This window comes from Wolffia australiana, chromosome 16 (genome assembly GCF_029677425.1).
Source record: "Wolffia australiana isolate 7733 chromosome 16, ASM2967742v1".
In the NCBI taxonomy this organism is placed as follows: Eukaryota; Viridiplantae; Streptophyta; class Magnoliopsida; order Alismatales; family Araceae; genus Wolffia; species Wolffia australiana.
The window spans coordinates 3972826-4033773 of record NC_135850.1 but is presented as its reverse complement, the minus strand read 5'-3'; the positions used below and the strand labels follow the sequence as shown (position 1 = coordinate 4033773).

General features: G+C 40.2%; 2 protein-coding genes across 4 annotated transcripts; one reads left to right on the top strand and one right to left on the bottom strand.

Moving 5' to 3' along the window:
* Window positions 1-613: 613 nt before the first annotated feature.
* On the bottom strand, window positions 614-43203 carry LOC144714012 (Protein kinase superfamily protein). 3 transcript variants are annotated; one of them, XM_078588748.1, is made up of 18 exons: window positions 42469-43202; window positions 36639-36715; window positions 35799-35984; window positions 34341-35702; window positions 34016-34188; window positions 33636-33870; window positions 12575-12667; window positions 12364-12504; window positions 12184-12276; window positions 10121-10319; window positions 9898-9983; window positions 1914-2002; window positions 1714-1765; window positions 1524-1595; window positions 1267-1440; window positions 1070-1147; window positions 856-1000; window positions 614-768 (listed from the first exon to the last, which is right to left on the bottom strand). In XM_078588748.1, exons 1-17 carry the CDS (start codon window positions 43076-43078, stop codon window positions 917-919), a joined length of 3804 nt encoding a protein of 1267 aa, XP_078444874.1. In that variant the 5' UTR covers window positions 43079-43202; the 3' UTR covers window positions 614-768; window positions 856-916. The 3 variants fall into 3 exon arrangements, with proteins under 3 accessions (XP_078444874.1, XP_078444875.1, XP_078444876.1); XM_078588749.1 differs by having other exon boundaries at window positions 1539-1595; XM_078588750.1 differs by lacking the exons at window positions 614-768; window positions 856-1000; window positions 1070-1147; ... (1 more) ...; window positions 1524-1595; window positions 1714-1765 and having other exon boundaries at window positions 10121-10171; window positions 10254-10319; window positions 42469-43203.
* A 155-nt stretch (window positions 43204-43358) lies between these two features.
* Window positions 43359-48060, top strand: PUX2 (plant UBX domain-containing protein 2). The gene is made up of 4 exons (XM_078588311.1): window positions 43359-44354; window positions 45696-45974; window positions 46860-47072; window positions 47539-48060. The coding sequence occupies exons 1-4, from the start codon at window positions 43581-43583 to the stop codon at window positions 47677-47679; spliced, it is 1407 nt and encodes a 468-aa protein (XP_078444437.1). The 5' UTR covers window positions 43359-43580; the 3' UTR covers window positions 47680-48060.
* Window positions 48061-60948: the final 12888 nt, after the last annotated feature.

Sequence of the window (60948 nt, the reverse complement as noted above, 5' to 3'; positions counted from 1 at the left end):
TATGTGAAAAAAATATATTACAAAATCAACTCATGAACAGGAAAAAATAAAATAAAATAAAGCTAAAAATATGACATTCAAGCACAGTGATATGTGAGTTATGAGAATGGAATGGACTCATATATTTATACATTGCCATTACAAGTAAACAGAAGCCCAAAATTCCATTAACTTCAATTTGGAGAAAACAAAAACCCGAATCATTTTGTACATTTGTAGGTATATATATTATTGATTATCTAGGATAAAATGCATCTTATATGGAGATAAAAAATTAGTAGAACATATTTTGATTGTAATTTTTTCTGCATTTGTTTTTAGAGAAAATATTAATATTGATACATGGAGTAATATGCTTTTTGGTGCCAAGAGTAATAAAAAATATGCTGAAGTATATTCATCCGGGGGTCTAAGACTATCATTTTTGGGATCCCAATGATTCTCTTAATTGATACAAATTGTGACCAATATCCTGTAGATACTGCAGTTCCAGCTAATCAATGAATCTAAGGAATCATGGCCTATAAAAAAGAGCATTTCAATTTTACTCTATTTACTTTTTATTCAATTCATGATCTTCCTTGATCTGACCAGGATGGCACCAAACACCAACTTTCCGAAATGTGAGCAAAGACCTCACTAAAATGTGCTGATAAGTGGGCTGGCTTTCCACAATTCATTGCGCTCAAATTGACCAAATTCAAACAGTATAAAATCAGGAACATCCCTTCCTCTCAATTCGAACTCCCGCAACATTCCACACGCTCTCTGCAAGGATCATTTAGGATAAGTGATCTAAGTATTAACCTGAATATGAATAATTATTCATCTTTGAAAGAAAGTGTGCGACCTTACATTTACAACCTATACATGTATTTGTGAGGTTCTGAGCCTGGTCTATGATCCAGCCACTGCCTCATGGCTCAGGGTTTGTGGGCGAATCCTCCTTCCAGCCCTTGGATAGCAAGTCATAGTTGATTGACGCGAGCTGGGACAAGTTCTAAGGAAAAAAAGGTTTCTCACATATTAATTAAAATAAAAGATTTACATTTATTCAAGAGATAAAGACCTTGAAAGAGAAGTTGCTGAAGGAGTAGTTGACAGATAAGGCGGAGTCCAACTCCGAGAAGCCCCCACTGTCAGAAACCTGCTCAAGAGAGAGGAAGAAAAAATAATTAGCAATATGGTGAAACCCATTAACCAGAAAGATTATTTATTGTGATTAATTAAATCAATTTAAGTGAATCGTAATTGGTGAAGGTGTACAGGTTCATGGTGACGGTTGCTGGTGCAGCTACTGCTACAGCTGACGCTTCCGTCTTCGCTGGAGCCTTCTGATTCGTTGCCTTCATTTAAATGTTCATCAGCTAGATTCCAAGAGTATCTGCTAGTAAAATAACTTGTATCTAGTGCACTTTCTGATTCAGGCACAAACGCAGCCTGTAGAAGTAATTAATGGAAAATCATTTAGTCTTAATTTCAATATTAGTTGCAAGGATAATTGATCCAGAAAAAAATGGTACAGAGGCTTTGTTCACTTTTTGCCTGGCGAGGGTGTCCCAGTTGATGTCTTTGAAAAATTCATGCTGTTTCACCTGCAATAGATGAGGTAGAATTTATAAGTGAAACCAAGCCCATGTGTTGTTTTTGCTTTAATCTTCAAAAATGCAGAAGTCGAAATGATAATCCACAGAGGGTAGGTGCTGCCCTGACCTCTATTGCACCCTGGGAACCAAGCCGGCGAGTGGGATCCTCTGTCAGTAATCTGAAAATAAAATATCATTTGGTATTTTCTTCCGGGAGGGGCACAGGTAAAAAATAAGAGAAAAATGCAACGAAGAAAAAAATTGACCCATTTCATGATATAAATTGAAAAGTAGCATGGAAATCCACACAAGAATCCATAGACCTACTTGTCAATTAAGTCATGAGCTTCAAAACTCATTTCGTCAGGTATCCTTGGCCATGGTATCTTCCGGTTGAGAATGTTGTCAAATATAGTCTGCACAGAGACAAACTGGGGTAAGAAAATATCAACAACGTTATCATAACTGGACAATTAAAGGACCAAAATAAACACTCAATGATGAGATGTATCTCTGATTTCAATATACCCATCGAGTTTATGACTGGGGTAAATTTGCTTTTCTCCTCATTTTGTAGGTTCTCAATTACGTTTCAAACAAAAATTTTAGAGAGAGAGTGTTTCCATACACAAACAATAATGAGTGAAAACATCTTAATGGTGAGGTGAAATTTAGCATTGGCCGAAGGAGAAACAAGAAGAAAGGAAATGTGAGAGGTAAAGGGTACCAGGGAGTTCCCCTGATATCCTTGTACATGGTTTTGAAGCCATATCTTTTCTGTACTTGGGCTCTGGTCACAATCTCTCCCCTTTCTTTCTCTCTCTCTCTCTCTCTCTCTCTCTCTCTCTCTCTCTCTGTGAATGATATTGGAAAACAGTTAACAAGGAATCAAAGCCATCAGTCCAACGCAAGTGTTCCAGTTCACAGCCTCTCCTGCTCTTCCTCATCTTTGGCAATGCCGAAGGTAGTTCTTGTCGTCTTTCACATCACTGACTACACCAGGTAAGGATCTTACATCACTGGCTATTCCTCATCTCCTGCATGCAATCTTACACACTTCAGGCAAGGATCTTTACTTGTCGTCCACTTCACTGACTACACCAGCACTTTCTTCAGCCGCTTCGACATTTCAGGCATTCCACTTTCTTTTGCGACAGAAAGTTTCTTCAGCTGTCCCACAGGATCCTCTTTGGGGTATTCAGGCAATCCTTCATCTTCTTTGACATTTCAGTACTTTCTTCATCCTCCTAGAAATTTCAGGCATGCCAGTTTCTTTGGCAACTGCAAGTTTCTTCAGCAGCCCCATCAGATCGTCTTTCACATCAACATGAAAGCCATTATCTTCGGCTACTTCTCTATGGCTTTTTCATGCACCTTCAAATTCATGCTCTATCCCCTGTCACACGTGACTTATTTCTTGAAGATTATTGATAATTGGTGATTTCTGTGGCCCCCTCCAAATTGTTAAGAAATGAGAATCATATTGTATCACTTCTCTCACATGCGGGGACACCTATTGTCGAATTCACCAACTTTTACCTTTTTCCCAAAGCTGGACGCATGAGACAGATGCAGGAAGATCTGGGCAGGCATCTAAGGTGATTCGAATTCAGGAAAATGTTGCCATTTGATCATGACATCTGACCCTTGAGATGTGGTTTTATAGGCAGCTACACCATTGAAAATCAATATCAATTCATACTATGTTGATAAGGATGACTGATGAAGTTGAATGCAGTCATCTGGTCGTAAAACCTCTGTGATTTGGGACGTGTGAAGAGGTCCTAGACCCCTGATTTCTACTTAGCTTCAAACTAGTAGCTACTTCGACAGAGAGCCTCCCCAGAAATTAGGGAAAAAACAAAAGTCCTCATCTCAATCCTTACAACAGGATTGAGTATACCAAGACCTTGGTTAATTTTTTATGACAAGATATCTCCCCATTGGAAATAGCCACGTCCTGAAAAGTTAAACTAAGTCTTATATTTATACCTTAAAATCCATTATGATGCATTAATGAAGATCCTATGAGGCCATCAATCAGCTAGCATCATCGTTCATTACCATCATTTGCACCAAAAATATCTAGATGGATCATCAGAAGGATGTTAAATGGTTGGGTCCTCTTTGCCCTTTGCTGAAGGCTCAGACATCACAACTGCCATTTTCTTCTAGTAATTTATTTGTTCCCTTTAGTTTTTCAATCAAGCCCACCCCTGTAATACCTGAGAGAGCGTGATGGACATGCCACAAGCGATTGGTGGGTTCATCTGTCTATAATAAAGGGGAAATGGCTGTGAATGGCAGAAAGCGTTCTCAAAGTCAGTCGGTGAAGTGGAACCAACTGGAGTGTGGGAAATCCTCCTGATCCATTGGGAACGGGAGCCTGGGCTGATCTGGATAGCCTCTGCTCGTTCCTTCTATCGTTGTTCTGTTCCTTCGTCTCTCACTATTCTCTACACTTCTTGAATTCTTCTGCTCTTGTAGAATATTTCTATTTTCAGCGATTCCTGGAATTCTTGAAGATCCATTCCATTCGACTTCAATCTCCAGAGGAACATATCAATTTTCTCTTTATAATAGATAAGCCCTTGTGAGCTCCACAGGATAAGAGCTCATTAGGTTCCTGTCACTGCTGTTTAAGTGAGCTCAGTTCATCAAAGAATTCAATTGGAGGGGACACTTGCGGGCTTGGGACCGGCCTGAGTTTAAGTGACTTAATTCACATAAAGAAGTCAATTAAACAGTACAATAAAAGGTGCAGTTAGGGGCTCTGTTTAACATCCCCCCTCAATCTTGGTCTGGATGTTGTCCATGATGAGCTTGCCAACTAACATGATGAGCTTGCCAACTAACATCCCCCTTGGTAAATGTCTACAACCTGATTGGAGGATCCTACAAACATCTGGAAAATTCCAGCTTCAATATTTTCTTTGATGAAATGGCAATCGATCTCCAGATGCTTCGCGCGATCATGCTGAACCGGGTTATGAGCAATAGCAAGGGCCGACTTATTGCCACAGAATACACATACTGTTCCCTCCAATTGGAACTATAGATCCTGTAAGAGTCCTCTGATCCAGATGCTCTCGCATATCGCTTGAGCTAATTATCTAAACTCTGCTTCAGCAATAGACCTGCAACAACATATTGCTTCTTAGTTCTGCAGCTCACCAAGCTCTCACACAAATATGCGCAGTACCCTGATGTCGACCTTCTGTCCATCATGGAGCCTGCATAATCAGAGCATTGGTGTAAACTGTAACACTTATTTCTCCCTTTCTTGAATAGGACACCTTGGGAAGGCGTACCTTTTAGGCATGCCAGAACACGATGAACTGCCTGTAGGTGTACTACACGGGGCTCATGCATGTACTGACTGAGGTGGCTCATGGAAAATGCAATATCAGATCGATTATGATTCAGATAAATTAATATCCTGATTAACCTGCTGATATGACTCTCTGTTCACTGGTGGACTTTCCTCTCTGATCTCTAGTTTTGTGATTGGATCGACCAGATTGCTTACAGGTTTATACGCCAATTGGCCTGCTTTCCTGAGCAGATCTAAGATGTACATATGCTGTGGCATTAATTCGCCATCTTTGGAGTAAGCTACCTCCATGCCCAAAAAATATCTTAGTCTCCCCACTGGCTTAAAATCAAACTCTGCTGCAAGTAATCTCTGGAGATACTTTGCTTCAACTGGATCATTCCTAGAAATTAAAATATCATCCACGAAGACGATGAGGGCTGTCACTCTGGACACTTGACTTTTGATGAATAGTGTGTGTTCTCCATTGCTTGGACGATACCCCAGATTCTTTTTGGTTTACATACCAATTTTTTTTTAAGAGATGGTTTACATACCATAACCGCCTTTTGGGCATGTTTACATCCAGGAGGTATGGTCATGTACACTTTGCCCTTAAATTCACCGTGGAGAAAAGCTTACTGTTGCATATTCCAGTGCATGTGAGTAGCTAAGGCTAGAAGGATCCGTACAGCATCCAGCTTGGCCACTGGGACAAATGTTTCAAAATGATCAATTCCATAGGATTGTGTAAACCCCTTGGCCACCAGCCAAGCCTTTTAGTGTTGCAATTCTACATATGCTCAATACATGGGAGTAAAGACCCGTTTACATCCAACAGCTTTCTTGCCTGGAGGTAGTGGTACTAGCTCCCACGTGTCATTTTTCTTCAACGCTGCTTTTTCCTCGTCCATAGTTTGACTCCACTTATTGCCGTGAAGAGCTTGCCCAACTGACTACGGGACTTCAACTGAACCACTTTTGGAGAGAAACATCTGATAATCATGACTTTTTTTTGAAGAAACTGATAATCATGACTTAAACAATCATAGGACAAAAAATTGGAAATGGGATTAAGGGGTCTCTGAGTGCAACTTGGGTTCCCTTATGCAATACAAGGGGCTACTGAAGACCTTTCTCAGTCGGTTGGTTAACCTCTCCAGACCCCTACTCAAACACAGCAGGAGTTGCTTCCTCATTATCCACTTGTGGATGTTCAGGACTCGGTGATGGACATTGCCTCTCAAGAATACAGGTGTCATCAGATTCATCTGGGAGTTTTACTCAATATTACTCACTGGTTCTGATATATGTAAGTGAAATGGCAAACTCAATGGATCAACTGATAAATCAGCTAACGCATTGGTTGGCCCATAGAGCCCACACATTCATCAAAAGTCACACTGGCAGAGACGAAGAAATGTTGAGTTAAGGGGTGATAGTCGATGAATATGCATTTGACTGAACGGGGGTCAAGTTTCCCAACTGTAAGAGAGGGATCCTGCATACAGGAGAAACACCCAAAAACCGGTGGGAGAAGATGGGTTTTCAACTTCACCTGAGGGAACAAACTGGAGGATTTTTCCAGAGGCTAACACAAACAAGAGTCCTTGATGAGATGTGGTTAATCAGATGGGTACTCGCCAAAATGGCCTCTCCCTAGTAGAATTACTCGGTGGAGTAACAATATCCTAGCAGTCAAAAGAACATAACCAATACATCTCTCTGCGAGCCCAATTTGTTGAGGTGTGCTCACAGATAACGATTCATGAACGATACCCCTCTTCTCAAAAGAATCAGCTACTTCACTATTAAAGTAGTCTTTGGCATTGTCAGCTCTGAACCTTTTTATGGTAACCCCAAATTAAGTCTGAATCATCTCACAGAACTTCAGCGCTTGGCTGACTTCTGGCTTTGTACATTCATCAATAAATAAACCACAGTGCACCTGTATGACCAGAGACAGACATGGGCCCCCAAACGTAACTACGCACATGATAGAAAGAACTTTGAGTAGGTTCTCCAACTTTGAGCAGCTCTATTGTGTTTGACTACTTGACATGCCTCACACACCAGAGTTGTAACATCAACACCAACAAACAAAGAAGGAAATAATTGTTTGAGGATTTCAAAAGAGGGGCGTCCCAATCAATCATGATACACAAAATTCTCTCCTGCCTTCTCTGATTTGCTTGGTTCCAGAGATGACTGTCCCTGAGAAGCATCGGTGATCTCTCTTCTCCAGAAGCAGCAGTTCTCCATTGCCTCTACTTTGTGTAGTTTTTGTCCCCACCCTTTCATATAGAAAACATCCATCAGAATTCAGAATGACTGAGCAGATAGTATTAGAAACCAACGTCTGAGGGGAAAGCAGCATGGCCTTCAACTTTGGGACATGTAAAACATTCTTAATGACTCTGATACACACAGTAGTATCAATGACCAAATTTCATTAATTTCCAGCGCATTTGATATTAGTTTCCAAAAGAGTTCAGATCTTGAGATTGGCGATTAGGAGAATGCGGGATCGAGACAGATCTGGACGACTTCCCCTTCTGCGGAGAAGCTCCTTCCCCAGATCTCTGACAACTCCTCTCTGACAAAGCTGCTGCCCTCCCGATGAGCGAAATCTCCAGCTCTACAAGTTCTGGGCAGCTCCACTCTGATGAGCTCCTCCTTCCAGATCAGCAGACGAGGATTCTCTGCTGCTCCGGCTTCCACGACAGTGTAACTATCATTTCTTGCTTTTCAAGAAAATGGAATTCGATGTGATACCTGATTAGCCGACCCTTATTTATAGGGAGCTGCTTCCCCCTCCTTTATTTGGTCAGCATGAACGGTCAACAGCCCGTTAACCCACCCTCTGCTTTCCTCTTCTTCAGTATTTCTTTGCATAGAATCTATCAGACTCCCAGTCCACCCAGCTTTACATCACCCGTACCAACCACTTAAAGAAGTCCTCCACTAGCAGTCATAACCTTTCTCCCACCATCACTTCTAATGTAGTTGATAAATTTATCATAGTACCGGGTCATATGGTCGGTGGCCCCAGTATCCAGTATCCAAGACCATCTTGGAACAATATTAGGATGGAGAAGGCCAAAAAAATTGGCACACTCACCAGATCTGACGAAGGATGAAGTACTGAGCATGCCCACTAGCTTCGTCATGTCTTCTTTGAGCTTTTATAAGTTAGCTGCTTGTCGTGCATTAGTGCTCTCCCCCTAGGACGTCCTTGACATTCAACCCCTTCAGCTCCCTGAGTTTGGGCAACGCCCCCCTTCCTCTCAGGATATCCATGGAGCTTGAAACAAGTGTCCTTGGTGTGATAACTCTGTCCATGCTCCTCTTGCTATTCCCCCTTCAGTGCTTTGGATGGTTGAGGAACTCTCTTGGAGAGCAAGGCTGAGGAGTCATGTCTCTCTCTTATCAGTAGAGTGGACCTTCAGTCGGCTTTCATCTTTCATGAGAGTATGGATGGCTTCATTAAAAGTTGGTACTCTCTCCATGAGACTGATCTGCTTCTCACATCTTCATACGCAGGATTCACACCTACCAGAAACATAAGCATCTGGTGTCTCATGGTGTGTTGCCTATCAAGCCCATCAGGAGACTGGACAGACCTGTAATGATCTACTTCACACCAAAGTGCCTTGAATTCACATGCATATTCCATACTAGACCAATTTCCTTGCATTATTTCTGACCTTGGTTAATAAGGACATAAACCCTCCAGACATCGTTGGTCTTGAAACAATTTGTGTGGATCTGATCCCGAATTTTCTTCACAGTATCAATGTGGAGAAAGTTGTCATACATCTCAGGCATCAAACCTTGAAGGAAAACCTTCTTCTTCCCAATGACACCACCCCCCGTGTGGAGGCTGAGGATGAGCCAGAGGCCTTCTTGCTATGTCTCTGATATCATGTCAGCTCTGCTGTAGCAGAACATCCTCCACATTTGGGGTTTCAGAAGGAAAAAAGAACAACCTCAAATTCGTGCTCAGAGTCTGGGGTTTAAATACCCATGAGATACAGTTTCAGGCTTGGTCCAGGCCTGGCCTGAGTTAAAGTAACTTAATTCACACAAAGAAGTCACTTAAACAGTGAAATAAAAGGTACAGTAAAGGGCTCTGTTTAACAGTTCCTATTTATAACTCTACGGTCCCATCTGGTATGGCCCACAACCTGTATCTTGATAAATAGTCTCTGCCATTTCTTCCAGAGATATGATCTACTCCTTGGTCTTTCAGGGTTTGGTCTGATGTTCTGTGAGTGAGGCTATAAGCTGGAGTCAACCGGAAGAAGCTGGAGTCGACAAGAACCATTCAAAACTTTCAGCTGGCTCCTATGACCTAATTTCCAAAAAGCTAATTACCAAGTTGAGATAAAGTTTTCACTTTCTATGGCACAGAAGAGTATTATTAAATAGGGATGTTTTGAGTTCAATTCTTCAATAGTGAAACTAGTTTAGAGCTTTTGTTTTTTATTCCTTCAGTGACAATTTTGACATATCCTTCCAAGCTATGGTCTGACCCATTTGCATGTCATATTTCAAAAATTGCAGGTGAATTGGTCTTGCCTAATGACTGAACCTCTCTAGTAGGAAAATTTTTTTGATGAATTTTTCTTCAATTTTTTTTGATGGATCACAAGTTAGACTGGAGATGGAATTGATCTGGCAACCAGTTAAGGATAATACAGAAAACAAGATAGCTATTTACGACATCTAGTCCCTAAAGTTCCAAAATAAGATCAAAATAATAAAACGTATGATTCGTCAGATGGTTTACGTTTTTACATAAAATTAAAAGTACCCATTAACACCCACAATATAGAGACAAATTACGAATTTGAAGATCAAATTAGACAAGAAAACAGATCCAAGAGTACCACGATGCGTGCATGCCACAAAATTTCTGGGTTCTTCAGCAGGATAATATATAAGTTATAGAAGTATAGACTCATGGTAAAGATGTAAATCATTATATGGTAGCACCTGTGGATGCTCCGCATTGAAGGGTGGAATTCCAACGATTATCTCAAAAAGAATCACTCCCACAGACCACCAGTCAGCGCTTGCACCTGTATAAAAGAACACAGCATCCTCAAAAGGCATTGTGCAATGTCCAATAGAGCAGCGTTAAATAATAGAGATGTAATTTTATGTTTCTTTATTAGCTCGGATAACTAATGGGCACAGAAAACTGTGCATTACTTACTATGCCCTGTCCCCAGAAGAATTTCAGGAGCGAGGTAATCAGGTGTACCCACTGCAGAGCGTTTCTTTCGCCTCTCATTCTGGTGCTCAGATACAGATAATTGAGGTTCATCCTCACAAAGTATATCACTTACCGTGGGTCCAGACAAATCATCAGTACTGTTGATGAGTCCGACCTTGGATAGCCCAAAATCAGTCAACTGTTGAAAAATAGAAGTTGTCAATATAAAATATTTTTTGAAAGGATATAAAAATAAATTCTCGATCTTTGTGTCTCTGCAGTGTTGAAAGAAATAAAGGGCTTACTGACTATGAGACTCCAACGAAAGCCTAAATGGTATGATTTATTCACGAAAACAGAATTGCTTAAACAGGTCCCAAGTGACAACCAGCATCTCTGCTGGTTGGCTGTTGCCCTAGAGCCAGTGAGAAAGAGACAAGAGGAAAGAAGCCTTCAAACGATCGATTAGGGCTAGCTGGTTCAAATTCTGATACGACCCCGACGTATCTAAGTCTCTTTCATCATCTAGCCCAATAGGGGCATTTAGGTCATTTTGACCTTTTGTAATCCCTTTAAATAGAGCAGCCCTCCCTTTAGGAGGGCAGCCAAGAAGTATTCCAGAAATGTGTTTTGCTCCCTCCGGCAATGTCCACTCCGCCGGACCCCTCGCGTAGGCGACGTTCACTCCGCCTGCCCCACCTGCCATAGTCCATCCTGGTGCCTTCTCCCTCCGTTCTCGTCTTCTCACACCAGCAGGTTCGTATCAAATTCCAGCAATAAGTACAGACCAGGGCCACATGCACACAAGTCACTTAATTAGTCGTGTGCGCGAACAGGTAAGTGGGTGTCCGGCAAACTGAGACCACACACATAAAGAACAAAATGAAAAATAAAAGAAGACAAGAAAAGATATAGGGTCCTGCAGACACTATGAAATGATAGAGGAGAAGAGGACACTGCAAAGAAATAGTGATGTTATCATATCGCGAGATTGTAAACTTATCGAAAAAGGGCTTGAAGACAAAAAAATGGCAGAAAGGACGAAGATCAAATTATCCTTCCTGTACAATTTTATAGGGCTAGCTTGTGGATCTCCAAGTACATTGAAGTGATTAGTACATGCAGATCCTTTTTTCCTAATCACAGGATTTCTTCTGCTTCTGATCCCTTTTTCCTACCCCGACCAGAAGAGTGAGGTGGACTGGGGGTGCTACATTTGGAATACATGAATCCAACATTGTTGGCAAAATGGCAGGCAGGATTATGGGTTGAAGGAGGACATGGCCATGAAGGTCTTGAGAGACAGCTATAGGACAGAGGTGAACTGTGAGCAATGCACGGTCTTAAGTAGAGTGGCAGATCTCCCTTCTGGCAGGGCATGAGGCAGATATTTCCCCAAGTTCAGAGGTTCTTTGAAGCCTGTATTGATACTCGGCATCTTATATGATGTGAAGAGTCTTATCTCATACTGGTTACGGCGCGAGTAAAGATTGGAGAGATGACTATTATGGTCAACCATGTATTTCAGGTTCATACCTGTAATTAAATTCGGGATGATCACCATTTTCAGGTAATCTTCCCTTTTTTTCCACAAAAAAAGACTGAATAAAGAATCACAGCTTAAAGTCTGACAGTAAATTACCATACGAGTAGAATATTATTTTATCATTTCAGACTCGATAAAGATTTAATTGTATAACATGCTTCCCATATTATTCTTCTTCCTCTTGCTAGAAGAGAGTCTACGGTCTTCTTAGATAAATTGTCATAACAATATTTTGGCAACACATCTTTCCGGAAACAAATTGTCCACCTCTTTTTAGGGGATGGGAAATATAGGAGGGTGAGAGAAAATAATCCCCAGAAATATTTTCGAGATAACGTTATCCTTAGCAAGGGCACAAACACTACATATTATTCTTTCTCAAAAAGAAAGATTGGCAGCCAGACATTAGTCTTCGAGTAAGAAAAAGGGTTTTGTAGCAACAAATAAATAACGGGGGAAAATGTTAAATTCCAACTTCATGAATGAAAAATAAAAAATAAATAAAATAACAATCAACCTTAATATGCCCATCATGGGCAATCAACAGATTATCTGGTTTCAGGTCTCTGTGCACAACATGAAGAGAGTGCAAGTATTCCAAAGCAAGAACCTGCAGCATATTGTGCTCATTGATTAGAGTAAAAAATAATCACAAGAACGCATGATGATGAGTTTTCCAGGTAAAGAAATAACTTACAACTTCTGCAATGTAAATGCGAGCAACACTCTCATCTAAACAACCCAAGTTCCGTAGTAATGAGTATAGATCACCCCCATTCAAATACTCCATAACAAGATATAAGTTCTCTCGGGAGGTGAAAGAATAAAAAAACCGGACCTGATCAACGTTAGAAGACATTATGTGCAAAGCATATAATCTTTATTTGAAAAACAAACGAGGAACTCACCACAAAGGGATTTTGAACTGAGATAAGAATGTCCCGCTCGGCAATAATACTCTCCACAGCATTTTTGCGAATCATGTCCGCCTTTCTCAGTACCTGGATAAATATTTAAACAGTAAACTTGACAACTTCAACTAGGTTGCCTATCAAAATAATTTTGGACTGGCAATATTAATAATAGATGAACATTAGGACAAACACTTAAAAAGGTGCAATGCCATAAGTGAACTTTTTAAAATACTGAGAGGAAGATCACTTGAAATCGGTGATCCTCCCCAGGTGATAGATAGATATGATCAATGAATACACACGAGACCAAAAGCGCCCCCACGTCCTCTGTTCAGGGCCCTTTAAACCAAGATAAGGAAAGAAACACAGCGTTTTGTACATCATTATCCAGAGACGCCTCCCTCCCAACCACACTCTTGCCCCTTGGGTGCAACGCCCTTTATTAAATCCCAGAAGGTTTCTTAAAAATTTAAACCCCAGGCCTCCACCTAGGAGACATCCACCCTTACGTTTGGCTGGTGGCCCCACACTGCCCAGGCAAACGTGCATTTGCTTCTACCTCTCAGTGCTGAAATTACTAATGAGGGTTGGCAAGCGCCTGGAGGGTATGATGAGAAAATTCCTATGGAAAATTTTAGGGTTGGAGGAAGGACGGGGGATGACCCTCGTACTGTGGGACAATGTGTAGACCATTTTGTTTGGGGACCTCAGAGCATTGACTACAGCATTATTGACCACGTGGGTGAGCAAATTTATGGGTCCAGATACAGATATGGCTACCCATGTTCTAAAGGATAACTATGGACCTAGCTTGGACAAGGGAGTGTCGCACAGCTCCTTTCAGAGCGTTCTCTGTGATCTGGCCGAGCCTGAGGCAGGTGTTTCCTCAAGTCCGAGAATTCTTTAAAATTCTGATTTGGGCTAGATGCATGGTCAGCTCTGGCACACTAAAGACAGAATCCCCATTCCTGTTTTCCCTTCATACCACAGTATGGAAGTACTGGATAGCGAGTGAAATCCATGCTTGATCAACACCTTGTCAGACCAAAGAGTGGAGGAATATATGAGGATTAAGCAGACCTTAATCCACCTACCTCTACTGAGCAGGACACAAGACAGACGGATGAATAGACACATTTTTCTGTGTACAGGATGCATGCACGAGGCTCAGCCCCAAATCCGTAGGGAAAGAATAGAGGATCATCTGCACGTGTCACACCATATGGAGACAAAAGATCCCCCTGAAGGTGATTTTCTTCTGTTGGCTACTCCTTCGACAAAGATTAGTGTTGAAGGTCGTCAAGAAGAGGTGGCTCCTAGAAGCCTCTGCAGAGTGTACTATGTGCGCAAGCGGCAAAGAAGACTGCGCCCGTCTCTTTTACAATGCTCATTTGGCTGAGTCGTGTGAACCAACCAGCCAACCATAGGGGTGGACATCTCCTTAGAGGAGGCCTTTTGGGATTTTATACAAGGTGGTGCACTTAAAGAGCAAGAGGGGAATGGATGTCCCTTCGCGGTGCTCTGGGCAATATGACTGCATAGAAACAAGGTCATCTTCAATGGGAGTTGCTCAAGGAACATTTGCAGGGTTTTGCTGGCAGTACTTTAACTGATTGTTAGATCTGAATGCAGAGATCTAATAATATAAATTGAATTGAAAGAAATTGCTCAAAATTGAATAGAAATTGCTGTGGATCGACACCCCACTTGCTGTCGTACAAGCAGTGATGAATACTGTCTCTGCATGGTTTATAGGGCTGCGGCCAGAGCCCGGGCCTTCCCTTTGAACATTCTGTGAACTTAATGATCATATATATTTATTACATCAAGTGGGTCACTGATTTTGTGTGATTTCTACAATCTTTTCTAAAAAAAGAGACAGGAGCAGTCTTCTTCACTCCCCGTGCACATGACACACTCTGCCAAGGCTTCTGGGTGGCACCTCATCCTTACAACATGTGTCACTAGCCTTTGTCAAAGGAGCAACCAACCAAAAAACTCTCCTTTTGAGGAATATTTTATTTCCGTATGGAACTACAAACGTGGATAGTTGGTGGTTCGTCCTCTACGGGGCTGTGACTAAGCCGTACAGATACATCCCAGAATGTGCCTATCCACACCTAACAGTCCTGTGTCCAGCGCATTGAACATAGATGTAGAAAGGAATGTTGCATCCTCAAATAATCCTACACTTTTTGGCGAGTAAAGGCAGCCATATGTGTTTAAGACAGTCATATGTGTTTCCCCCTTGTTGCATGGATATGGTAAGTCCCTGTCTAAGACAGTCATATATGTGTTTCTAAAATCCACCATCTACATAAACCCCATGACCTTCTTTCTTTTCAACACTGCTATGATCTCTACTGTTACAAATGTGCCATCCACCAGACTCTTCCACCAGATGCCTTGCCACTGGAACTGCCTCCTCTGTCCTGCCAGTCTCCTCCATGCTCACCTTCACCATATGCAGGGTGGTCTTTCCCTTCCAATCCGTGTCCATAGGATGAAATCTCCTCCATGTGGCCCACATCTTCCCCTTCCTCTTTATTTCCATTCGTCTCCTCTATTTTCTCCTAGGGCACTATGTCCTGCTCCTTTCGGCCTGCACATGGTTCCATTTTTTTACTTTGTACTGCTAGTCTCTATGAAAAGTAGAGTTCCTCCTTTCCCCGCAACCAACCCCACCTTTGCGCATCTCCTCACCCCAGCAGGGATTTGCTGCCCAGGACAATCACCTCTGTCCAGGGACCCCTCCCCCCCTTTTACTGACTTCAAATGTGTAATGTCGCTCACCATGCTCTAGAAGCGTTATATCCATTTGGATGTTTGTGCTGTGGTGCCTGAGATGCAAGAGTTTGGCTGACATCCTCTCCGCTAGCAGTTGTTCCCCCCACCTAGCGATGCCACCCTTAGAGGAACCAACTGTTGGACAGTAACAGGGGTTGACAGGATACCTGTGTGAGTTTAGAACAGGAAGGAACAAGAAAAAACCCTAAACGTGAAAAGGAGTAACTTGTTTCATTCAAAAAAATCCCTGGTTTTAATACCAGAGATCAGTATTACATAGACAGGCTAATAGGAAGACCCATTAGCCTGGATCCGATGGAGTAAGCGACCCGATAAGCAATCAGTACAAAGCCATTGGCTGTCACTCCACCTCAAATTCGGGAGTAAACGCTTTGCAGGCCCAGTTTGGGAAACAGCCGATGAAATATACTTCCTGAGACGGACTTGGTCAGAATATCTGCCACTTGATGTACTGATGGAACATACTACAACTGGACTACCTTGGAATCGATCTTCTCATGAATGAAATGTTGATCAATCTCAACATGCTTTGTACGATCACGTTGTACAGGATTGTGTGCAATATCAATAGCAGATTTGCTATCACAGTATAGCACAGTAGGATGACTCTGTGGTATTTGAAGGTCTTGTATAATTCATCTAATCCACAGGATCTCACAAATTCCCTTTGCCACGACCCTAAACTCGGCCTTGGCGCTCGACCTTGCCACTACTTTCTGCTTTTTACTTTGCCAAGCAACAAGACTTTCACCAAGAAAGGCGATCGACAGTAGAACCACCAGAATCAGCATTAGTGCACGCTTCAACCTCCAGCTTTCCACTGCGATGAAACATCAATCTTTGTCCTACTGTTCCCTTCAAATGAGCTAACAGTTTATAAGCTGATTGCATATGAGTTTCTCGAGGACAGTGCATAAACTGACTGAGACATCCCACAGTGAAGGCAATGTCAGGTCTGGAGTGATTAGATAGATAAGCCGACCCATCAGCATTTGGTATCGATGTTTGTCAACTGGAGGGGACTCTTCACACAATCCCAACTTCTGATTTGAATCAATGGGCAATGACGATGGTTTGCAGTCACTCATTCCCGTCTCTGTCAATATACCCAGAGAGTATTTTCTCTGAGAAATATATATATCTGTTGAAGAGTAGGCAATTTCAATCCCGAGAAAATAATGTAACAAGCCAAGGGCTTTGATCTCAAATGCTAAAGTTAGCCTCTGACTCAGGTTGAGAATTTCTTCCTCATCATCCCCCGTAATGATGATATCATCTACATATAGCAGCAGAATAGCAATCTTCCTAGTGTTACTCGTTTTGATAAACTATGTATGATCTCAATTTCTGGGTCGATAGCCCATTTCTTTCATAGCATGTGAGAACTTCCCAAACCATGCCTCAGGGGACTGTTTCAAACTATACAATGTTTTCTTTAACTGGCATACACATGTAGATTTCTTCATCCAGGTAACCAGGTGGAATCTGCATATAGATTTCTTCATCCAGGTTACCGTGAAGAAATGCATTCTTCACGTCGTATAGATGCAACCTCCAGTGTTGAATGGCTGCCACAGCTTGCAGGATTCGAACAGTGGTCAACTTGGCCACCAGAGGAAATGTTTCTCCATAGTCGATGCCGTAAGACTGTGAGTAAACCTTGGCTACTAGTCAGGCCTTGTACCGTTTCTGTATACACCCATCTACAGCCCACAACTTTTTTCCCCTCAGGCAGGAACACAATCGTCCAAGTATCATTCTTTATCAGTGCGTCCATTTCTGTATCCATATCATTTATCCAGTTAGGATCATTTAGAGCTTCCTCTACTGTCTTTGGAGTGGATGACGATTCAACTCCCGCAATAAATGCTTGATATTCAGTAGAGAGATGATCATATCGAACACAATGAGAAAGCAGATATCGAGGCAATTGAGTACATGCCATTTCTCCTTTCTGTGGTGCAATGGGCCAGCCATGGTCTTAGTTCTGCACCACCAGATCGGATCGGTAATCAAATTCATCAGCACAATCCTCTGAGTGGTTCTGCGAAACAATTTGCTTAGATGGTTCAGCTCTGTCATCAGATTCATCAAACTCAACCCAAGGTGTGTCCTCATTTCGTGGTACAGTTATAATGTCTCCGACATCTGTAGGTTCCAACCTCAAAGGTAGGGAAGATAGGCAAACGGGTCCCATGCTTTGTCCACTTTGAGTTCCACATGCAGGAGCACCCTTGGAGAAATACTTTTCTCATTCATTGAATGTGACATCATAGCAGATAAAAAATTTCCTGGACAGTGGATGCTAACATTTATACCCTTTTTGGGTTGGCATGTGGCCAACCAACACACACTTAATGGCTCTTGGATTGAGCTTGCCCGGGGCTCTGCACATGTACAAACGCTTTACATCCAAATGTCCTGGGTTTCAGACCAGTTTTCAAGTGGGCATCAGGATGATGCTGCAACACAAGATTCAATGGACTCTCATATCCAAGGATTTTAGATGGGAGCCGGTTGATCAAGTGCACTGCTGTCAATAGTGCTTCACCCCAGAGATACTTAGGCACATCTTGATGAAGGAGAAGAACCCTAGCAGTGTCCACAACATGGCCAATCTTCCTTTCAGCAACACCATTTTAGTGTGGGGTGTTGACGCATGACAACTTGTGGATAATGTCCTGCAATTGGAAGTGAGTCATTAACGTGCTGTCGAAATAATATTTTGTATTGTGTGATCTGATCTTATCCACTTGAACACCAAACTGGGTCTTCACCAGCAAAAGGCAACGTTTGATGATCTCAGTTACCTCTGACTTATTCATGAGAAGATATACCCATGCCATCCTGGTGCAGTCATCAACTAGTATGATAAACCACCGTGCTCCATTTAAAGATGAGGTAGCACATGGTCCCCATACGTCACTATGTAACAGATCAAATTGAGTCTTACTTCTCTCACCTTTCCCATTGAACAAAGGGCTTATATGTTTGGCATATTGGCAAGCATCACATTCAAATTTAGACGAGTCCACATTGTGATTAAATACAGGATATATTTTCCCTAATAGTTCAAATGAAGGATGACCCATATGAGAATGAAATGGTTTGACTTGTACTACAAAGGGAAGACTGGTTTCTTCAACTTGTTCTCCACCCACCATCAGCGTAGTAGTTGCTCCATCATCCACATTCAGCAGTCCATGGCATTCTTCAATTGCTCCAATCCTTGAGTGCAACTTCATATCATTCACAAAACAACCAGTGGAGTCCAATGTCAGTGAAAGGCATGCATCTCTTACCAACTTCTCAGGAGAAATCAATTGAGCTTTCAGTTTAGGTACATGAAGAACATGTTTAAGAAGACCAATGCCTTTGATATTTACTGTACCAATGCCTGTAACTGAGAGTATTACTCCCCTTCAGTCAGCACACTTCTGCCCCCAGAGGAAATGGAGTAACCAACGAATTTAGATAAGAATGGAGTCATATGATACGTTGCTCCAGAATCAACGATCCACTACGACATTTTGTGTACATGGGATATGTTGAAGGAAACAGTATACTCACCAATGCATGACATGGATGTGCTTGGTTTGTTGACTAAGTTTTTCAACAAATCCAGCTCTTCCTTCAAGTTGAGGAAATCAGTAAGCGAGATTTGGGGTCCATCATCTGCACTTGTGGTTGATTCATTGCCGAATGACTCCTGTGCATTTGTGACATGTGCTTGGCTTTGATGTGGTGGTCAACCATGTATATACCAGCACACATCCTTCTTATGCCCCTTTCCGCTTAAAATGGGACCATACAACTGGTTCCCTTGCCTGCCACGTAGTCTTGAACTTCTGCATTTTTTGGTTGTTCATCGCACTTGAATGGGTCTTGGGTGTCCATACATTCTTCGCCTTGGTTACTAGAGCAGTGCTTGCCTCCACTATCACAGCATTCCCCCTGCATTTGTTGTACCATGTACACGACTTTCCTCTTCAAGGATGATCTGAATAGCCTCCTCTAGAATTGGAACTTTCTCCTGATTAAGGATTTGACTCTGCAAAGAATCATACTCAGCATTGAGTCCCATGAGAAATTTATAGAGATGATCTTGCATACAATATTCTTGACACGTGCAGGTCGTGCCAAGGATAGGTCTGTAATGGTCAACTTCACTCTATACACACTCAAGCTCACTCACATATTGTTGAACAATCTTATCACCCTGCTGAAGTCGTGCTGCCTAGGTAATCAACTCATAAATATGCCAGGAATTTTCTTCTTAAAGCAGCTTCTGTGTATTTGGTCCCAAACCTTTTTTGTGGTGTCTAAGAGGAGATACTTTGGGATTAAATCCCCTTTCAGACTAAAGGAGCCAGGCTTTGACGACAGCATCATCTGCCTACCACTCATGATATTTCAGATCCGATGGCATCACCTTTTTTGTGAGATGATGGTACAGCCTCTGTCCTTCAAGAATAAGATCCACATACTTACTCCAGTGTAGGAGATTGAATCCAGTATACTTCATTGACTCAGGAATGCCTTGATGTACCAGTGGTGTTCCCACTTGTCCATGCTGCATAGACTGAAGAACCGTCTTCAATACCTCATCCATCCCATTTGTGAGAAGTTTTCTTCACGGTTGTTCCCTCGTATGACCAAGTAGGAGACAAATGACACTCCTTATTGATGGACTTCTATCTGGTGCAATAGATGCAACTCCAGAAGCTACTTGTGAGCAACAGCTCAACAAGTTGTATGTCGTACAGAAGGAAACACGCACTGAGGCTGTTTCACGCTCACTGCACCACTCCAGATATGTGGAACGGAGTGTTCCACATTTGCTGCTTCTGCCACAGGCGATCACAGCTATGAGTTTCTTCCTCTTCCCTCCTTGTAGGTTAAGCTCCAGCTTGCTCTGATACCATGCGAGTTTAGTAGTGGAAGGAACAAGAAGAAACTCTAAACGTGAAAAGGAGTAACTTGTTTCATTCAACAAAGATCCCTGGTTTTAATAACAGAGATCAGCATTACATAGACAGACCTGGATCCGATAGAGTAAGTAACCTGATAAGAAATCAGTACGATGCCATTGGCTAACACCCTACAACCCTCTTCCATGCGCCCAACGATACAGCTTCCTTCCCGCGACATCACTAACTCTCTCCCCTAGAGTCTCAAATGGTGGCACCATTGGAAGCTGGCACTTTGACACCTGCACTGTGATTGTGCCTTCTAGTTGTCGATCCCTGACCCATGGATGTGGCAGGAGGCCCAGCCACTTCCACCTCCAGTATCACCACATTTGGTTTGTGGACACCAATTCCGTCGAGATAATAGGGTGGAGTCTTCTGAAAGGCCTGATTTTTGTCATCAAGACCGAATGCGACTGATATCATATCAGCGTTCCATAGGCTTCCAGAATGACCTTTGATGATTAGCCACCTGATGTCCCATCGGTCAGGAGAACCCGACGCAGCCTTATTCTCTTGTTTTCTCCAACCGGATGTGACCATCTGCACACCGAGATGTATGTTACCATGGACAGCCCTTAAATGAAGAAATCGCCATTAACTAGTCTCCATAATTCTGCCCTTCTCAATGTCAGGAATTTCCTCCAGATCCCGTGCCTAAACTCCTCTATTTGTAGGGAGCCACCCACCACTTCCCCAATTAGACACTTTTGAGTGTTTACCTGCTTGAATCTGCCTCCTGTTGATGAAAATGTGCTTATGTCTTTAATATCTCTGTGTTCTTAAGCTTGTAATTGTGTCACATGTTATAAGCGGCCAATGTGTCCTTTTTCCTATTTCATTTCTTTATGTTATTAATTGGCCAAGTGTTATAAGTGACCTGTGTGACTGTTTAAAGCGACTTATTTACATGGGAATAAGTTATATAAGTAGGGCTCACTTCTCATTTTTGTATTTGTATTGGCCAGTATTTAAACCAACTCGGAGTGAATGGAATGAGACCTTCTGATTTGACTAAACCCTAGCCGTGACTGGAGCTCCATTTTGAACTGGAAGAGGAGCATCATGAGGAGAATGAGAACTTTTAATACCTCAACCTCCATCTCAAGGTCCTCAAGAGGTGCTTGTACCTTGCCCTGCGCCTTCACTTTTTCCTTGGGGGTCTCCTTCCCAGAGTCCTGTCGGTTGCCCCTCACATAGGTGAAATAACAGTGTCCCACTACTCTACATTTCCAACAAGTCCGGGTGTCCAGCAGTCCCTGAGCTAGGCATCATCAGAAACAGCTTTGATCCCCCTCTATGTCTCTGTTTGGTATGCTCCCTCTGTCTGTTCTTATTGACGTTATCCTGCATCCCCCCCTTCACCCAGCTGGCTTCATTTTCACATGTATTCAAATGGTTCACTGACGACTTTGTTAGCATTGTTGCTTGTTTCCCTTCACCTCTGGTGCACCTCCACAATTCCACAGAAGTCTATCACCTCTTTGCCGGTACAAATTCTCCACAATTCCATAGTTCCTCTTGTTTCCATCGCATAGCGGAAAAACCAACCCCTTTTGCCAAAAAAAAAACCCCTTTGCAAAAAATAGAAAAACCAACCCCTTTCATCATGTTGCTCCATGGATTTACTCCCTCCGCCACCACCTCAGCCCAGCTTCTGTGGGCCACTTGCTCGACCAGTGGGACTCGCACACCTACTTGCTCGACTGGTGGCATTGTTGCTTGTTTCTCTTCACATTCGGCACACCCCCACAATTCCACAAGAGTGTCACCTCTTTGCTGGTACAAATTCTGCCCAACTGTTCTTCTTGTTTCCATTGCATAACAGGAAAACCGACCCCTTTCACCATGTTTGCTTCTGCTGCCACCACCAGAGTGCAGCTTTTGAGCCTCACTTGCTCGACCGGTGGGCCTTCCATACCTACTTCTTCCACCATGGGCCGTTCTGCCTGCTTTGGGAATATGGGCCCATCTTCTTCTGGGGGAGTTGATGCCACTTTGCCAATCAGCCTTCGTAATTTCTCACCCTCAACCAAGGCCATCAATGACGGGGAAACACCTTGTCAGTCCCTCCTCTGCAACGGAAGGTGTTCTGGTGATACTTCAAGGACGAGTCAACGGTGATGGTCTGACCAGGGAGAGTGATAGTGAGGTAGTTCCCCAATTCCCTCTTTTTTCTTTCCTTGTTGCACCACTCCTCTCTACAGGAATGGAGGACTGCAGCCAATCAGGTTGATACACTCGAAGAGCTGGAAGCTGAGCTGCTCCCACCACGTGAGTGTGCCTACAGAAATTGCCACTTGTAGCCCTGTGCATCACGCCTGCTGCAAGAGAGCTGTGATACAGATACGCAAGTTTAAATGATGAAGCACTAGGTCATAGACTTTTTCTAAAACACCTGCAACACTAAGAATGCCCTTAATTAATAGGCCATCCCATTTAATGAGTTTCATTATATCCCGATTAATAGGCCATTCCATGCAGAACCAGGAACATATATGATATTTGACTACTACAAAAAAATGATCTGAATCTGGACTTAGTGTTGAAGATATGGGCTATGTTGAAGATATGGGCTAAAGATCACAAGCTAAATCGGGCTCTATCGGGCTCTATAGGGCCCACTAACTACAGCTAACGGCTAGTCAAACTAGCCGTTAACTGGACGTTGGGGGATTAGCCGTTAGACGGCTACTATATGTTACGATTCCCATGGGGATCTAACAAAATCAAGAAACGGGACGAGGGATAGAGAGGAGAATAGGAGAGATGGAAGAGGTAAGAGAGAAGAAGAGAGAGCGATAGGTGAACAAACTCTCAAGAACCTCCGAGTTGGGAGTTCTTGCCCTCACGAAAGCCAGATACAGCTATTTGTGCCAAGAAACCGCACCGTAATCATTCATCAAAAGTCCTCCTAATGACCTTACAAGGGGGTATTTATAACCCTATGATTTCAAGAATCGGTTATTTCATAAGGACTCTAACACTATAAAACCAATAGATGTACGATTGTAATTGTTATCCTTTTTGAGTGAAAAACTTGAACTTCTTTTTCTCTTCTACTTCTGTCATCTTCTCTCATTGGATCAAGAGAAATCGTCATGGTATCAGAGCCCACCACATAATCACCTGGAGAATCCATTGGCATCAAGGTCATCCCACAGGAGGACTCATTCGAGCCTGCTGAAGGTCAGTACTTTGCAATTATCAGTTACATAAGTCATGGCAGAAGACATGACTAAGATCTCCTCTGAAGCAGTAACGCCATCATCGGGAAATCAAATTGTTATTACTGATAGATGGATTACCACACTTTCTGTTATTACAAAATGCAATATTTTTAATGGCAAGAATCTATTGTTGTGGGAAAGGACAATTCAAGCTGCTCTAAAGCCAAGAAAGCTAGTGCATCATCTTACAGAGAATTCTCCAGCAGAGACTCATCCAAATTATCCAAGATGGGTAATAGAGGAAGAGTATGTGTTCGGTTGGATGCTTGACTCCATCTCCGCAGAACAATTAGTTCAATATTCTTCCTATGGAACTGCCAGAACTCTATGGGAAGCTGTTCATCGAAGCCATTCCAAGAAGAATGATAAAGCTAAGATCATTGATCTTATTATACAATGTTACACTCTCAAACAAGGAGATATGGATGTTCTGACTTAAACAAACTGAGAGACATCCATAACGAATTGGATCATTGTAGGCCACCCTCCACTGATCCAGTGGCAAGAGCACATGAAGCAACAAATCGTTTATGTCAATTCTTACAAGGACTTCGGCCAGAGTTTGAAATGGTCAGAAGTCAACTCTACAACAGAGAAGAAGAATCTACATTTGATGAAGCTGTGTCCAAAATCAGGCAGGAGGAAAGTAGACTCAACTCTACCAGAGGAGCTATTGAAAGTACTTCCTATCAAGCAAAAACTCAGAAACAACAGAAAAATGATTCAGACAAACCAAGCAAAGAAGACACTGTGTGCAATTATTGTAAGAAGAAGGGACACATGAAGGACAAATGTTGGAAGCTTCATGGCAAACCTCCTCACATTGCTCGAGCTCATATGGTACAAACAGGAGATGGAGGCGACAATTCTGATCCTCAAAGCACTCTTCCTTCAGTCCAAGACTTACAGAAGATGATGCAGGGGCTACAGAATATCAAGTCATTTATCAACTCTGGAGCAGTCATTGGATCCGCTTCACTAGCCAATTCTGGTAATAATATTGCTTTACTTACTAAAGATCCATCAAATGCATGGATCCTAGACTCAGGTGCAACGGACCATACGTCATCTAGAAAGGAGTACTTTATAACATATGAAGAAGTTCACCCTGGTAAGTATGTTCAAACAGCCGATGGTACATTACTTCCAGTAATTGGCATCGGAAATTTGAACATAAAACCTATTGGTGAGTTGCAAAATGTATTGCATGTTCCTAAATTATCTATAAATCTAGTATCAGTATAGCAACTAGCAAAATGTACGGAGTATAATATTCTGTTTGATAATTTGGATGCTTATTTATGTCACAAGGAGCTCGGGTGGAGGACTGGACTAGCTAGAGTTCACCAAGGACTCTAATACTTACCCATGGAATACCCAGGAGATAAATCCAAGGTGGCAGCAATGAAGATATCTCCTGAGGAAACAATCATAGAGACTCACCAAAAAATGGGTCATCCGTCCTATCACCTTCTCAAACATTTGTACTCAAACTTGTTTAAGAACATTTTTGTTGAAAATTTGGTTTGTGAAGCATGTCAATGAGGAAAGTTCAAACCGGAAACATATCCTCCAAGTAATACTCAAATGCAAAGGCCTTTCCAGATCATCCATTGTGATGTCTGGGGGCCATCTCCCCAAGCAGACATACTAGGGCACCGATATTTCCTAGTATCTACAGACAACTACAGTAGATACAATTGGATTTTTTTACAAAAACATAAGTATGAGGTTACAAAGAACCTAAAAGGATTATGTAATCTCATCAAAAGACAATTTGGTGACCAAGTCCAAGGACAAAGGGCAGACAATGCAAAGGATTTTCTCAATAACGAACTCACTGAATTTTTCATGTCTGAAGGAATAAAACATGAAACATCATGTCCATACACTCCACAACAGAATGGAGTAGCTGAAAGGAAAATAGGGGACATCGTAGACAAAGGAAGAATACTCTTATTCCAAGGGAATGTTCCTACAAATATATGGGGTTTTGCAGTCATGACTTCTACGCATCTAATAAATCAACTTCCGTCAAGTAACCTGTTTTTTAAAAGCCCGCTTGACTTAATTGAATCATATTATCCAAATGTGAGATTGAAAACTGGTTTACCTCCTAAAATATTTGGTTATGTTGGTTATGTGTATAATCATTCACACAAACAGAATAAGTGGTCAACCAAGGGACTAAAATGTGTGTTTGTGGGATATTCTGTTACACAAAAGGGGTATAAATTTTATCACCCTATCACCCGTGAATACATAGTCACCAAGGATGTGATCTTTGATGAAAAATCTTTTTATTACAAACCGAAAGGAACTGAATCATATCTAGACACTAGTTCTATATTCAATAGTGAGAATGCAAGACTTGAACCGCAACATGAACTTGAATCTGCACAACCTCTAGATAGGTATCAGGTATTCGAAAATGGAATAGACAATTCTTCATGATAATCCACAAAGAACATAACAGGAACTCGACTCTAGGACAGAGGATGTGGCTGAAAAAACTGGAGAATCATCTCAACTTTTTCCATATCCAAAATATTATCAAAGGAAGAAAAAGGATAGACAGTCTGAAGCCATGGATTTGGGTGAAGGGGGAGAACTATCCAATGAAGGGGGAGTAGTACCTAATGAAGTGGAAGTAGTACCCACTGAAGGGGGAGTAGTACCTGAAGGAACAACTGATGCTGTCCCTATATCTGAAGGAAGTCATTGGCCAATTGCTTTGAGAAAAGGTACTCGAAAATGTGTGAAATTCCCGTTATATCCAATGACAAATTATCTAAATTACACGAAGGTGTCACCCAAATACCAGGTATTCCTGACAAAAATTCAAGATGTAGCTATTCCCATGTCCCCACAGGAAGCACTGAAGAATATCAGTTGGAAAGAAGCAATGGATGAAGAAATGCCGGCCTTAATACAAAACAATACCTGGGAATTCTTTGATCGACCCAAGGATAAGAAATCTGTGGATTGTAGATGGGTCTACAGTATAAAGTGTAAATCAGATGAAAGCTTAGACAAATATTGTCAAAGACAGGCTGAAGACATGGGCTGCTTGGGAATCCCAGGATAAAGGGGCATTGTATCGAGCCAATACAGGCCCAATATCGGGTTCTCTATCCAACCCATTCGATCAATAACGGCTAGTAAAACTAGCCGTTATATGACCATTGGAACTAGCCGTTGTCGGCTTGTATAAAAAGCGATATACATCGCATGTATTAAAGTTATGGTTTTTAATTGAAAAACTCTTTTCTTTTCTTCACCCTCTTCTCACTTCTATACTTGACATGGTATCAGAGCAGGTGTGACCTGCAACGCTCAACACCTCGTGAAGACTAGGGTCATCCTTCGGGAGGATCTTGTGGAGAAGTTTTTGTGCCTTATTCATCTCTCAAGCAGACTGGTGGTGGAGCTCTTGGTCTTGAGGCATTTCAAGCAAGCTCGTCTTCTTCCTCATAGTCATCCTATTGGAAGACTAGTGGTGAAGACCCTGAACCAGTCTTTCGAAGAGATCATGGCAGAAGTGTCGATCAAATCTCAGGCTCCAACAGGACTAGCTATTCCTGCTGGAAATCAGCTAGTTGTTCCAGATCGATGGCTCACTCATCTTCCTGTTCTTGCCAAATGCAATATCTTTAATGGAAGCAATCTTCTGCTCTGGGCAAGGACGATTCAAGCTGCATTGAAGCCAAGAAAGCTCATCTATCTTCTAACGGAAAGCTGCTCAAGTGAGTCACACACAGATTATCAGAAGTTTGTCATGGAAGAGGAGTTTGTGTTTGGTTGGCTACTTGATTCACTTTCGGCTGAGCAACTTACCACATATACCTCTTACGAAACCTCCAAAACGCTATGGGAGGCCGTTCACCGAAATCATTCCAAGAAGAATGATAAAAGTAAGATCATCAATTTGATTATCCAGGCCCATACTCTCAGACAAGGGGATATGGATGTCCTCACTTATTCAAATAAGCTGAGGGAGATTCATAATGAATTAGATCACTGTCGACCTCCCTCCATCGATCCAGTAGCTCGAGCTCATGAAGCCACAAATCGTCTGTGCCAATTTCTGCAAGGGCTCAGACCAGAATTTGAGCTCATAAGAAGCCAACTTTACAACCGAGAAGATGAGCCCACATTTGATGAAGCTGTGTCTAAGGCAATGCAGGAGGAGAGCCGTCTAAACACGAGTAAAGGGAGTATCGAAAGTACTGCATGTGCAACTAAAGGCCAAAATCATTAAAGGGGTGATTCAGAGAAGCCAAACAAAGAAGACATTTTCTGCAATTACTGCAAAAAGAAGGGGCATATGAAGGACAAGTGCTGGAAGCTCCATGGCAAGCCTCCACATATAGCTCGAGCCCACATGACACCAGGAGACAGCAGTAATGATCTACCTTCAGCACAAGATTTCCAGAAAATGATGCACGAACTACAGAGCCTAAAAACGTTTATCAACTCTGGATCAATCATTGGGTCAACGTCAATGGCCAACTCTGGTAAAGAAGATTTATTTAACAATATTGCTTTACTTACCCAGGATCCATCTAATGCATGGATCCTGGACTCAGGTGCAACTGATCATATGTCATCTAAGAAAGAATTCTTTATGACATATGAGAAGGTACACCAGGGTAAGTATGTTCAAACTGCTGACGGCATGTTACTACCTGTAATAGGGGTGGGCAGTTTAAACATCAAAACTATTGGAGAATTAAAGAATGTTTTACATGTTCCAAAGCTATTTGTTAGTCTAATCTCAGTACAAAAAATTGCAAAAAGTAAAGAGTATAATATATTGTTTGATAATCTTGATGCCTATTTATGTAATAAGGAGCTCGGGTGGAAGACTGGACTAGCTAAAGTACACCAAGGACTCTACTACCTACCCTGGCAGAACTCAAGACCACCACGAGGAGATGCTTCAAGGGTGGCCACGGTAAAGAGACCACCTGACGAAGTCATCATGGAGACACATCAGAGAATGGGTCATCCATCCTACCACTTACTCAAACACATGTATCCAAACATGTTTACAGACGTTTTGGTTGAAAAATTGAATTGCGAAGCATGTCATTTGGGGAAATTTAAGAGAGGAACGTACCCTCCTAGTATTACTAGAATGGAAAAACCTTTCCAAATGATTCATTGTGATGTTTGGGGTCCATCTCCTCAAACAGATATACTTGGACACCGATATTTCTTGGTATGTATAGACGACTATAGTAGGTATAGTTGGGTCTTCTTGATGAAACACAAGCATGAAGTCACTAAGAACCTAAAGGGATTATGTAGTCTCATTAAGAGACAGTTTGGGGATCCAGTACAAGGACTACGAACCGACAACGCAAAAGATTTTATGAATCATGAACTCATGGATTTCTTTACAAATGAGGGCATTAGACATGAGACCTCTTGCCCATATGCTCCCCAACAAAATGGCATAGCAGAAAGAAAAATAGGAGACATTGTGGATAAAGGGAGAACATTATTGATACAGGGAAATGTTCCCACTAATTTATGGGGATTTTCGGTTATGACTTCCACACACCTGATCAATCGACTCCCCTCAATACGCCTTGGCCTTAAAAGTCCCCTAGAATTACTTGAGTCATATTACCCAAGTGTAAGATTGAAAACTGGGTTACCTCCCAAAATATTTGGTTGTGTTGGCTATGTGTATAATAATACACATAAGCAGAATAAGTGGTCAACAAAAGGATTAAAATGTGTTTTTTTGGGTTATTCCGTTACACAAAAGGGATATAAATTTTATCACCCCATAACCAGGAAATACATGGTAACTAAGGATGCTGTATTTGATGAGAAAGTGTTCTACTATAAACCCCAAGGAAATGAGTCTCATCAAGATGTATCACGTATACTCAATATTGAGCACTCAGATGTCGATCAGCAATCACCAGAAAATAAAGGTGATCACTGTTTAGACAAGCATAAAATGGGTAGATAATGTGGTTGAAGTAAACTCTCAAGGCCACCTGTGTGGACCCGAACTAGACCAGGAATCAGAAACACCAGATGTGAATGTGGAAAAGGGGGAGTCGTCTCGGATTTCCCCATATCCTAAGTATTATCAAAGAAAACAAAAGGGTAAGGAAAAAGAACGCAGGTCGTCACTTGAGGAGCAAGAGTTATCACAAGAAGGGGAAGAACTATCAAATGAAGGGGAACAGGCATATGTTGAGGATTCAGTAGATTAAAAGAACGAAGCAATGCACTGGCCAATAGCCCTAAGAAAGGGCACAAGAAAGTGTACAAAACAACCATACCCTATGGCAAACTATCTCAATTACCAGAAAGTTTCACATCAATACAAGATGTTTCTGACGCAAGTTCAAGCTATACCTATTCCCAAATCTCCCCAAGAAGCCTTGAAAAGTACACATTGGAAAGAAGCAATGGATGAAGAGATGAGAGCTCTACTACAGAACAACACATGGGAAATTGTTAATCGACCTAAGGATAAGCAAACTGTGGGATGTAAATGGGTATACACCATAAAATGTAATCCAGATGGGAGCATAGACAGGTATAAAGCACGATTAGTAGCTCGGGGATACACTCAGACTTATGGAATTGACTACCAAGAGACTTTTGCACCAGTTGCTAAACTTAATACCATTAGGATTTTAATATCCTTAGCTGTAAACCTGGATTGGCCACTAAATCAATACGACATTAAGAATGCATTTCTACATGACGACTTAAAAGAAGAGATTTATATGGATATTCCACCAGGATATGAAGAACATCAAGATAAGGGAAAAGTGTGTAGACTTCGAAAGGCTCTATATGGACTAAAGCAATCCCCTAGAGCATGGTTTGGGAGATTTACTCAAACCATGAAAAAATTAGGATACCGCCAGTGTAATGGGGAACATACTATGTTCCTAAAACACTCCAAAAACAAACTACTAACAATACTGATAGTATATGTAGACGATATCATAATTACTGGGAATAACTTAGAAGAAATACGAATCCTTGAAGAACATTTGAGTAAAAACTTCCAAGTTAAACAACTAGAACCCTTAAAATATTTCCTGGGTATAGAATTTGCAAGGTCAAGTGAAGGTATCCTAATGACACAACAGAAATACATACTAGATCTCCTACATGAAACAAAACATATAAACTGCCATGTGAATGAAACACCGATCGAAGTTAATCATAGACTAACCATAAATGAGAATGAACCTAAAGTAGACATCAACTCTTATCAGAGTCTAATAGGAAAACTCTTGTACTTGTCACATACACGACCTGACATATGTTATGCTGTGAATGTGTTAAGTCAATTTATGCACTCACCTAGGAACTCGCATTTTCAAGCAGCTAACAGGATTCTCAGGTATCTAAAAGAAACACCAGGAGTGGGCATTGCACACCGAAAAACAGGTAAGATTGACCTTATTGTATACACTGATTCTGACTTTGCTGGCTCTCGTCTTGACTACAGGTCGACTACTGGGTACTGCACAATGCTCGGAGGAAATCTAGTAACCTGGAGAAGCAAGAAGCAGAGTGTCATATCAAAATCAAGCACTGAAGCTGAATTTCGTGCCATGTCCAAGGGAATCGACGAGGCAATATGGATCAAGAATCTTCTGGAAGACTTGAAAATCAACTTCCTAAGACCAATTATCATCCGCTGCGACAATAAGTCTGGCATCAGTATAGCTCATGATCCAGTTGACCATGATCGAATGAAGCATGTAAACATTGATAGATTCTATATCCAAGACCACTTGGAACAAGGGAACCTACAGACAGAATATGTAAGCTCTGATGAACAGTGTGCAGACATCCTCACCAAGGGGCTACCTATCAAACAAACTCAATACTTAAGATCCAAGCTTGGAATGAAGAACATACATTCCTGCACTTGAGGGGGAGTGTCGAAGACAGGCTGAAGACATGGGCTGCTTGGGAATCCCAGGATAAAGGGGCATTGTATCGAGCCAATACAGGCCCAATATCGGGTTCTCTATCCAACCCATTCGATCAATAACGGCTAGTAAAACTAGCCGTTATATGACCATTGGAACTAGCCGTTGTCGGCTTGTATAAAAAGCGATATACATCGCATGTATTAAAGTTATGGTTTTTAATTGAAAAACTCTTTTCTTTTCTTCACCCTCTTCTCAATTCTATACTTGACAAATATAAAGCACGACTTATAGCTAGAGGATATACTCAGACATATGGAATTGACTATCATGAAACATTTGCCCCAGTTGCGAAGATTAATACTATTAGAATTCTAATATACTTGGCAGTTAATCTAGACTGGCCACTAAACCAATATGATATCAAAAATGCTTTTTTACATGGAGACTTAAAGGAGGAAATCTACATGAACATTCCTCCAGGATATGAAAGTCAACACAACAGAGGAAAAGTATGTAGACTTCGAAAGGCCTTATACGGGTTAAAACAATCACCTTGGGCATGGTTTGGAAGATTTACCTAAAACCATGAAAGTGTTAGGATATAAACAAAGTAATGGGGAACACACTATGTTTTTCAAACATTATTCACAGGAATTACTAACTATTTTGATAGTATATGTAGATGATATAATAATTACTGGGAACAATCTAGAAGAAATAAAGAATCTTGAAGAACATTTGAGTAGGAATTTTCAAGTTAAACATTTAGGACCCTTAAAATACTTCCAGGCATAGAGTTTGCAAGATCAAGTGAGGGCATTTCAATGACACAACAAAAGTATATATTGGATCTCCTGAATGAAACTAAACACATGAACTGTCACATAAATGAGACACCAATTGAGATAAATCATAGGTTAACTCTAAGTGAAAGTGACCCTAAGGTAGAAATTGACTCATATCAGAGTCTTATTGGAAAACTGCTATATTTGTCTCACACACGACCAGATATATGTTATGCTGTGAATGCTTCAAGCCAGTTTATGCACTCACCTAGAAGCTCTCATTTCAAGCTGCTATCAGAATTCTCAGGTATCTAAAGGAACACCAGGACTCGGCATTGCACACAGAAGAACAGGTAAGATTGATCTTATTTTATACATTGATTCTGACTTCGCTGGTTCTTGGCTTGACTATAGGTCTACTATGGGGTATTGCACAATGCTAGGAGGGAACTTGGTTACATGGAGAAGCAAGAAGCAGAGTGTAGTATCAAAATCCAGTACGGAAGCTGAATTTCGAGCCATTTCAAAAGGAATTGACGAAGCAATATGGATCAAGAACTTATTGGAAGACTTGAAGATTACATTTCTAAGACCAATTATCATCCGCTGCTACAATAAATCAGCCATCAGCATAGCTCATGATCCAGTTGATCATGATCGGATGAAGCATGTTAATATTGACAGGTTCTATGAACAAGATCACTTGGAACAAGGAACCTTGAATACAGAGTACATGAATTCTGAAGAACCATGTGCAGATATCTTCGCCAAAGGTTTACCGATCAAACAAACTCAATATCTGAGATCCAAGCTCAGAATGATGAATATACATTCCTGTGCTTGAGGGGGAGTGTTGAAGATATGGGCTGTGTTGAAGATATGGGCTAAAGAGCACAAGCTAAATCGGGCTCATTCTTAAGCCTCTATCGGGCTCTATCGGGCCCACTAACTACAGCTAACGGCTAGTCAAACGAGCAGTTAACTAGCCGTTGGCGGATTAGCTGTTAGACGGTTACTATAAAACCAATAGATGTGCGATTGTAATTGTTATCCTTTTCGAGTGAAAAACTTGAACTTCTTTTTCTCTTCTACTTCTGTCATCTTCTCTCATTGGATCAATCGAAATCGTCACTTAGAACTAGCAATATGTATAAATATCTAAGTACAAATGAATTTCTAAAACATTTTAAAGTGTTTTTATAAAGTTGATGTTGCCACCACAATCCCAAATACTTCATTGCTAGCTTGGAGATCAACCTCAAAAAAATATGGAATTTTTTTAATAATGAAAAAAGATGAGATGTTTCAACTGATTCAATATGGTACCTCACCTTTATTGCGAAAAGATCGCCGGTAGTCCTTTTCTTTGCCAAAAATACACGACCAAATGCTCCACGGCTGATGGGCTTCATGATCTCAAAATCATCAATTGATGTCCTGTCTTTAACCAAAGGATGAACCGGACTTTCCCGTAAACTCCGTATAACATCATTTTCTTCATCCATCAGTGTAGTAGTCTCGGTTTTCTCAACATCAATGTTATCACATAGCTGCAGGTACTTTTCCCTAAAGTCATGCAACAAATGCAGACATAAGAAACAAGACTAAGATGCAAGGTTACTGACATTTACTGAAGAAAACAGAATAAGGGCTGAGGAAGAAAATAATATAAATGCCAAACCTCGAAGGGAAAATGGATTCTTAAGCTTACCGATGTAGTTTCTCTATCCGTGTGCCAAAAGTCTGTACAGTAAGTGCGTCAAGCTTCCGTCTATCAACAACTTCTTGTAGGTCTTCCAGACAGGACACCAGATATTGCAAGGATGCTTCCTCATCTATGGGTGTAGAAGCTATGCAACGAGCAATATCAGCAAGCTCTACTATCTACAAAATATATGGCCAGGGACTTAGTCAAGGAAAACTAAGAAATGAACTATCCGGCAACTGAAAGGTCAACCCCTAATCAGAAGTAAAGATAGATGATATCATGGAAGATTAATGCAAGAATCCAGAGAGCCAAAAGAATATTTTTGTACCTGTGGAATGTCATCGCTTTCAGAAAATCCTGCCTTTCCAGCTAAAAGCAGATCAAGATGTCTTGTTCTTGGTGTCAAAATGGGAGATCGAGGTGTCATGCTTCCCGCTGACGAAGTGCCCATTCCATGATCAAACTTTGGCCCAAAACGAGTCTTGCAGGTCATACTAGGCAACCCTTTGAGATCCTCAGTTAGGAGAGGGCTATCTGTATCATGAAAACAATCAATGGCGTCTGTTGACCCTTGCCGGGACCAATCACTGTGCTTTGGAGAGAGAGCCTCTGACTCCTCAGTGACATTTGAATTTGTCTTCCCAAGGTCTGGGCTATCAATCAAATGAGTATCCTTCTGTAAGTAGGATGCAATCATCTTTTCGAGTATTTCGGCAATTCGTAGAAGCCTTTCATCCACACTTAGACCTTTCTGGTCACATCGGTCAGAAATTGTACAGATCTTTGAATGACCCTCAACATGGGACGTCAACACATATTCTTCACAAATGCGACACATAATTGAGCCCTCATCGGAAGCAAATTGCTGATCTCCCCAGTAACCCCAGGATAACTGGTGACGGTGCTTTGAAGGTTTAGGAGAAGAATCTTTAAAAATATGGACTTCTGGACTATTGTCTTGTAGATCAACATCAGAGATGGCTCCCCCCTTTCGTAAGATCCCAGGAGAATCTCTATTTTCCTCTTTTTTTTTGGCCATTACACCCTTCTGATTTCTTACTTTTGAGGAGGGAAAAGCCTTCGAGGAAACTAGACGATCCTTCGCAATATCGGCACCTTCACTTCCATTCTCAAAAGCAGGTCGTAGAAAGAACTGAGCTGGCTTTATTTCTTGGCTTTTCCAATTCAGACTTGACTGCTCTTGACTGTATGATTTCTTTGTATAAGCCTCCAATGTACTTTTGTCGGCTCTCTTGACACTTTCAATTCTTTCAACAGATGGTGGGGGAGGTTTAACAACAGAATGAAATATCTTAGATTCCCGAAGATTAACTGCAAATTCATCCTCAGTAAATCCACTTTCTTTGTGGAATTGGAGTAAACGAGTGCATCGGGTGAGAATAAACAGCATGCGAGTGTAAAGTTTCTTTAAAACGCCCATTGGAAGTTCCTGACGACAATCATCCAGGTCTTGAACTATGCCTTCACACTGAAGCCAGAACTCCCCAGCAGTCATCATATCACAACTACGGGCTAATATCAATAGATCTTCCAATGTTTCCTTCCACTCTGGATGGCTTTCTGCACTTTTTTCCATTATTCCTATCAGATCCCCAGCAAAAATTGAGAGATCAGAGTTCACTTCTTCCTTCGCTTTCTCAAACTTCACTTGAATAACCTTCAGCACCTCCTGAAGATAACGAAAAGAGAAAACATGAGATAGGATGTCAGAGCAATAATTGTCTTCAGCATTGTCCAAACAGAAATAAATACAACTAAATATCACCTTCAAGTTATTTATGCCACGGGGTTTCCAGAATGGAAATGGTCTCACTCCCTTGGAATTCAGTTCATGAGAGAAGCTCTTGATATCCGCAGGAAACTTTTTTCTTGGTGCACTCGTGGCTTGCATTATAGCTTTGAAGCGGGGTGACTCCGACTCCTTGGGTGTTTCACAAGTATCATATGCAGACTTCAAGGAAGACATGTAGTTTATCAATCACCAATCCAAAGAGATTACAAAAGCACCTAATCTACAAATCTTACATCATCGAAGATAATAAAATTGACCTCTGTTGAAGCAAATGTCACGTCAAAACATGAATGTGATTTTTGTAATAGGAAAACATGAATGTGATAACTGCTGCTTGACTTATGACTGGACTATATCTACGATTTAATGTTCCACAGACAAAATGGAACCCACAAGGATAAGATGATTAAGAAACATTGAATAAGTAGTGGCTCACTAATGCCCTCATCTTCGTGGTTGGAGTTCAACAATAAATAGCTGAATCTAGCGTGGATATTTCAAGACAATTCAATAAAGCTCATGGTAAAATGTCTCAAACCCTATCACCTCAGCCCTGCCGAGGATGAAGGTTAACTCCAACTATCTCATCATGCACGTACCTTCTTAAGCAATTTGCTAAAAATACATAACTATCATGACATTCCCGATAAAACTCAATGCATTTGCAATTAAGACAAGCTAAATGGCATTCAACAGTTCATGTGGTTTACATGCATAATGCATATTTCAAGAGGAACCATTAATTAACAAAACAGAATTCGTATCCAATGAAAAGTACAATAGCACACCAAAAACATAGCTATGATAACTTGCCTCAGTCTGTTGGGGTGGAGTACGCGCCTGCATGATTTCTATCTTTTCACCATTATTCCATGATGAATTGCACTGCCCTGAAATGTAATTTTGGCAGGAGTCCATAAACATATCACCATGTCCTCGCAAAAAAAACTTTACATCGAATTCCCAAAACATCGCTATTTTCCAAGTCCAGTTCTCTATTTCTGTTTCAAGTAGTCCAATGCTGAAAATAAAACAAGAATTCAACGTATTAAAGAAGATCACCAAAAATCAGTGACCCTCCCAATGTGATAAATAGACATGATCGTTAAGTACACCTAAGGCCCAAAGGGCCTTCACGCCCATTAGCCCTGGCCCTTTAAACCACTAGAGGCAAGACTTTGTACAACACTGTCCAGCGATGCCTCCCTTCCACAGAAGATCACCTCATTCAGAGCACTGCAAAGGTTTGATCACACCCCTGTTGCCCCCTGAGTACACCATCTTGTATTGAATCACAGAAGGCCTCCTCTGAGAAGACCTTCCTAGGCGAGACCCAAAATCCCAGAATTCGATGTTAGGTGATTGGATAATGGCATCAGAATATGGTGAGAGGTAATCTTTTACTGGGCAAAACAGAAGCGTGAACTAGGTGTTGGAAGCAACCATTGTTTTAAGTCTTTTCTTAATCTCTTTTTTTTCTCTTTATGTTACAGGCAGACCTATGTCGTAATGGGACCCCTATAAATGGGGAAAACCGTTATTGGTTAAGTTAAGTTGTCTTTTTCTTGTTCTTCTAAACCCGAGCCACCACAGTCCGCCAGCTGAAGGACAACACTAGGAAGTAATCTTCTCTCAAAACTTGCTCCAAACTCATAAGTTGTGCTGCGATTTCATCTTTATGATTTCCTTTGAGAAATAATTTGTATAATTTATCCATTTCCCTGCTTTCTCTTAATGAAAAATATTGAATAAATACTACATTCAGCATTAAATTGCAGGCAAAATCACCCAAGGCATTGATGAACGGACTCCTCCAACGCAACCAAATCCCTAAGAATGAATTTGGGTATAGAAAAGACCATCCTACTCGTTCAGTTAGAATTGGCCAGTTCAAGTACTGCTCTTTGCACTGGTGGACCAAAGCCCAATCATAGTTAAGTCACTTATTCTATATGTGAGAGAGTATGTGACAACTCACATTAGTGGAGTCATTTATTCTCAGGTGTGAGGATAAGTTTATTCTACATTCATTCTCACTTGTGGTGGGTGCACGGGAAGGATTCCATTGGGATGTATTTTCTCCAATGTAATTTGATGATAAAGAGAGTACCCGGTGAAGAGTAGAATGGTAATGGCCAGGGAGAGGCTGAGCAGAGGGTAGGGGTTGGCCAAGGATGAGCCACCTGAAGTTGCAGTGAAGAGGAGAATGATCATGAGAGACGGGTATCGCCAGGGGAGGGGTGAAGCTCAGATGCAGAGAAGAGAAAGGGACGGTTACTTCAATAGCAAATACTTCTCTGGCTGCCCTCCTAAAGGGAGGGCAACCTATTTAAAGGGAAACATGCGCAAGGGAATGGACACGACTACCCCTAAGGGGAAATTAGTGGATTAGGGATCATATCAGAGAGTAAGTGACAACTCACATTAGTGAAGTCATTTATTTTCACGTGTGAGAATAAATGACTCAGCAGGAAACGGAACAGAACATACCACAGAAGTTTCTTCAAAAAAAAGATTCAAGATAAAAAGACTATCGAACTGATACATTTTCAAAGAACATACCAAAGGGAAGCCAAGAAAAGAGGAAGATCCACATCAACACATGGTGACTAGAGCAAGAAACACGACCCTAAAATTATGGACGGGACAAGAGATAAAAGGATATTTTTGAAGAATTAGTTAGCTGCCATACAGGCAATACGGGAGGCTGGAGAGCAGGAGAAGCCTGCATCCAGAGGGAAGGAGCTTCTAATCCTTATGGTTCTTTGCTTCCTCTTTCCATTGTCAATTCTTGTAGTCTCCCTTCAGTTGACCCTCTTGCTTTATGTTCTCGTTCAAGAACTATGTCAGATTTGTAGATTTCTGCAAGAAGGTTTTGTGAGGAAAGCCTGTCTGATACCATGACAGTATCACTAACCCCCTCCTGGCCCCCCTCCAAGGTGGGTGTTGATATTAGCCATGCCAAGATAAGATGTCAATTTCTGGAACCAGGATCATGGGAGGTCATGGTGAAGATATCAGCTATCCACTCCTCAGACCTCGCAAACGCAGGGAGAATGATACTTCTCTCTATTTTTTCAATGATAAAACTGCAGTGGGCTCCAACATGCTTGGTACGTTCCTGCTGAACTAGATTAAAAGCAATGGAAAGTGCAGATTGATTGTCACAGTAGAGCTTTGTGTCTTTCAAAGCCAAGAAGTTTCAGATCTTCGAATACCCTTTCGATCCGCACTGCCTCTCAAATATCTCCACAAATGACCAAATTCAGCCTCTGTACTTGAAAGCACAACAGCCTTCTACTTCTTACTTATCCATATGAGGTAGACCTCCTACGCACCACTACGCTGGCATAATCAGCATTAGTAAAAGACATTCACTGATTGCCCACTATCTCATGTACACATGGGGCCCTGTCGTACTGTGTTCTTCAGATAGGCCAGGAGTCTGTGTGATTCGAGAAGGTTAACTCAGATCACTTGCAGCACACATGATGTTCAGACTTGTGTGACTCAAGTAGATAAACCGTCTAATAAGTCTCTGAATGAACTCCTTATAATCGGGCCTGATGGGAATTTACCTTGTTACTATCAGAATAAGAGTGCCAGGAAGCTGAAGGCAAAAATGAATGACCTAGAAGGACACATGCAGGTCAAACAACCAAGATTGGAGGTAGTGCAACACCATATTAGGGCAGGAGATCCCTATCAAAGGCAATTGACCTCAAATTTGAACGGCCGCTGAGGTGGGCCTGGAACTCAGGAGATCATTCAATCTTCTGATCTCTTCTTGAGACTTGATTTCTGCTTTTGTCATAGATCATTATTACCTTTTACCTATCAACGATGCACTGAGGAAACAATCTGCACTCACTGTGATAGATGCAGAGAGGATGTAATTAGGAAGGTGAATGTCTAGGAGCATATCGTGGTACAATTAGTTGTAATGAATACCCAAGTAGGAGCAAGCTCCTCCAATGCGGCACCGCATACTCCAATTGATGTGGACGTTGATGAAAATTGTCAAAATATTTTTCAGGTGAGCTCCAGAGTGTCAAGCCAACGACTTCAACTTTCAAGGGGGTGACTAAAAAATTTTCAGAGTTTCAGCCCGAATCATGGTCAAAATCTGCCAAAAGATTATTTTCAATTACATGCGATGCCAGATAATGATAAACTGCACCTTGTTGCTTTGCATTTGGAAGATACAGTGTCAGATTGGCTTTTTTATAACATTGATCAGAGTTCAAACATATAACTACTCATTTGTCTCATTTGGCCCTGGAAGTTAAGAGGAGCGCACATCTCAGATGATTAATACCAGACATCAGACTTGAGGTACTTCACTACAGAGCTCAAGTCCGTAGGGAAATTATGGATTTATCAGTACATGCTGAGATAAATTTGTTTTTATGATGGGTAGCTCCACATGCAGGTTGGGTTCCCGCTGGGTCCTCCCTCCTTAGAGAGCCTCACCAACAAACCAGGTCACTTCACCAACAAACCAGGTCCATTTATGGAGGGAGCCTCTTGTGGGCTTGCCCTATTTAAAATAATGGGGGCCTTGGCCACTTCCATCATGTGACCCATGGTGGGATGGGTTCCCGCCGTATCAATTGGACCCCGGCCCAAGGCACGCACAAACAGCCCATCCTGGGGGAGTTCGCAGGGTCCCCTCCATCGCCAATGAGCAGGTGCACTTGCTGGCTGCTGCATGGGATAAGGTCGACTCTGACCCCCATTCATATTGGACAAGGCAGCACACCAGGCACCAAGGAGGCAGCCTTACAACCTCGAGTTTGGCTGAGAATCGTGGTGCAACCTGTAGCAGAGCACAGCCTTAGCCCAACAACTATGGGCCCAAGACCTCGCTCCTCTGATGCCATTACATTATGAGAAGCATTGATGAGGTTTTACTGCCGACCTGTATCAACCCACCAGAACCTTTTTTTTTTTTAACAATTCAACCCACCAGAACCTACCCTCGCATGACCACATAATACCATTTCATTCGCCTCAGCTGTGACACCCTAACACTTTTGATGATTTTGACAATGCAGGGCCTCCTTTCTGGAGGCAAGACATTCAGTGCCAACCCTCCACATCAGGACACATTGAGGTACTTCAGAACAGCTGAAATTCCAAACTCTTCTGGATCCAAACCAGAACAGTAGCTCTGGAAGGTGGACCATTGTTTCCAGTAGAATCCAGGGATATGTTGAAGGCATGGCAGATGACTACTTGACTAATTATGAGGGACCACCAGTTTCTGTGACTGGCAAGAATTCAGAGAGCAGTTTCTTAAATGGTTATGCTCCGCCCACAAAGAAGCTAATCACTGTCCCAACAAGCTGCAACAGGTGGGAACTGTGGATGAGCTCACCACCACCTTTGAGTGCATTATGAGCTCTCTCCCAACCTTCCTCTGACTACATTAATAATCACCTTCCACTCAGTGCTTCCTCCCGACATTCAGGACAAAGTGGAATGCTATACCTTCCCAAATCTCTAGACCCTCCCTCGCAAACGTTAGATTAGACAACAGGGGCCTGCCGGAAGCCCAGAAACAAGCTGTCAAGACCAGCGACTCAGCGGCACCCCCACACTTGCTGACACAGTGAATCCTCTGGCAGTCAAGCAAGACGGACTCCAGCCAACCCCCCTAGGAGATAGCCACGCGCAAAGTCTAGGGATTTGCTACTGTTGCAATGAATATTTTGGCCGGGGGACACCGCTGCTGTAAGCACGTGACCATTAACATCATCAACTACCAGGAGGAACAGCAGGCCCAGGCAGACATGGATGTAGAGAAGGCCTTTGATGCAGGCAAAACTAGCTTGCGCCAAGCTGGTGTCTTAGGTGGGATTATTGATACGATCCTCATTTCCCAGCAAACGGGTATTTTGCGTACTGCATACTTTGCCTTTAAATAGAGCAGCCCTCCCCCTAAGGGGCAGCAAACAATGTGGGAGAGTAATGTTTAGAATATTATAGTGGTATCGTAGAATGATGTACCTTTCTCCCTTGATCCTCTTTATTCTCTTGATAGAAGCTTGCGGTTTTCTATCAGATTCAAGAAAAAAAATTAACTCTAAATATCCAATCAAAATTTGCTTCAGCAAAACCATTTTAGCGTGCCGAAGACAATTCAAAACTTACCTTTCTTTGAACCACACTTTGGAGGTTTACTTCCAAAAGAGTTTTCCTCTTCTTTTTTTCAAGGGCGTGCACAAAATATGTAAATGTAATAATGAAAAGGTGAAAATCACTTTGACTTCACACTAAATGGATCAGATCGCCAGAATACTCTCCTGGACCAGTGAATAAGAGGAGAAGAAAGGCAGAAGAGTTCTACGCATAGAATAAAGCCAAAATCCTTTATTTTGGGAGGCGAGTTGAGCAGAGAAAAAAGGGATATTTTCCATTGCGACAAAAAATGAAGGGATATTTTCCATTCAAGTATACCTATTTCTGATGAAGGTTTGAAAAACACAACTCTCTATACTTCCGACTAAGAATTCCAAAACGCAATGAAGGGTTGATGCTCATCTTCGAGACATTGCGGTTGCGCTTCGAAATTATGGTGATATTTTCGCTAAGATATATATAATTCTAAAGAAAAACAGTCAAGACTTTGTTCGCTAACCCTTTTGAAAAACAGGCGATTCCAGATTGGCTCGGTCCCTTCCCTGCTCTTTGCCGCGCTCTCTGTTGGAGCTCGGTTGCGAGAGGGGCACCCTATCTGGACCGCATACATTCTTCTTCTTGCCGTTGCTCTCCTCCGAAGAGGTCCAAATCGCAGCCGCCGAAGTAGAAGAAGCAGAAGAAGTCGAGCACCCACCCGCATGTTCTTTCCCAAAATTACTAACCCCAAGATTCGACCCTCTTTGGTACGCTCTGAGCCCAATTCCGGCTCCTTCCAGAGGCAGCGGCCCAGATCTCGTCTTTATCCTGTTCAAACCAAGAGAAGAAGCCATAATCGGGGGCAAAGTCTCCAGACCAGCGGTCGAGCTCTTGGTTGATGCATCCTTCGCCGCCGGATTCTTCCGCAGCTTTGCAGGAGCCGATTGGGGGAACTCGGGGACTCTACAATCTACCGATTCCTTCCCTTTTCCTTCCTTATCTTGCGATGATTTCACCTTCTTCTTGTCGGATCTGTTCGGGGAGCCGAAAAAGGTCGTCTTAGGGCTGTTGGATCCGTCAGGGCTCGAGGAATCCGACTTCTTGGAGGAGAAGAATCGCCCCTTGAACACCATCTACGCTCTTCCAAGCTTCTAATTCTTCAAACTTCTGCTCCGGAAGATCAACAGCAAGAACAGCAAATCCATGGCGGAGGGAAGAGAGCTCGCTGCAGAAAACAAGAAGAACGACTGCGAAGACGCGGTTGGACTCTCTAGTATTTTGACCAGGCCCACTCCCGGTCCCCGTTAAATTCTTTAATGAGAAAAATACCCCTGAGGAATTGTTATTTGTGTTTCTGCCCAGACCGTTCGGACTTCCTATAAATTCCCGCGATCGGCGACGCTTCGAGGTGGTTTTTGGATTTTTCGATCTTGGATCTTCGATTGGCGGATCGCCGACGAGCTGCGGAGACCGAGGAATTCGAATTCGATTGTCTGCGATTCGAGTTCGATTGTCTGCGATTTAAGTTATATCGTTCTGGAGATCGTAGTCGATTGTTTGCGATTCGAATTCGATCGTCTCGAATTCAATCGTCTGCGATTCTCCTGATCGCGAATTTGCGCGGAGATTGACGAGATGGATGATGTGAAGGGGAAGATGAAGGGAATACTGAAGAAGGTGAACAAGACGCTATCGGCGTCGACCTCGACCGGGAAATTCCAGGGCCAGGGAAGAGTTCTCGGCTCCGCAGCGGTGGAAAAGGAACGACCGGTCGTCTCTCCTCTCGTGGAGCGGTTATCTGCTCCCTCTGATTTGCGGTTGACCGGCGGCGCGACCAAGGTTGATCCCAAACCCAAGCCCTCTCCGAGCTCCCACGGTCGCAGTGAGTTCAGTCCTTGGGAGCCGTTGATTTCTTCTGGGAATCGATCGGCGTCAGAAATCCTCCGGCCTCACGCCAGCTCTCAAATTCAGCAGCCGCGGGAGGCGAGCTATGTTGATGAGCCCGCGGCAGACATTGAGACGAGGGATTTTATGGCTGGGCGGATTGGGGAGTTCGTGTCCTCGGAACCACCGAAAGATTCGATTGATGTTGTTCTCAGGCTGATTAAAAATGTCGTCAGAGAACCAGACAATGACAAATTCAGGAAAATCCGCATGGGAAATCCGAAGATTAAACAAGCTGTGGGAGAAGTCAACGGTGCGACGGAGGTGCTGGAGTCAGTGGGTTTCAGAATCGAGGATGATGGGGGGGAAATTTGGGCGAAGATGGAAGTTCCAGAAGATAGACAAATCGTTTTGATCAAAGAAGCGGTGAATTTATTGGAGAGGTGGACTATGGCCGACTCGACTCCAACTCCTCCATTAACCGATTTAGACAAGCAGCCTGCTGAGGAGAAGATGGATCGTCAGGTCTCATCTTTTACTTTAATTTCTTTTAATCACATAATTATAAAGAATTATCGCACAGGATGCTTAGAGTAAAACTACTCACTGTTTCGCTATTTCTTTAGATTAATTTTCCACTCAATAAAATTAATGCACAAAAAATTCCTCAAAACGCTTAGATGTTTTTCTGATCTTAGATTAAATTCCTCAAAACATCTTTTTTCTGACCTTTTTCTTCCTATAATGCTTAGATCTATAGGCGAAATGGCCGTAAAAAATCTTATCTGCAGAAAGGTGCAACCGTAGGTTAGTTATTGGGACCATCGCATGATTAAGGTTCTGGGAATGTCTTGGTTAACAGAGTAACATTATGCTGAACATAAGAGCTCGATGTTGATCCCACTCCTAGATTAACCATCAGACCTTTTTTTTGAAGAAAAAGAAAGAGAATATGCCGCCATTATTTCCTCCAACATTACCCTACAAGTTCAACCATAAGAGCTCGATGTCGAATTACAGTCAATTCTTGAAAAGGAGAAAAAGAAGACCAATCTGTTCATTTTTTTTCAATAAGCTAATGAGTTTATCCATTGTACAGATGTTCGAAGACCAACCATAGTATCATAATTATTATCACCTATCTTTCTATGATTCTTTTATCTTTAATGCACTTGCTTGCAATCAAAATATGCTGGTGTTAAAGATATTTGTTTCGAGCATGATTTTATTTTTGAGCCGATTATGGTTTATTTTTTCTCTCGAATGGAAGCTAACTACATTTTTCCTCTGGGTAAAGCAAATTCTTTTATCTCAAATATTTTTTATAGCTAATATTAAAACCATTTAGAGATATTTCTTGATAACCGCCATTGTTTCTCAATTCTAAGTTGAGTATATCTTCACCCTTTACCTCTTTGTGGCTGGTATGACCCGAATTTATTGCTGTGCATGAATGAGAATGTAAGATAGCCCAGGAAAAGAGTTCATTTCAGCTAGTTCGCACAGTTTCTGCTAAGTTTAAGCATCTCAAATAATGAATTTATATTGTATCCTTCTTCTATTTCAAATTCAAGGTCCACCTTTGGTGCCGTGACCATGAACTAATGTGCAAGTAATAATCGCAGCCATCAATTTCGAAAAAATAATGAATTGAGGGATTGCTATCTACTATCCCATTTCTCCTCCAGCATCAGCTGTCTTGTATCATTTTTTTCGAGCCTTTCACATTAAGACTAGGATGAAAAAGAATTATGAAGGAATAATTAAATAATTACGTAAAAGTATTGACATACTAGCGTTGTACTTTAGAGGGTTTTTTTCCATAAAATTTTCTCCGAGTTTTAACTTTTGCTCGGATTCCTGCAGGTCAAAGTTTTCTTTTCTGTGCCCGAAAGCGAGGCTGCAAAGATTGAACTGCCGGATTCTTTCTACTCTCTATCGACCATGGAGATAAGAAGAGAGGCTGAGCAGCGGAGGAAAAAGATAGAAGAATCCCAGCTCCTGGTACCCAGGTCATTCAGGGAAAAGCAAATGAAGGCTTCCCAAAAGAAATACTCAGCAACATGCATACGCATTCAATTTCCAGATGGAGTTGTGCTTCAGGGTCTTTTCCGCCCACGTGAAACAACCACGGCGCTCTATGAGGTCAGGGAAAACCCAGACTTTACCATTTCTCATGAATTCTATAAAAAATGTTTAATTCAAATCCCCTTTGAAAAGGATTTTTTTATTGACTGTGAGAATCCAAGTACTCTCAGATGCATGATACAACTCTCATTAACCGTTTTCCCATTTGTTATTGGACGCCCCAAAAGATTCTTGCTTCTGTCGAAAACAGGACCCTTAATCATATTTTTATTGTCATGGAAACTGCTTACCCTCCTTAGTGTAGCATTCCTGGATGCAGAAAACTCCTGTATAATCGATGGCGAATCTCAGTTGCCATTAAAGAAAAAATAATTTAATTCCAATTAAATAGTAGACGATTAGGGTGATGGTATTTTAAAGAAGTTACCTTATTTCCATTTCTGATGCATTGTGGTTGGGAAGAACATGGTTTATTAGACGTTGATTAATTCCAAGTTGCTGCTAAAAGAAAGAACAATCTCTATCGAATTGTAGACTCATAAGATGATGATGTTTAAAAAAAATCGATGAAGTTTGGTTGAAGTGGACAAAAAAAAGATGATGATGTTAAAGACTCATAATATGATGCTTCGTGGTCCCAAAAGACATAGGTGTGTAATATTCTAGTCTCAGTCAAATTGTAGACGAACAAGGACATGATGTTTCGATGAATTTACCATTTTTCCATTTCTGGCACTTCGGGTTAGGGAAAAAACTTATTTATGTGATCTGGATCAAAGCGCTGTTGCCAGTAAAATAAACAATAATTTAATCTCAATCAAGTTATAGCTGGGTAAGGTGATGATATTGTTATAAAATTACTGGTCTTCCCATTTCTTCTGCTTTATGTTTTGGAATCTTATAACACCATGAAGTTGATCAGATGTTATCAATTCTTCTTAGTTTGTCGGCTCATCATTGAAGCAGCCGGAGTTAGAATTTGAGCTCATGAGGCCGGCCCTGCCAAGAATCCGAGCGATTCCCAGGCTTTCGGGTTCAAAGGGTAGACCACCCACACTGGAACAGGAAGAGCTTGTTCCTTCTGCCCTCATTAAGTTTCAACCCAGGGAGACTGACTCCATCCTCTTTTGCGGTCTCGCCAATCATCTTCTCGAGGTCAGTGAGCCACTCACCACACGTTGAAGAAAGATTACTGATTTATATCGCCGATGTTCGTCTTTGTTTTATCCCATTGAATACAATGACATACTTAGGGTTTCCTCCTAGGTGGCCTGTGTCAAACCGGGCCGTTGCTTATATTGTAACTGAGGGGGTTTCCCTGCTCTATGAACCCTGTTAATGTTCTTCCTTCCCAGTATAGCTCCGGATCGTCCCGGACGTGGACGATGGACGGGAGGAGACGAATTTCGTCCCGTCCAACGTACAGAGTAAGTTCAGGGATGAAGGACGGGACAGTTTTTCATCCAACGATAAAAAAACCGTCCCGTCCAATCATACCGGGACAATTTTTCATCCCGTCCAGTCCTCCGGGACGAATTTTCGTCCCGGCCTTCGTCCCGAACGAAAGAAAACCCATTTTATATTTATAATATATTAATATAGATTTTTTCAAGTTTTTTAGGGAATTACGGAGGAGAGAGAATGCAAAGGGACATATTTACAATTATTTCTGAGTGGCGTCCCTCTGCACGCACGCAAAAATACAGGGACTTTGATGCAAAATGTCATAGGGAGTTCACGAGGCAACATCTCAACCGTCTGATGTGAATCCGGCGGTTTTTTGCCCAGATTCGTCCGTCCATCATCTGAGACCTCCGGATGGACGGTTTTTTCGTCCCATGGGACGAAAATCGTACTGTCCGGTGGTCCCCCAGGACAGAAATTAGTCCTGAAATTTGTTCGTATCCTGGGACGGGACGATTTTTTCGTTTCCCGTCCGCGTCCCTGATCTGTACTTCCCGGCATTGGCAGATGATTCTCACTTGTATCATTCTACCATTGATTGTTGATGCTTGGCCTGTATTGCATTGGTCCTCATTCAATGCCGTCCACTCATAAACTTGCGCCTTTTCTGATTCTCGAAGAACCAGATTCAGTGTTGTTCAATTGTTCCTGAAGTAGTGCCTTTCATTTACTTGCATAACGTTGATGATTTGTAGATGAATCATTTCTCGATTCATTCGTTTCATCAGTCACCATTTTAGCCTCTATAAAGACTTGGTAATTTACTTCTCTCAGCTTTTTTCCTTTCCCTAAATGTCAATCTTGAAACAGCAAAATCTGAGGTCTTAGATAATCTTTGTTCTCCACTTGACACTCTGTATTTTTCTCATTTCTAAACTTTAAAATGATAGCATGACAGAAAGAGTAATTAGTTGGAGTCTCCTAATTTTTAAAAACTTTTTCTTGGACTTTCTATGACTCCACCTACTAATAATTTCTTGTGAGGCAATAAAAAGATTTACCATCTCTAATGAACCAGAATTAAATTTATTTTATACTTAATAACTGCAACCTTCGCAGTGCTATATTTTTTAATTTTCATTCGGGAGTTGTTCACCGTTTCTATCATGTTAATGCTTTCTTATCCAGAAGGTTTCTTTGGTCCCTAGTGAAATTAAAGATACTGAATAAAGAGGCATTAATAGTAAGTTTTTAAGATCCATAAATTTGCCCCTTCCTGTGGGATTTTATCGCTTAGCTGAGACAAAACCAATTGATGAGTTTGTTTAATGCTCTATAAATCTCTAATGGACAGTTACTTGGGATCAGTCAAAAAAATTATCAGTCTTTAACTAGTCACTTATGCACAAAAGACCAAAATACCCATGAATAAATATATTTATTAGGTATACATTTATGTGATAGAGGATAATTATGACTTTTAAAACAACACTCAAAAGTTGATTTTCCCATGGATGTTGAACATACTGTTTCCCAATCAGATAGACATTGGTCTTACACCATTGACCATCAATAAATAAGTATAAGCGGTTGTAGGTGAATCACAACTCTCTCAATTCAACAAATATCATTTATTTTGCTTCTATATCCTTTGTTACTGGAGACCCATCAAATAACCTTCACAAAATCACCGTCATTTGGGCCGATCACCGATTCCAGGTGATATTTCCTCTTTTCATTTAAAAAATAAAATAAAATCACTGTGATAGTTCAAACATGGTTTATCAACAAATGATGAAGTAGCATCTTTAAGTGATATCAAATTTGAAGTATCCAAATTGTGAGGTATGTTTAAATAGTGTTATGGACCACAACTAATAGATAGCATAAATTATTAAGATATTAGAATATTATTGTAGTTAAAAATTGAAAATTTGTGCATTAGTAAAAATACTAAAATTATAATGATAGGGTTTGCCGAATTTTATGACATGGGGACTGAGATACATATTCCAGTTTTTTTTTCACAAAACAATAATAGGTTTAGATAAAATTGAATTATGAAATAGCTTCTAGTGCATATACTTAAGAGGTCAAGTTCAAAGACTGAGATATTTCTATTTAGTTGGTGTATTACATAGTCTGTGACAGCAGGATTTTATATGAGATAATAATAGTATGTTTGAGATATGAGAACCATTGGATAAAAAAAATAGTTAGTATGATATTATTAAATCAAAGGGTGCAATATTGAGCTGGTTACATTTATTTGATGAATATGTATTTGGGGTGAAATACAGAATAGGATTTTGAGTCATTAAATAATACTAGAGATCTTGAGTAAGGTTTATAGACTGTGATCCAGGTTGGAAGTATCATTTGACTAAGATAGAATAAATTTTACAACTGCTATTGTGAAAAGACTTGAGGTCTCCTTTAGAAGCAAGAGTGAGATTGAGTCAAACACTGAGAGAAACAATGAAAGAGAAATTAGTTAAATCATATTATCAATTAGAGTCGATGAATAGATATATTTATGACTGATTCTATAAAATTTAGATTGATTTGAAATGGTTTCCATTAAATTAATATATCATGCATTGAGTTGAGACATATGATATTAATGAGATATTTTTGTAATGTTAATACATTAGGTGTTAACTGAGGGCCATAGTGGGGGCCAGTAGATAATTGAGATTCGGATCCACTGAAGAGAAAGGGGGATAGAAAATTTGTAATTTTTGTTTCTTTGGTAAATTTTAAGTATGAAAAGACTAGTAATAACTGTAAAAGATTAATAGCCACTAATCTATTAAAGGGAGAATGGCCAACTCAAGACTTGGTGCTGAGAAACATAGAAGGATTTTAAATCCAATCCGATGAATAATGAGTTTTTTTAGATAAGATGGTGCTGAGAAACATTTTGGTCAACTTTTGAAACTAGACCACAATGTTAGTTAATTAAACACTCATGACATTATGTTAATTTTTTCAATGGAAAGTACTTACGGTCAATTAAGAGATACTCCAGGGTATAGAATTCCAGAGAACAGAACTAGTGATTTGCTTGAACTTGTATAATATTTTCCTTTCATTCTTATTAGCCACCTCCATTGACATAGAGACACATAATTATTAAAATTGTATAATTATACCACAATATATGAGGAAACATACTTTGTTTGAAGGTACAATTAAGAAATTGCTTCATCCACTTATATGTTGATAACTTATAAAAATGTGTAATTTTGTATTTTACCCAATAACATAATATATCATCAGTATAAGCTTGCAGTAGGATTAATTAATATAAATGTGAAATTTAAAATTTTCCTACTTTGCTTGATTTAATTAATTGGACCATAAAATATTTGTTTTTTTCATTTGTTACTTCAATTTTCAAGTTTTTATAATACATAAATAAAAGCATTGAGTTTTCTATATGTGCCTTCATTAAACGAAACTTAATTTACTTACGGATAAATTATTTTTGAACTCAAATTAAATCACATTTATAAAAAATGCACTTGCATTTCATGCATGAAAATATAGTAATTTATTTTCATGATATTTTTTATGAATTCATTTTGCTTAAAATTTCATATATTCTTCGATTAAGATTGTTTGTATTTTAAAATTATATATATTTAATAAAATTTTAAGCTTTTAAACATTTCATTTATTTTAATTTAAATGTTTCAAGTCTATTTGGGCCAGAGATTCATCTAAGGAGAAGGCTGACCTAATGAATTGGCCAACAAAGGGAAAATGTGATAGAGACAATGATGAACTCTAAATGCATCATGAAATTATGCATATTCTAATACCATTTGGGATCATTTATCTATATTATCCTTATCTTTAAATGAAATTTAATATAATGCATTGAATATATTAATTGGTTACAACAATATAATTTGATGTCTTTTTGCATAAATTGTATGTTCAATTACTTTCATGAAAAATGAGTTTTAAAGTATTAATGGGTTAATTTATTTCAAGTAGTTATTCTTTTTTTTAGGACAAAATATTTTAGTGAAAGAAGTAAAAAAGCGGGGTTGAGTGAACAGATAAGCCAAGCACCAGGATCAGTCAAGTAGGCCCTAGGCAGGCGAGTTTAGAAGCACTCAAGCCCACCTATAGCCGACAAGCGCTGCTACGCCTAATGAGCTGCATCAGTGCCCCTCAGAAACCTGCACAAACAAGCCTAGAAGGCCCCCACAAGGCCCACTGGTAGATGTGGACCTGCACACAAGAGGAGAAGTGTGTAGTTAACTCAAAGTGTATCTAGTCACATTTGTTTTCAGGTTTCATTTTTCAATATTCTTGATATGGGATAACGCCTAACACATTTTTTTCAGCAATGTGTCAGGCTGAGTCAAGGAGATGATAAACAGATCATGGCCCAACAGCCCACAATCAGAATAGAATAAGTGAGAAATTATTATCGAGCTTCAAGTCGACCCAGCCCAAGGCCTGTGTCATATCGGGTCATTATAAGTGAGCTAATATAATCTCAGCCGTTCGATCTTCTTAAGGAAAAGTGGACAGTGAAATCTGCCTAATATCTCTAATTCTCTTTATTTTTTTCAGATCTCTGATTGGTTTTGGCCGATGACGCTAATGGCGGAGCCAAGTGATGAGTGAATCAAAGCAAGAGTTGTTGATAGGGTGGCTGACGGAGCCATTGATGTGGCAAGGAGGGGTACACCGGTTAATAATGGATCCGCAGCTGAGATTTAATTGCAGCCATTAACCCATTCTCATGGAGATCAAATGTTCTAGGCCAAAGATGTCCTTCACCACCTTTATCATTGTTCCCATTGACCAGTCGGTGGAGGCCAGTGATGCAGACGACCATATAACGATCCAATGGCTCAGAGAAGTTGTTGGATCATAAACCATTAAATGAAGGGTCGAGAGAGCTTCTCTCTCGACCTTATAAATTCAATTTTGGAGGCTTGACAACCCATCTTGCCGCTGGAGAAGAAGAAATGCCGCGAGACCCATTGTGGTGGTGAGATAAGCGAGACGGAAAGGGTGATGCTTATTCAAAAGCCTCGACTGCTCGGGATAGCTCTAGTGAGAGTCGAGGGAGACTCAGATCTGCACCAGCACGGAGGAAGGCGAGTAAGGACACACACTAAGGCTGGGAGGTGGTGATCAACACCCCTACTTTTGCTCGCCAAAACTGAGGTGCATTTGGTATCTTTCATTCCTTGATGTGGGTGATAATTCTGGATAGAACATGTTAGTTTTCATTATTTTTGGTTAAAACGTGAATCAAGTGGATTTTGAAAGGATTTCATAAACCATTTTCATTTGGGCATTCTATCAAACAGTGAATTAAAAAATTCTCTCTCGATTTTTCTCTTATAAAAAATATTAAAATACTTCTTAAATATATTTACTTATAGAAACTATAATACTATCCATATTAGGTAATCATAAATATAAAAGGCCTAAAATACCAACTAAAATTTATCTACTATTCCTGTTAATTCTTCCACCTCTTCGTAATTTCTGTATCTATCTATCTAGTTAACTAAACTATTTTAAACAACCTCTTCTAAAGTATATAATCCCAATACTTCGACCTATATTTCTTGTCCTCTTCTGAAGTAAATCTGGGCGTGCATATATATATATATATATATATATGTATATATATATATCTTTTCCTCTCCATTAATCTTAACGTATAATTCCTTATTTCCCTCAGTATAAGTATTGCTTCTTTATTCTTCACAATTCATCTTACCTGTTACTAAACTAAATACTTCTTTCAATGAACTTCTTGCACCTTATTAACATAAAATATTTTTCGCTATCTAATCAACTATTAATGTCCATAATTATTATATTTATCTCCTATCTAATATACAAGTGACCATTAATTAAATAAATAATCATCCTATCTTCTATTTATTGTAATTTATTATTCTATCTATCTCACTAATATTCTATTCTTCTTCAGTACCAACATTAACATTTCTTTTAATTTTAATATCATTAACTCATTTCAAACAGCCTACTTCTTTATTGTCCCCAATATCTATAAAAAGATGCAAATAATATGTTTCATTATATAATATATACATATATGTCTTTCTCCAGTTCTCTCTCACATAATTTATTGTTCCTTACTATTAAGTATTATCTTAATTCTCTCATCCATTAGATACTACCTTCCAGCTAATAATTTCTTATCTTTTACTATTCCACTATTTTCCCTATTATTATTTCTTATATTAGTCAACTATAACTAATTTCTTTAACTACCAATATTATCATACTAAATTCTCTATCACCCCAACTCAATTATCAAATTCACCTGTAAAGATCAATCCATGTGGAGAGGACTTCGCTCCTACCATACATCTGATTGAATTGTCTATTTCAACATTTTTTTTTATTTTGGAAAATTAAAAGTACCACAACATAAAAATTACATATGAAGTTTGCCCATGTCAGGCAAACAAATGTGGCATGCATGGAATGCATAAGAAAATGAGTCATTACGGAATATACTTGATATGCATGTGATGCATTTTAAAATATATAAGAGCTTTTTATGTTGTATCATCATTATTCTTTTTCATTTATATGCATGAGAAAACTTTGGAAGTATGGCATGTGATCATCCATTTGTTGAAATATATAAAACCCAGTAAGTTTTAGAAATGATATCTTGTGATGCCCTTTGGCAGTTCATTTATATTTTTTGTTAATTGGGACGGTAGCTTTTGACTTACGTTATGAAAATTCTGACCAGTTACCACTCCTATCCTTGAAAGAACAAATGTGAAAATGATTTGAGACACACGTCCATTTTTCAGTGGATCAAAAATGCTATAAATACTATCACTTTCATTGGGAAATACCCTTCTATATCTCTTCTGACCTTTCACCTTGCTTTCACCTTGCCACATTTCTTGTTACCTTACCACCTACCTCATTTTACCAACTGCTCTCCATCTTTGATTATATCCTCACATTTCCATTTTTCTTTTCTAGGATTTTTATATTATGTGCTAACATGAAACGGTTTCTTGTTTCGACTTTCAAGTAGAATGGCGGTTTGTGGGGGATCCCTAGCACAAAGTCAAACCCACCGTGAGAGTGAGCTTCCCATGTTCTCATTGAGTGCACTGAGGACATTCAGTCACTAAATAATACCTAGAGAGTATGTGTGTCTATTCATTTTCATCAGTTTTTTCTTGGAAAATTATTTGAATGATAAAAGTGTGATTATATCTTGAACACTTCATATATGTCTTGGAAAATCTAAAGAGAACCTTGTGAACACTCCCGAGGGAAAATCAATAATAAATCTCATATATTTCATAATCATACATTGTGTCATATATTTGTATAAATTCCGCTGTACTTGTACAGAAATAATTATAATTGTCCGTATTTATGTCTGTATTATTCATTAAAAATGATTAACATGAGTTCATTGTGTTGTTACAACATGCATTATTTTTTGTATTTGAGGACTAATCCCATTTAACTTTCCAAATGTCAAATGGTCTTGTTCGCATATTTTCTTGAGTTTATTAGACAGTACGGAAATATGTGAATTTTAATGAGTATTCCTGTATTCAAATGGATATAAGGAGACCAAGCCATAGCCTGAACAAGAAGAGGAAGCCGAGAATCGAAAAAGGAGATGTCAAGGATCAAACCATGCTGTATTAGGTACCCACGCCTGTCAAAACATCTCTACATTTTGTAAATTTGGTCTAACCATCATAATTAGGCACCTTTGGGTTGGTCAAGAAAGTTCCACACTTTGTGGAACTGGCCTAGTTTGAATACGGTACCTATGTTTTGATCTTGATCAGGGACAGATGTATGTCTAAAAAGAATATTTAATACCTGAATTTTAAAGAAAATATACCAAAAGTTAAAGTCATGTTATGACTCCCCCGTCTGTTTTATGTATGGTCCCAAGTTCATAGCAAATAAAGAAATTTAAGTATGATCTATTAGAAACCCAATATGTAGCTCTTGTTCTTCATGTGGCATTATTTACTATTAAAAGGGTCTTGTTCTTTATGTGTATTTATTTACTATTAAAAAGGAAGTGGCCGCCGTCGAATATGTTTGGTTAGAAGCAGAGAACAATAAGGGAAAAAATCCATAGTGCAAAGAAAATTAAAGAAAAGATAGCAAAGGTTCTTTTTATCCTACATATATTCGTAAGTGATTGACACTTGTAACACTTCACTCTCTCTCTTTATTTTCAAGATGACTCTTGGAAAAATAATGGAAATTTCTAAGGGACTAGCAATGATTTAGTTTTGGGGTATTTGATAACATCAAAATAGATCAATTAAAATAGGAATTTTTAATTTTTAACCCATTATTTTTGGATTTTAACTTTTATTATTCACCATTTAAGTGATAAAAAGATAAATCTGTGATTTATTTCTATAATCTCTATTTTAATATATTTTATTGATTTTATACTAACCTCACTTGAATCCTTAAGAGTGAAGTGAATTTCTCACATATTCTTGGAGTTTTATTTGTAATACAGGACTAAGGTAAACACTATGGTAAATTTAGGATATAAAGGGGGGGGGAAGGGAAAAAATAAACATATTCTAGATAACAACAAGAGGCCCAATACAAAAGAATCTCTCTCAAACCTCTTCAAGAATCAAGTAAACTAGAGACACAAATTTGTGGAATGAACTCACAATTTGAATTTTAAAGGCCTATTCTCAAATATGGGAATGAGGAAACATGTATCCAGGCTGAAAATCAAGTAATCCTAGCCCTCCAAATCCTTTTTGTAAATATAATGGCTCAAAGAGTTAGGGTACTTTTATTTAATCTCTTCTCCCTTACCTTTGTATCTCATCTTGTACTTCTGCTCCCAACTCATTGTTAGAGGCCTAATGCATCAGATTTATTTGATAAATTCATGTTGTTCAAGAATGTGGGGACAGAGTTTAAGGGTGATCAAGATTTTTGGAGGAAAAGTGCCACTTGGCCCTTGGGAGAAATTACAACAAGGTTTGTGTGATCTCCTTAATCTTTTATTTTAATTTCCTTGCTTCTTCTCTTGGTAAAAAACCTACGTGTATCGTAGTTTTCAATCTATCCGGCGCATCAAACAACACTAAAATATTCTCCAATTTCAAAAGTTACAGTGTTATTCATCCACTACCCACAGGTGCCAATTATATGTACAGCGATGCGATGCTGCCCGCAGATTCTGAGCCGGCCAATTCAGCCGCTTATAGATTTTGCCAAGAGAAGGGTGGCCAAAGGTACTCTTTAACCATAATTTTTTTTATTTATTTCCCTAAAAAAATCTGAAAAGATGCTAAAAATCACATTAAGTTATTAAAACTTATCTAAAACAAAGTAAATGTTTGTTTCACTTACATCAATCAGTTTTGACCATATTTCCTTCATTTTATTGATTTTCCTCTTTGGAAAATAGTTAAATCCAGAAAAATATAAAATCACCAGAAATAGATATTTAAAAAATATATTTGAATTGGAATTTACTCTCTCATTATGTGCTCCCTACCGATTGAACCTTTATTTACCCTATACTAAGTTATGAAAATTTATACATAACTCAGAGTCTTAAACTAACTTATTTAGCCAAAATTCTGGTTTATCTATTTCCAATAGCCATATGAATAAAATTTTATTTGAAACTTTGTTTGTGATTTATCTTATTCATAGGTTTGGATGATCCAAATTTTTACCAAATTATTAAACCTCCCTATATTTTTATTTAGCTTTTCTTTGGTCTGGTCAAACCCCAGTCCAGTCAAGTTGCCTATTCAATGTCAAATTTAAAGTATAAAAGTCTAAATTTATAAAATGAGATGAAATTCATGTACAAGGAATATTTTCTTGGAAAGTTAAAAAAACATTATACAGGGCTGAACTACACCTGATCCACATTAGCTGTAACGAAAATATTTATGTTTGACTAGCCAATCACATATATCATATCTCATTCAGTGTTAATTAATATAATATATTCATTATAATGCAAGTGTGATATTCATGATTAAACTTAAATAATTGTGATTTAAAAACAATATGGATATAACTGGCATTTATTCATGTCTCTAAAATATTTAATTTTCAAGGATACTCTATAAGGAAGTCATAATATCCAGATCGAATAACACTACCTAGTCGCACTAGTATAGAAGGTCACGTAGCCTTTAGTCTAGAGATACTAAGGATAGATGGTGGGTAGTCTTTGGGAAAAGTGTTCACTAAATTGAAATGCATGAATCTCTAAATGGTATGATACTGATAGGCTCGTGAAGAACGAGAGATGATATTGAACAGATTTTGAACCAATAATTCATATTATTACTTCAAATGGTAACAACTCGACCAATAAAGTCATGGGATAGAGTTCTTGAAAGAATGTTACAGTGTAGAAGAAAATAATACGATAGACCGGATTGGTTATTCGTCCTTTGGAAAGGGAGGATATCTCAAAGACACCCAAATAGGAGCTTGGGGTTTCAGACAGCGAAACACTACCAATTCTCTCAAAGACCGGATCGGTCCCCGCCCCCTCTCGTTTGATCCCTCCTCTTATTTATAGCATCAAATCTTGTCTCTAATCATCTCCCATGTGCGGCTCCACAAAAGTGAGCATGGCATGTTTCTTCTGTTGCACATATGTGTTGGGTTCTAGTGGCCTAGATCTGGATGAACAAATCAAAATGATGCGCAGCGGAAGTCTTTTTGCGAATCGAACGGCATCAACAAAAATATTGAAATGATGTACCTTTCCACGAATCTCATTCGTAATTTCTTCGATCCTGGAGTGAGACGAGTCGAGCTGCTCAAGTGTGCAGCCTCTCAACTTATCCACGCGGTCCTCGGCGCGTCGGATCTCCTCCTTCTCGTTGACGAGCCCCGTTCTTTCTCCTTCGGCGTCGTTACGTCGTCCCGATCACATCAGGGATGGAGAGGGGGTGTGGGGAGAGTGGAGAAGAAGGGAAAGGCCCTTGAACAATTCTAGCCTGGGTGAATTTCGTTCAGGGCGTTCCCCTATTTATACTAAGTGGGTATTTTTCATAAAAACCCTCAAAACTTAAGTATATCTTCCAACGTCCAAAAGACCATTTGCGTGTGACCCTCTAGGCCCATGTATCAGTCTAGTTAATGACTTCAGCGGCCCAATAACCTTTATTGGTCTTCCAAATTAATTAACTATATCATCATATAGATTAATTAATGTCAGATCGATTTAATCCAATCGATAGATCGAGACTCCTACACGTGGGGTGCCAAGCTACACCTCGTGTCCTAGAAGATACAAAGGAGTGTGTATCTACTCACTCATGGAACCTGTTCATCATCGGTTACTGTGTATGTATAATCCCTCATCCATTTGATGCTCCTTGGACGACTTAGGGTATGGTCAATTGTCAAACCCTAATCGATCATCCATGTTAGTACTGATGCATTCGGAAATCATTGGAGAACTCTTCTCCGATATTTCACTGCCTTGGCCAAGGACTTCGTTGCATCATCTTCCTTGAGCTGTCACCTCTTATACCGAGGGTGGACGATCCCATCTTGACCACTCAATCGCCTTCATGTACTTCTTGATGCACTCGAACTAAGACCGTTTAGAATCCCATGATTAGAGACTCGTTGGCCATAGCCAAAGTACAACCGTCCGTCCACAAGACGTCTTGGGTGTCTAATGTCTAAGGACCACTTAAACAACCGTGACGTGAATCAACCTGATTGAAATTTCGGTATAATACCATTCAGGGATTTGTACGAGTCAATTCCGTGAACTCTTTCCACTAAAGAGCACCCAATATCTATCCTCAATGTCGCCACACTAATGGCTACGGGACCGACCATACTCATCATATGAGTGAGGCTAGATAGTACTATTCTATCCGGATACTTCGATGTCCTTCTCGCGTATCCTTCGAATAGGAATGTTTAGCACACATGCTTAAAGACCAGTGATCTCCGTATTATGATCTCATCATAATTCACTAAATCTGATCATGTATTCATGGACTTCATTATACGCATCACATGTGCACTATAATGAATATGTTCTATTAATGAATATGGAACGAGATGTGGAATGTGTGATTGGCTTGCCGGCCACATATATTTCCATCAGTATGTACGTTGAAGCGTTGTATTAATGCTTCCCTCCTCGAGAATCAAATTGTCCTCTATTTGGAAATTTGGAAACTGGCATTGCATGAAAAGTGTGTCTTCCCAAGTTACTTCATAGTTGGGTAGGTTCTTCCACTTCATGAGAACTTGCATGCCATCTGTGCTGAATGTGAAAGATAACATGGCTTCTGGATAAACCAAAAAATTTAGGTGTCAGTTTCTCAGAGCTTCATCTTGCTAAAGTTTTCATTCTATAGGGGCATATTTGATGTATATTTTGTCTCCCTCTTGATAATAAACATATCTGCAGTCTTTATCAGCTTGCTTTTTCTCATAGATGCTTGTAATTTTGACAACTAGGAGTTAAGTTTTTCAAATGTAATATCACGTTCTTGGAGCATTTGATCTAAAGAGTCAATCAATTATGGTTGGGTTCTGTACCGGCTTAATGTTGGAGGTTTGTGACTGTAAACCACTTTGAAAAGTGACACCTTGATGGGAAAAAGACATGACTTGTTGTAACTATATTTTGCCTAGGGTAGCCAATTGGCCAAAGTTTGGGAAAGTCAGATGAGAAATATTGAAGATAACATTATAGGCTTCTATTAGTGACTTTGGTTAATTTGTCAGTTTCTAGATTGTATGAAGAACTTACTTTTATAGTGGTGCCTTGCTGCTTATGAAGTTCTTGCCAAAAAGAACTAGCCAACACACTTCTGTGATCAGAAAATATTCAGTCAAGAATTACATGCAGTCAACTGCTTAATATATCGATCTGCAATTGTTTGAGCTAAAAAAAAGTGTTTAAGAGAAATAAAGTGGCTATATTAAGAGAGTCTTTCAACAACCACCATGATTGAGTTGTAACCAAGTGATCTAGGTAATACCTCTATAAAGTCCAACGAGACATCCTCCCAAATTATTGTAGGAATAGGAAGCAGACCTACTAGAATCAAGTTGGAAGACTTATTTTGTTGGCCAGACGTAATATCGACATACATATGCTTTCATTTGTGCTTTCATTCCTTCCAAATGAAGTTGTCGATGGATTCTCTTATAAGTCTGGAGAAAGCCACCATATCCTCCTATCTTAGCATCATGAAACTCCAGTAAGATATGAAGAATAAGTGATGACGATTTCAAAAGAATAGGCTCCTTTTCATATAAGAGAAGTTAGCCTTAGATTGAATAATTTTTGTGATCCTCCACATTGGAGAGTAGGGTCTCTCTAATTTTGGATAGTTTGGTATCTGCTTTGATATCTGCAGTTAATACTTCATTATCAATCCAGTGGGCAATAGAGATGGAGAGATTTGAAATTGCAAGTTCTGCTATACACCGAGAAAGAGAATCAGCTACAATGTTTGGTTTCCCTTCTTACATTTAATCTCAAAGTTGAATCTGAATAATTTAGCGACCCACTTGTGATACTTATGAAGAATTTCCTGTTGATCATTAATTATTTTCAAAC

What these genes read in the sequence shown, in the direction of transcription:
- LOC144714012 (XM_078588748.1), bottom strand. Translation starts at nt 43,078, where the DNA reads ATGGTGTTCAAGGGGCGATTCTTCTCCTCCAAGAAGTCGGATTCCTCG. An exon ending in CTCCACCCCAACAGACTGAG is followed by an intron (nt 35,985 to 36,638) that starts GCAAGTTATCAT and finishes TCTTCCTTGAAG; the next exon opens with TCTGCATATGATACTTGTGA. An exon ending in GCGATCTTTTCGCAATAAAG is followed by an intron (nt 12,668 to 33,635) that starts GTGAGGTACCAT and finishes ATATTTATCCAG; the next exon opens with GTACTGAGAAAGGCGGACAT.
- PUX2 (XM_078588311.1), top strand. Translation starts at nt 43,581, where the DNA reads ATGGATGATGTGAAGGGGAAGATGAAGGGAATACTGAAGAAGGTGAAC. An exon ending in CAACCACGGCGCTCTATGAG is followed by an intron (nt 45,975 to 46,859) that starts GTCAGGGAAAAC and finishes AATTCTTCTTAG; the next exon opens with TTTGTCGGCTCATCATTGAA. An exon ending in TCGCCAATCATCTTCTCGAG is followed by an intron (nt 47,073 to 47,538) that starts GTCAGTGAGCCA and finishes CAAGTTTTTTAG; the next exon opens with GGAATTACGGAGGAGAGAGA.